We start from the raw sequence: 71,243 nt of genomic DNA on the forward strand, positions 1-71,243 counted from the left end.
CTGTAATGCCAGCTAATGGGGAGGCTGAGGTGGGAGAATTGCTTGAACCCGGGAAGGTGGAGGTTGCAGTGAGCTGAGATCACACCACTGCACTCCAGCCTGGGCAACAGAGTGAGACTCTGACTCAAAAAGAGAAAAAGGAAAGAAAGAAAGAAAAGGAAGGAGGGAGGGAGGGAAGGAAGGAAGGGAGGGAGGGAGGGAGGGAGGGCATGGTGGCTCACGGCTGTAATCCCAACATTTTGGGAGGCTGAGGCAGGTAGGTTGCTTGAGCCCAGGACCTTAAGTGCAGCCTGGGCAACATAGGGAGACCCTGTCTCTACAATAAATACAAAAATTTGCCAGGTGTGGTGGTGCCCACCTATAGTCTCAGCTACCCAGGAGGCTGAGGTAGAAGAGTCACCTGAGCCTGGGAGGTCAAGGCTAGAGTGAATTGTGATTGTACCACTGCACTCCAGCCTGGGTGACAGAGTGAGACCTTGTCTCAAAAATAAAAAATAAATTAAAAGTAGGCTGGGCATGGGTGGCTCACACCTCTAATTCCAACACTTTGGGAGGCGGAGGTGGGTGAATCACCTGAGGTCAAGAGTTCGAGACCAGCCTGGCCAAACATGGTGAAACCCTGTCTCTACTGAAAATACAAAAATTAGCCATGTGTGGTGGCATGTGCCTGTAGTCCCAGCAGGCAGAGGTAGGAGAATTGTTTGAACCCAGGAGGCAGAGATTGTAGTGAGCTGAGATCGAGTCCCGGCACTCGAGCCTGGGTGACAGAGCGAGACTCTGTCTCAAAAATATATAAATAAATAAATAAAAATAAAATTTAAAAAATCAAAGAAGCTTAAAAATGTTTTACCTCACAAGGAGAGAACATCTGCCTGACATAAGTAACCCTCTCTAACCTCAGCATTTGGTGGTTCTTCTGAAATGGGTGGTTCATACTCATGGTGATCTGGTGCTAGAGATGCAGGAAGCAAAGACGTTCCCCAGTACTTAACAAGCTCAATGGTTCCCTTTTCCCAGTCTTTAGGATTTGGGGCAAATTTATTCAAGATGGATACATTTAGTTCCACAAGGTGGACACTTTGGGGGTTCACAAGGATGGGGACCACAGCTCACCAGGGCAGAACTTGAGCCCCCTATGACTTGGGGGGTTGATGGTGGCAGAGAAGTCTCTGCTGGGTGTGTGGGATGATCCCTCAGCAGGAGGGAGGAATCTGGTAAAAGTGGTAAAGATCCACTCATCGGGACCTGTGCTTCTTGCCTATGGTTTTCAGGGTCCATGGGCTAAGCAGCTTCTTTAAGGTTGCAGTATTGCTGTAGTTTCCGTGCAGGCATCGGGGGACAAGGATTCCTGAAATACCTTCCCCTTGAGGCCTTGCCAAAAGAAAAACAAGAGAGTCTCAATACATGCACCAAGTCAAGGTGTTGGTTACTTATTAAGTAATGACTGATTTTTTTTTCTGTGACTTAGTCGAGTGAGATGTTGTGTCAAATTAAACACAGAAAGAGCTGGTGTATAACACTCGATAGGCCTAGGGTTACCACAGGATCCAAACACATTTGATTCAGGATCTCAAAGTCAGAAAACTCTGTTTCTGTTGATTTCTTCTCAGAAAGAGGAAACCACACACAGAGAATTACCTACTCAGTTATTCCCCAAAGTTCATCTCATTTGGGAAAGCAGGTGAGGGTTTTATCCTCCCTCTTAGGCGTCACTCTCAATTTTATTGCCATGGTTAATCAGGGTGAATTTCATTAGTGTCTGACCTGCAAATTAGTTTTCTGCCATTTGGAATCAAGGATGTGCGGGTCTACAGCTGCAAGAGACTTAGAGATATCCCCATGCTTTAAAAATTCCTCTCAGGAGAGTGGTAAGGTAGGGTGGCTATTGTCACCACAGGTTGGAAGACAAGACGGTCACAAATGTCAGAGAATTTATTCTGATGGAAACTTATCCTCTGGGGTGCATTATAATGGACATAAAGACTCAACTTCAGGAAGATGTCAGTTTTCACCAGTTAATCTACAGATCCAGTGCGTTCAAACTGCCAACCAGATTCTCCTGACAAGCTGATTATCAAATTCATGTGGAAGTATAAAGGACCAAAAATAGCTGAATAATTTTGCTGAAGGGTAAGGGGGAACCCATTATTCCAAATATTATTACTTATAAACTCTAGTAACTTCAACACGAATAGAACAATGAAAGAGAGTAGGGGGGCCTAGAAAATACAGATGTGAAAATGTTGGAGATGGCTGGGCACTCTAGTGGGTAAAGGATTCGATCATTGGTGCTGTGACATTGGCTTCCCATGTGGGAAAAATGTAAAACTTGAACTTTATCTCAAACCATTCACAAATGTATACTCCAGATAGAATAAATATGAAAAGCAAAGTTTCAAAACTTTTTTAAAAATGTGTTTTTAAGACAGAGACATGATAAGGACAGAATTTCTTGGTCAAAATATAAAAGCACAAGCCATAAAAGTATGATGTTACCATTCAAACATTTGTTTAAAGTATGCAGGGCAAAAACCAATACAAAATTTAAGTCTCAAATTAGTAGAAGATATTTGCAGTGCATAAAAGCAACAGAAGATTTTCATCCATAACATATCAGATTCTCACAAAGTAATAAGTTAAAGACAGCAGAATTAAAACTGGGCAAAGTACGTGACCAAGCCAATATCCAAATAAAAAGATGCCAAACCTTACTTGAATCAGTGAGATGCAAATGAAAACAACTGATACCATTTTATACTCAAATTAGCAAAATGAACAAGACCAATAACATCAAGCACGGGAAAGGATATGGCCAAATAACTGTTATGCAATGCTGATGGGGATGTAAACTGTTACAACTGCTGTGGAGATAATTTGGGATATCTAGGAAAAATATCTATTAAAAATGAAGATGCTCTGGCCCCAGAACTTCCACTTCCAGGTTCATTGCTCAGAGAAGCTTTGATGTATAAGAGTGTTCACAGAAGCACAAACAACAGAAATTGGAAAATTATAATAATTACAAACTAATATCTAATAATAGGGGAATGAATAAAATTGTAATACATTAATAAAATATGACACAAATAAATGAACTAGATCCACAGGCATCAAACACAGGTAAATCTCAAAAATATGTTGAATGTGGCCGGGCGCGGTGGCTCACGCCTGTAATCCTAGCACTTTGGGAGGCCGAGGCAGGCAGATCACAAGGTCAGGAGATCGAGACCATCCTGGCTAACACGGTGAAACCCCCTCTCTACTAAACGAAATACAAAAAATTAGCCGGATATAGTGGCAGGTGCCTGTAGTCCCAGCTACTCGGGAGGCTGAGGCAGGAGAATGGCGTGAACCGGGAGGCAGAGCTTGCAGTGAGCCCGAGATCGCGCCACTGCACTCTAGCCTGGGCAACAGAGTGCGACTCTGTCTCAAAATAAATAAATAAATATATATATATATATATGTTGAATGAAATAAGCAAATTTTAAAAGTGCATGTGCAGTCTGACATTTATAAAGAATAAAAGCACATGCCACATATTATTCATTATTATGTCATTGTTTATAGATACTTACATAATAAGAGAATCACAAGTATAAACAAAGCCTCAAGGCAGAACCCACAAATTTCAAGATAGGGCATGCAGTATTGAGGATGGAATAGGGGTGAAGAAGGGGTCTCAACACAAACATTTTATTGCTTGAAATAAAAGATTGAAGCAAATTTGGCAAAAGTTAAATTTGCTAAATCTGACAGATTTATTTAGCAAATCTGCTAATTTGCTAAATAAACTTGCAGCTAGTATATTACCTTCAGTAGTTTTCTTTATATTTGGCATAAATCATAATTCATGGGAAGAGGTAATTACATATTAAAGATGTATATTCACTGGCTGGGTGCAGTGGTTCATGCCTGTAATCCCAGCACTTTGGGAGGCCAAGACGGGTAGATCACCTCAGGTCAGGAGTTTGCGACCAGCCTGGCCAACATGGTGAAACCTCGTTTCTACTAAAAATACAAAAATAGCCGGGTGTGGTGGCAGGCACTTGTGGTCCCAGCTACTCAGGAGGCTAAGGGAGGAGAATTGCTTGAACCTGGGAGGTGGAGGTTGCTGTGAGCTGAGACCATACCACTGCATTTCAGTCTGGGTGACAGAGCGAGACTCCATCTCAAAATAAATAAATAAATATAAAAAATAAAAGCATATATTCATAATTAACAGAATAACTGTATGTAATGAGTACCTGCTCTGTTCCAGGCACTGTTTAAAGTATAGGCATACTTCATTTTGTGCTGCACGGATGTTCTATTTTTAGCAAATGGAAAGTGTGTGGCAACCATGCATGAAGCAAATCTGTCAATACCATTTTTTAATAGCGTGTGTTGACTTTGTGCCTCTGTGTCACCTTTTAATAATTCTTGCAATACTTCAAACTTTTTCGTTATTATTGTATCTGTTCCGGTGACTGTAATCAGTTATTTCTGATGTTACTATTTGAATTGTTTTGGGGCACCGTGAACCATGCCCATGTAAGACAGTGAACCTGTTGAGTGTGTTCTGAGTGCTCCACCACTAGCCATTCTGTCTCCTCCTTAGACCTCCCTATGCCCTGAGGCATAATATGAAAATTTGGCCAATTAATATTAAAATTAGGCCAATTAATAACCCTACAATGGCTTCTAAGCGTTCAAGGGAAAGGAAGAATTGCACATCTCTCACTTTAAATCAAAAGTTAGAAATGATTAAGTTTAGTGAGGAAGGAATGTTGAAAGTGGAGATAGGCTGAAAGCTAAGTCTCGTGTGTCAAAATAATTAGCCAAGTTAAGAAGGCAGAGAAAAAGTTATTGAAGGAAATTAAAAGTACTAATCCAGTGAACACATGAATGATAAGAAAATGAAATAGCCTTATTGCTGATAATGGAGAGAGTTTTAGTGGTCTGGGTAAATCAGAACTGCCACAAAATTCCCATAAGAGAAAGCTTAATCCAGAGCGAAGTCCCAACTCTCTAAAATTTTATGAAAGCAGAAGTGGTGAGGAAGCTGCAGAAGAAAAGTTTGAAGCTAGGAGAGGTTGGTTGATTCAAGTGGTTTAAGGGAAGATACCATCTCCTTAACATCAAAATGCAACATGAAGAAGCCGGTGCTAATATAGAAACTAATAGGTGCTGCAGCACACCAAGTTATCCAAAAGATCTTTCTAAGATTATTGACAAAGGTGGCTACACTAAACAACAGATTTTCAATGTAGACAAAACAGCCTTTTATTGGAAGAAGATGCTACTAGGTCTTTCACAGCTAGAGAGAAGTCAATGCCTGACTTCAAAGGACAGCCTGCCTCTCTTGTTAGTGGCTAATGCAGCTGGTGACTTTACGTTGAAGCCAGTGCTCATTTACCATCCTAAAAACCCTAGGGCCCTTAAGAATTATGCTAAATCTACTCTACTTATACTCTATAAATGGAATAGCAAAGCCTGGATGACAGCACATCTGTTTAGAGCACGGTTTACTGAATATTTAAAGCCCACTGTTGAGACTCACTCAGGAAAAAAGATTCCTTTCAAAATATTACTGCTCTTTGAAAATGTACCTGGTCACCCAAGAGATCTGATGGAGATGTACAAGGAGATTAATATTGTTTTTCATGACTGGTAAAACAACATTGCTTTTACAGTCCATGGACCAAGGAGTAATTTTGACTTTCAAGTCTTGTTATTTAAGAAATACATTTTGTAAGGCTAGGGCTGCCATAGATGATGATGCCTCTGATAGATCTGGGCGAAACCTTCTGGAAAGGATTCACCATTCTAGATGCAACAAAGAACATTTGTGATTCATGGGAGGAGGTAAAAATACCAACATTAAGAGGAGTTTGGAAGCAGGTGATTCCAATTCTCCTGGATGAGTTGGAGGGAGGGGTTCAAGACTTCAGTGGAGGAAGTAATTGCAGGTATGGTAGAAATAGCAAGAGAACTAGAATTAGAAGTGGAGCCTGAAGACGTGGCTGAATTGTTGCAATCCCATGATCAAACTTGAACACATGAGGAGTTTATTCTCTCTGATAAGCGAAGAAAGTGGTTTCTTGAAATGGAATTTACTCCTGGTGAAGATGGTGTGAACATTGTTGAAATGACAACAAAAGATGTAGAATATTACATAAACTTAGTTGATAAAGAGACGTCAATATTTGAGAGGCGTGACTCCAATTTTGAATGCTGTTCTACTGTAGGTAAAATGCTATTAAACAGCATTGCATGCTACAGATAAATCTTTTGTGAAAGGAAGAGTCAATCAATGTGGCAAGCTTTGTTGTTGTCTTATTTTACGAAATTGGCACAGCCACGCCAACTTTTGGCAATCACCGTTCTGATCAGTTAGCAGCCATCGACATCAAGGCAAGATACCCACCATCGGCAAAAAAATTACGACTCACTGAAAAGCTCAGGTGATTTTAGCATATGTTTGGTAATAAGTTATTTTTGATTCAGATATATACATTGGTTTTTTCAGACATAATGTCTTTGTACACTTAGTAGACTACCTTATAGGGTAAACATAACTTTTATGTACCCTGGGAAACCAAAAAATGTATGTAACTGGCTTTATTGTGATATTCGCTTTATTGTGGTGGTCTGGAACTGAACCTGAGATCTCTCTGAGGTACTGTACTGGAATTTCCAAGGTTAGTGAAACATCCTTTCTGTAGCCTGAGTGGTGAGATTTAGGCTAGTCTCCAAAATATCAAAACTAACTAGAATATAATGTAATAACAGTGATCATTAAGATAACAATGCTAGCAGCTACCATTCACTGAGTACTATGTGCCATGCACTCTGCAAGCGCTATTTTATTAATGCTCGTGTGTGAGGTAGATATTATTATTATTCTTGTTTTATATTCAAGGTTCAGAGAGGTTAATTCACTTGCTCAGAGTCACACAGGTAGCCCAGATCTGCTATGTGCCAGCCCTAATTACTGAGCCATCCTGTCTGTCCCACCTTTTCTGAGCCAACTCCCGGCTTCTCCTGCACCACGGGTCGTGTAGCTGGCTTTGAATATAGGGTCGTGTAGCTGGCTTTGAATATAGGTGCTCTTTTTATATAAATGCTCTTGAAAGGATCAACTTTCCTTTTTTTTTCAAATAATTCAGTAACTTTGACTTTTTATTAGGTTACACTGGCCTTCTCCCAGGTTTTTCATTAAATTCATGAAGACTGCTGCTCCTTAAATTCTCAAGGCGTTGGAGTCAGGCCGCCTGGGGTGAATCCTAGCTTTCAGATTTATCAAATGTGGTGTGATTTCTAGGATGCCATTGAGCCCTGCTAAAGGAGTTGCTAATATCCACCTCTTTCTGCCCAAAGAACCCGCAACTCCCAGCACAGTGCTGGTGCCTGTGAGGCACTCAGCAGATGGGAGCTTTGTTCCTAGTTGTGTTGTGATGGGGAAGCAACATGGCGCCTTGTCCTGCGGGCACACTTGAGTTAAGATCACACTGGGGCTCCTTTAGGCCCTGGGCCGAGTTGGGGCATAGGCCGAGTTCGGGTATTGCTGCAGCCTCAGAACTGCCCAGAGTTGACTGAAGACACTCAGGGACCTCCATAACTGAGAGCAGGCAGAGGCATTGTTTTTAACCCAGTGTGGACCCCCGAATGGAACATTTTCCTTCCCTAGGTGAACGCCTTCAGAACCCTCCGAAAATCACAGTTTCACTTTTAGCAAGGCCCCGCTGCAGCAGGGGAAAGCCCCCACAAACCCAGTCCTCTCCAAAGGGAGCGTTCTGAGCCCCCTGCTTCCTCCGCCCTTCTCTTCCCCCCGGTTAATTCCTTCGCTGCAGCTCCTTCTGCCTTCTTTCTTTGCCTTTTCAAGCCCCGCTCCTCTCTGATTTTGGAGGGCTGGCGCAGGCTTGGGCACTTCTTTCAAGGTTCTGTATTGTCTGTCTGCCCTGTGGCTTCTCCTTCTGCAACTCCGAGCAACTTTGTGCTTGGATTGCAGCTCCCAATAGTCCTGCCCTGACTTGCCCCAGGCACAGGGCAGAGATGAACCAGGGACTGTACCCAGGGTTTTGAGTTCCGCCATGTTTATAGCATCAACTCTCCTTTAGCTCTTGGGAAAAAGAGTTTTAAAGTGCTGCAATCTTCTAACACAAAATTATATCAATGCTGAAAATGTGTTTTCCACTTATACCCCAGCAGGAAAAAAAAAAAAAAAAAAGAGGATATCTATTTCAGGTGAGAGTCATGATGACCTCAGAAAGCAATATCAAAAGCTATCAAAATGTTTATACGGGTAGATTCAGTAATCCAATCTGGAACGTTTCTCCAATGGATGTAAACTTAGGCTTGGCACAATACAGCATGAACAGAGATGTTAAATGTTAAAAGCAATGGAAATGTTCAGAAATAAAGGAATACTTAAGTAAACAGTGATAATGCATTCAGTATATTTTTAGGGATTAACATGATGTTTTAGAATTACGAAACCTGTGGAAAGATTGACAAGGAAAACGCAGACAGCATGCTTGATACAAACATACATTCAGCATGATTATAACCACATAAAATGTAAAAAATGTTTTTAAAACATGAGAAGAAATTACACCAAGATGTGTTTCCCTTGCTGTTGTTTCTAGTGGCTAATTTTTGCAATGTGTATTACTGCAGTTATAATACCTTTACAAATGGAAAGCTTAAAAATAACTCACTTCCCTTCCCAGAGAGCAATGCTCAGTGCAAAGCCACACTCCACTCCAGAGATGGCCTTCAGCACTGGACTTTTTGGGGCCAGAATCAAGCAGTATGTGTCACTTCTTGTCTTATGTTGTTGGTGCCACTTATTCATATGTTGTCTCATAATTCTGCAGTTGTTTAATGTGTTTATATCTTTCTCCACAACCATTTTTTAAAAGCTATTTTTAAAATTGTGGCAAAACACATGCATAACACAAATTTACCATTTTAGTCATTTCTAAGTATACACTCCAGTGGCATTAAGTATATTTATATTTTTGTGCAATCATTACCACCATTCATCCACAGAACTTTTTCATCTTCCTAAGCTAAAACTGTACCCATTAAGCACCAACCCCCTATGCCCCATCCCCCAGTTCCAGGTAACCGCTATGCTATTTTCAGTTTCTCTGACAAATTCAGAGACACCACTCTTGGTACCTCCTACAAGTAGAATCATACTGTATTTACCTTTTTGCACAATCATTTTTTAAAACTTTAAAAAACATTAATTAATTTGACAGTCTCACTCGGTCACCCAGGCTGGTTGGTGTTTGCAGTGGCATGATCATGGCTCACTGTAGCCTTGACCTCCTGGACTCAAGTGATCCTCACATCTCAGACTCCCGAGTATCTGGGACTAAGGCACCCACCACAGTGCCTGGCTAATTTTTTAATTTTTAGTAGAGATGAGGTCTCACTATGTTGCCCAGGCTGATCTCAAACTCCTAGGCTCAAGGGATCCTGCTACTTCAGCCTTTCAAAGTGCTGAGATTACAGTGTGAGCCACTAGGCTCGGCCTGCAGAATCTTTTTAAAAAGCTGTGGTCTCTCAAGGGGACGGTGTAGTGGACAGAGATAATGAAGAAAAACACAGGGAAGAAAGAATGACAGAGAGTGAGAAGTGCTGTAAGTGCAGTGACGGAGACCACCCCAGGGCCTCCTGGATAGGCTGCATGTTTGTAGGATGATGGGGAGTGGTCCTGGAGAAGACTGAGGAGGAGCCCTAGGGGGTCCAGGCAGAGAGAGGAGGGGCACAGAGCTGGAGGAGGGAAGGGCGTTTGTACAGTGTGTGTGTGTGTGTGTGTGTGTGTGTATGCTGGGGGACATGCAGGGAGATGGCAGGCCTCAGCACTGGGGAGAGCTGGAGTGCATTCTAGATGCAGCCGGGAGCTAGAGCAGGGACCTTCTTCTCCCTGCTCGGCCTGGCAGCAGGGAAGGAGGCCTTGGGCTGTGGCTGATTGCAGTCAACACTGAGGAACAAGTGCCAATGCTTCGTGCAGGGCACAACCTCTGCCACACTTTTACCTATCCTATGTGACCTTCTGGGCCAGGTGCTGTGTGAGGTGCTCCATTTCTCAGATAGGAAGGCTGAGGCTCAGATCAATGCTGCCTTGCGCACAGCTGGAAATGGCCAAATCAGTCCCAAAGCCCCACTTTGTTCAGCGTCTTTGTGAAGGGCCGGGTGGCTGTGTGTGCAGTGTCTGTTGTGCTGGACATACAACAGGAAAGCAATTGTTACCTCTGATTTTTAGGAGGCCAAAGGACAAGAAGCCACGTGCTGTAGGCCAAAGAGCAACTGAGGCATTGAAGAGTAAATCTGTGATTGAATGAGCAGATGAAAAGAGGAAAAGCCTCCCCCAGCACAAACCCGCAACCCATTCCCTTCCCAGCGTCCTGGGGGCAGGGGGTTTCATCACTGTCCTGGGTCAGGGAAGAAAGAGGGAGGCCTTGTGGTGGAGGGGAGGGGAGGAGAGCTCACCATCAAAGGTGTAAAGAAGGTTCTAGTCCCTCCAGAGCACACTCAGGGATGCTTTCTTGTGCTTCTGTCGCAAGGCCTGGTCTCAATCTTGCTTACTATAAATGCAGTGCTACGTCCTGCTTTTCCTTTACTTCATTGCATAAAGCTTCCCTGAATCACTTACAGAATCTTTAGAACCACCATTTTTAAGGTTTGAATAGTTGCGTACCAAGTAAATGACCACAGCTTATTGAAACTCCTCTTTGTAGTCAACCACTTAGATTGTTCTGTTGTTATTTCTAGAACACATAACTAATGCTAATAAATAATGATGATAACACAGATTAGTATTTCCTGAGGATGGATCTGTTGCGCGAGTTCCAAAGCTCTAAGCAATTTCTATGGGCCCTGGAGTTTCCTCCACAGCTCCTAAGGCGGCTCTGGCACATGAGGAAGCTGGGAAAAGAACAGGGGTGATGGACACATCTGCCTTGCAGGGGTGATGGGCGCATCTGCCTTGGTAAGTGAATTGTTGGTTCTGTCCCACGCAGCTTGGGTGTCTGCACGGCGGTGTGCTGCTGGGGTTGGAGAGGGGCCGCCCTACATAACGTCCCCACATAAAAGGGGCAGGTGTGCAGGTGGTCCCGGGGATGGTGGCAGCTTTGTCTGACTCCCCTCTACTGGGGGCTGTGGGGGATGTGGGAGTGGAGGGTGCGGATCGCCCTCCTCCGGGGTCCTCCAACCTCTCCTTGGCCATTCTCTTTGACTTCCTTGGGAAAGAGTCCAGGCTTCAGAGGATTCTTTGCCCATTTCAATCTGACCCCATTTGAATCCCCAACGGTCGCAGTAAACCCCAGGCACACAAAGACAGAGACTTGTGGCTGGCTTGCGGTTGCTGTGATCACGTTGGAATCAGACAACGGCTGCCCTGGCAGGCGGCACCCAGGCACCTCTCAGGTGGGAAAAGACTGAACCAGGTGAATGTCCCGGAGCTCCAGCCAGCTCAGGCTCCTATGGGTGATAACTGCACCTCTCGGAGGAAGCCAACAGAAAGTGCATGCAGCGGCAACATGAGCAAAGAGAAGTGCTGGGACCCGTTCTTTGCTGCCACCTCCAAGTCTGAACAGCAGGCTCTAAGGGGGGCATGGGAGCCCCTCAGGAAGGGCCACTGCCCGTGCCTCACCTCCTGCCCGCCACTCCACTCTTTATTGCCCTACCTGACTGTAACAGGCTGCGTCTTCAACGTGGTGTCAGCTGCCCCAGAGACACACCTGAAGAACACCAGGAGACAGGGGTGCCATTCGGACACGAACAGGAGCTCCTACCTGAATGTGCAGACCTCCACCACTGGAGCTCTCGGGGGAAAACATCCACGACAGCCTCGCTGAGCCTTGAAACATTTGCAGACCAAGCAGGCTCAGGTGCCCGTGTTTGCAGGCGGTTTTGTAGAACGTGTCATTTATCTTATATTGATGTACCCTTGAAAGCCCGGGAGGAAGTGTGGTCGTGTGGGGAGCTCTGTGCAGGCAACATGAGAGTCTGTATTGTCTTCCTAGCTCTGCCCCGGTTGTCAGAGGAGTGCATCTGGGCCACAGGGGTGAGGGGCCGTCACCCCTGCCTTTTGGTTAGCCAGTGACACCTCCCCAGTTGTGTGGCAGGGGATGCAGCACTAATGCCCATGAGCTCCTCTCAACATTCAAAACAAAACAGAGAGCCACTCTAAAACAGTGGCTTTCTTGCAAATGGAATATGCTGAGAATCTGTGACATGTGCAGGTCGGTAAGTGAGAAGGAAACAGGAACTACCGATCTATTCTGACAATGTAGAAAGCAGTGGAGGTTTGGGGCCAGGAGAACAAAAGACCTATGGGAGAGGAGGTGACCCAGCAAGGGTGGCCATGGACTTGGGTGAATCACCTGAGCCCTGTCACTTGGAAAGAACCCTAACAACCATCTTAATCCTTTCTGCATAGATACCTTACTGTGCTGCTGCTGGGTGTGAAGCATGGCTACTAAAAATGTTCACTTCATTTTTAAAAAGTAGAGCAGGTTCAAGGTTATTGCTGTAGAAGACAGTGTCACTCTCACTCATGTGCATTGTGGGAGGTTTCCTTAGCAGGATCGAAAGAGGTGGAATTACAGTGGGCACAGGAATTGGCTATGGTTCACACATGTAGACATGATTGAATTTTTTTTGTTGTTTTGTTTTGTTTTGTTTTGTTTTGTTTTGAGACAGAGTCTCATTCTGTTGCCCAGGCTGGAGTGTAGTGGCACGATCTCGGCTCACTGCAACCTCTGCCTCTTGGGTTCAAGCGATTCTCCTGTCTCAGTCTCCCAAGTAGCTGGGATTATAGGTGCCCGCCACCACACCCAGCTAATTTTTGTATTTTTAGCAGAGGCAGTGTTTCACCATGTTGGCCAGACTGGTCTCCAACTCCTGACCTCAGGTGATCTACCCACCTCAGCCTCCCAGAGCGTGGGGATTACAGGTGTGAGCCACCGTGCCCGGCCGACTGTGGATTTTATCGCAGCAAAAAGTTCATCTTGGTACATCAGCTAAGACTGTGGTCAAGTGTAAGCCATTGAGTAGACTGGTTTTTGAGTGATTCTTGGAAGCTTGCAAGGACTTCTTCTGAGGAAAAAAAATAAAACTCTCTGGTAGAGTTTAACATGAATCGGCTTGCCCTGAGAGTTCGGGTTCTATGTCGCGAGAGGTAGTTAAATGTGGATTGGGGGCCTGGTGCGGTGGCTAATGCCTGTAATCCCAACACATTGGTAGACTGAGGTGGGGGGATTGCTTGAGCCCAGATTGAGACTAGCCTGGCCAACATAGTGAAACCCCATCTCTACAAAAATACAAAAAATTAGCCAGGCGTGGTGGCATGTGCCTGTGGTCCCAGCTACTCAGGAGGCTGAGGTGGGAAGATCACTGGAGCCCAGGAGGCAGAGGTTGCAGTGAGCCGAGATGGCACCACTGCACTCCAGCCTGGGTCACAGAGCAAGACCCCATTTCAAAAAAAAAAAAAATTGTGGAGTAGACAAATATGGGGCAGGGTTGCTGTTTGCTGTAAAGGGTGTTCACGTTTTATTTTGGAAGCTGAATTAGGTGAACTTTAAATTCTTTTTGCAACATAGAGTTCTACAGCTCTGGATCAGATTTTGCTAGTTGCAAAGATTTTTGAATTTTAATTGCAGTTTGCTGCTGTTTCACCCACAACAAAAGTAGATGAAGAACTCATAGCTTATATGCACTGATCACGAACTCTGGGACTTTATAGAGCAGACGAGGAAAACTTGTGCAGGACCTGAACTTGAACTGCCTTGACTCTTGTTCCCATGTGCTGGGGGATGGGGCAAGGACATCTCACTAGGTATCAGTGGGTGGTATACACTATCTGAGTAAAGTCCTATCCTTATAGTGTTATTTTCTTGCCTGGTGACTTGACTGAGTTTAGGCTTAGTGACCTGCTTGTAAAATGGCAAGAGTGTGTACATGCATAAGTGATTAATTGACATAATGCAGGTAAATAGTACAGTACCAAACGCATAATAAACACTTAATAAATGAAGATGGTGGCCGGCAAGTGGGGGTGAATGTCAATAAACAACATGTGAAGATATGGATCATCTGGTCACTTTAAACTTTTAGCCAGATCAATGCGGGCAAAATTTCTCTAAAAATAACTAGAATTGTGTGTGTGTGTGTGTGTGTCTGGACCCACAGAGAAGTTTTTTAACACAGATATATAAAGTAGATAATCTCATTTATATTTTGGAAAATTTTAATTTTTAAAAATTTTTGTTATTTGATGATGATGATTTGTTTCCCCTCACGTTGGTGAGGATGGTCTCGATCTCCTGACCTCGTGATCTGCCTGCCTCGGCCTCCCAAAGTGCTGGAATTACAGGCATGAGCCACCGTGCCTGGCTGGCATATGCTCTTTCTGAATATTTTTTTTTACTTTGGATTCCTAATTGGATTCCTAATATTGTTTACTGTGGATTCCTAATTAGGGAAAAAGTAGTCAGGCTGGTGGGAGTCAGGCGAGTGGGAGCAAGGGAAAATAAAAAGAGAAAGCAGATAAGCAACAAGTCTGCCTTTCTTTATGGTCCAGGACACACAGTCCTTCCAAGCAAGTAACTCTCACCAGACACCTGCAAGTTAGTTCACTGCAACCTTGGCATTATTAATACTACACAAAGCCCTCTTCAACAGATGGTATAAACACTACCCTGTAGCCGGGCGCGGTGGCTCACGCCTGTAATCCCAGCACTTTGGGAGGCCGAGGCGGGCGGATCACAAGGTCAGGAGATCGAGACCACGGTGAAACCCCGTCTCTACTAAAAATACAAAAAATTAGCCGGCGCGGTGGCGGGCGCCTGTAGTCCCAGCTACTCAGGAGGCTGAGGCAGGAGAATGGCGTAAACCCAGGAGGCGGAGCTTGCAGTGAGCCGAGATCGCGCCACTGCACTCCAGCCTGGGCGACAGAGCGAGACTCCGTCTCAAAAAAAAAAATAAATAAATAAAATAAAATAAAAATAAAAATAAACACTACCCTGTAAAATCTCCAGCAAGCCTTTGTCTCCTTGCTGTCAGTTTCTCTCTGCTGCCTGCCCGTTGTCACTCTGGCAACGTATTTTCTAATAAATCTTCTGCCTTTCTTTACCTGCAACTGTCTCGGTAAATCTTTTACCTCCACACCACCGGCTGTCATTCCCCCACGACATTTAACACGTTTCTCACACAGGTAATTTCTTTCCTCTTCTGCCCAGGGCTGGGTTCATAGAATATCTAATATTTGATAATCTGCTTTTTACATTTAATAATGCATTGTGAATATCTTTCCATTTATTAAACATTCTTGTACAGCATTATTTTAATGTCATTTATTACCTTGCATGGATGTATTCAGAGGAGGTTTTCCAACTCTAGGAGATGCTGTTGACAATCTCATTTATTTCTCTCTCTCCCTCCCTCTCTCTCTCACCCTTTCCTCTCCACCCTTCCTCTTGCTGCAGCCTCCTCACAGGGTCATAGGCACAGGCACACAGCTACAGACATGAAGATGCTTTCCTGCATTACAAAAAAGGATAGTTTAAATACTTCCCTGCATCCTGCTTTTCCTCCTTAATAGTACACTCTGGCAGTCATTCCAAGTTAATATATCTTTTTTTTTTTTTTTTTTGAGATGGAGTCTCACTCTATCACCAGGGCTAGAGTGCAGTGGCATAATCTCGGCTCACTGCAACCTCTGCCTCTGGAGTTCAAGTGATTCTCCTGCCTCAGCCTCCCGAGTAGCTGGGATTACAGGCATACACCACCATGCTCAGCTAATTTTTGTATTTTTAGTAGAGACAGAATTTTGCCATGTTGACCAGGCTGGTCTCAAGCTCCTGACCTCAGGTGATCGCCTGCCTTGGCCTCCGAAAGTGCTGAAATTACAGGTGTTAGGCACCACACCTGGCCCTTCCCTCTCCTCTCCTCTCCTCTCCTCTCCTCTCCTCTCCTCTCCTCTCCCTCCCTCTTCTCTCTCTCTCCTGCTCTCTCTCACCCTTTCCCCTCCACCCTTCCTCCCTCTTTTTCTTTTCCTTCCTTTCTCCCTTCCTTCCTTCCTCCTTTCCTTTCCTTTTTCCTTCCTTCCTTCCTTCCTTCCTTCCTTCCTTCCTTCCTTCCTTCCTTCCTTCCTTCCTTCCTTCCTTCCTTCTTTCCTTCCTTCCTTTTCTTGGGGGGCAGTGGGGACAGAGCCTTGCTCTGTTGCCCAGGCTGGAATGCAGTGGCTTGCTGTAACCTCAAACTTCTGGACTAAAGTGACCCTACGGCCTCAGCCTTCCAAGTAGCTGGGACTGTAGGCATGTACCACCATGCCTGGCTATTTCTTTTGTAGAGACAGGGTCTTGCTTTGTTGCCCAGGCTGGCAAACCATTCTTTTTTTTTTTTTTTTTGAGACCGAGTCTTGCTCTGTTGCCCAGGCTGGAGTGCAATGGCACAATCTCGGCACACTGCAACCTCCACCTCCTGAGTTCAAGCAGTTCTCCTGCCTCAGCCTCCTGAGTATCTGGGATTACAGGCACCCGCCACCATGCCTGACTAACTTGTGTATTTTTAGTAGAGATGGGGTTTCACCATATTGGCCAGGCTGGTCTGTAACTCCCGACCTCGTGATCTGCCCACCTCGGCCTCCTAAAGTGCTGGGATTACAGGTGTGAGCCACCGTGCCTGGCCAAATCATTCTTTTTAAGTCATTCTTTTGATGGCTACATGATATTTTTGGGTGTAGATAGACAGCAACTTATTAAATGATTCCCTATTGATTAACCTGGGATTGTTTCCCATTTTTATTTTTCCCAAACGATATTGATAGAATCATCTTTGTGTATTATTCTGATGCAATGATGCTTCTACTTTCCCGGGGGCCTGTTCCCAGGAGTGCTGAGTGACAGTCCCTGATTCACGTTAAATGCTACTAGATGGTGCCCCCCTGTTTTCCATGAGGCTGCAGCGCTTATCACAGGATCAGCAACACCTGCGTGCCCTTGGCCCCAAGCTTTCCACAGTGAGCAGCATCGCTGTTTTACATTTTCACTTACTCAGTGACATTTGTATGCAAATGACAGATTATTATTTTTCTGGAAGATGTATGCTTAACCATGTCAGGGTCATAACTCATGCTATGAAAAAGATTTTGGTGTAGAGGTCATAGCAGAAGAAATGAGAACATGTGAATCAGCCTTCCTCTCTTAGACGCAGACACACACAAAGGTCTTAACTGAGCTTGGATATTAAAAGCAGTGCAGGGGAGAGGGTGGGGAGGTTTGGAGTTACCATCAGAAGCGTCTGACCAGGCTCAAATGTGGGATAGTTGTCCACTGAAGAGCCTTGTGTGTCACAATGTCTAGGAAAAAATGTATAAGACAAATGTTCCAGGCCAGGCATGGTGGCTCACGCCTGAAATCTCAGCACTTTGGGAGGCCGAGGCGGGAGGATCATGAGGTCAGGAGTTCGAGACCAGCCTGACCAACATGGTGAAACCCTATCTCTACTAAAAAATACAAAAATTAGGGAGGCATGATGGCGCATGCCTGTAATCCCAGCTACTCAGGAGACTGAGGCAGGAGAATCGCTTGAACCCGGGAGGCGGAGGTTGCAGTGAGCCAAGATCATGCCACTGCACTCCAACCTGGGCAACAGAGCGAGATTCTGTCTCAAAAAAAAAGAAAAAAAGACAAATGTTCCCCTGCACCCTCCCCACTAAATTGATTGCCTGCCACACAGAAGCACACACAGGCGCACTCCGAAATTACGCAGATAAACGCTCGAGAGTATTCTTCCGTCTCCCATTGATAAGCTCTTTTCTGTGCTGGGCGGGGCTGGAGGACTTCCTGAGGGAGGAAGCTGGAACTGCCAGAGTGAGCACTGGCTCTTGTCTGAGTCCCTGTGACCCTTTCTTCTCTCCTCCCTCTTCCCCTACACCACAAGGTAGACCACCCGACGTGGCTTTCCGAGTTTCTAGGGAGGTGGGCTTTGAGCAGAGCCCACAAAAGAACTTCAACCAAAGTCTGCTTGTCTTGTGGAAGCTGCCCTACCTTCCTGTTCCCAAACCAGCAGCATCAGTGTGGCTGCAGTGTAGGTACTTGGATAGAAGGGGGTCAACCCAAGTTCCATCTTCTGCCCTGGTCCAGCTAGAGCCTTCGTGATCTGAAGTCAGGCCCACTTTTTGTGCTGATCACGTTTACTGTTGCTCTCCCTTCCCCATGTCCCCCAAACTTGGCTGAGGCTGAGGAGAGGGTGGAGGGGTGGGAGTCATGGCCTCCCTTTTACCTGGCCTGGTCTTGCCCAGATAGCAGGCCTGGCCCAGCAGGCAGCTTCAGGCTCTCAGGATGCTGCAGGGGTGCTGGGGAGGGGTGTGTGGGGAAGAGGGGCCTCCACCCCTCTGCCAACACCACCTCACATCTTCCCCTCGTAACTTTGCCCTCACTCAACCGCAGAGACCTCCACAAAATCTGCGAGAGGCTGTGAACTCCACTCCCAGACAAACATAACCTTTTTGAGAAGGCAATCCATGCCCTCTGCTTGTGTTGGCATCACCTGGATCTTTCTCTGGTCTGTGCAGGGCTGGCACGAGGCTGCAGCCAGTGAGGCACTGAGGCCACTCACTCTCGGAGCCATGCAAGTGCCAGCCTTGGGCCTGTGTCCCCCTGGCCATGAGAATGAAAGCCCGTGGGGTTAGGGACAGCTTCTGAGCCAAATCTTTAGTGCCTGAAACACGTGCCTGATTGAGATCTGAGTTGTTGACCTTGGTTCTCTAAGGGGATTGTCCATTGTACTTGGCAGAGTAAACATCCTGAGTGGTCCTCACAGCCTTAAGGAGCACAGAAAGGTGGATGGGTGGGCGGGGGAGCCAGCAGGGGAGGTGCTGGGCTGTGCTCCCAGCTTGTGGGGGCCTAAGGACCTTCTATCTGAGCCTTTTGCTTTGTTCATTCATTCATTTCAATTCTGGCCTCAGGCTTAGGACTGACTTGTACAGGTAGCAGGAAAGAACCAGAGGACCCCCCACAGGCCTTGTCCCTGAGCTAGTAGGGAGCGAACTGAGGCCTACGGGCTCTAAGCAAGACTGCAAGCCCTGGGGACCCAACTATGTCTATCCTGGCTACGCTGCACCCCTAGTCTCAGCACAGGGCTGGCTGAGCCCACAGAAGTTTCCCCAAATAGATTTGAACTGGCATCAAGAAATTTAAGGAATTGGGCATGGTGGCTCACGCCTGTAATCCCAACACTTTGGGAGGCTAAGGTGGGAGGATCGCTTGAGCTCAGGAATTTGGACCAGCCTAGGCAACATAGCGAGACCTCATCTCTACTAACAATAAAAAAATAAAAAAATAAAAAAATTAGTGGGCATGCTGGTGCACACCTGTAGTCCCAGCTACTCACTTGAGTCAGGGAGGTCAAGGTTGCAGTGAGCCATGACAGCGCCACTGCACACTAGCCTGGGCAACAGAGCACTGTACACACACATACACCCCACCCCCCAAGGAAGAGGAGAATTGAGTGTAGAGTTGTGGGTATTAGTTCAGTCATAAACGGGCACAGGAGTAGAAATGGTCTACAGTTAAAAATGCATGAAAAGGCCAGGTGCTGTGGCTCATTCCTGTAATCCCAGCACTTCGGGAGGCCGAGGCGGATGGATTGCTTGAGCCCAGGAGTTCAAGACCAGCCTGGGTGACATGGGGAAACCCCATCTCCACCAGAAATATAAAAAATTAGCCAGGTGTGGTAGTGCATGCCCATAGTCCCAGGTACTCAGGAGGCCAAGGTGGGAGGATCGCTTGAGCCCAGGAGACAGAGGTTGCAGTGAGCCATGAGTGCGCCACTGCACTCCACCCTGGGTGACAGAGCAAGACCCCGTCTCAAACAACAACAACAAAATTACCTAAAGGAATGGACATGGTTTCCTCTCAAATTTAGAAGTCTAAGCAAAGCTCTTAAAAGGGTACTCGCATGTGAAAGGCAGTAAACTAACAGGAAAAACAGGATCCAGGAGAGCCAACAGTACTGTGCAGGATGTAAGTGCCTTTTTCAGTGCCTCTGCTTTCAGCTTTACAGGAATCACATGTGTCATGCATATTTCTGTGAATCTCAAACTGATGCGGGGCTGGGGAATATGGTTTCCTTCTGTCTGAGTTATGCAACTGGAAGGCCTCCAGGAACCGGTGACTCACGGTGCCCCAGGAGTGTCAGTGACGCATTGAAGGAGGTTTCCCAAGAAGCGACAGAGGAAATATCTTTTGCCCTCCACAACCTTGGAAGGCCTCTGAAGACAAGGCTCTTTCTGTCTTTCCCTTTGACTGGGTGATAGATTCGGATCAGCGTTGCAGCCCGCGTGGGGTCGGGGATCACTTTCTGAAAACAAGTTGCCCACTTCCTACAGGTAGAGACACAAACTGCGGGGCGGGGGCGGGGATGAGTAAGGATGAAAGGGATGGGGTGGTGTAGGACCCCCTTCTTCTTTTGAACAGGCCCTGGTGGGCTCCACACCTGCAGGCTACTTCCCACTGAGAGGAAGGGGATGGGGGGAGGGGGGAACACCAGTGCTGCTCCCAGACCCATTAAGGTCCACAGAAAAACACACCAAGGGAAGTACTATAGATGTTCTCCTTCAGGGCAGAGAACCCAGGCTCACCTAAGGTTGCTGGAGTGCAGACCACCCCCACCACTAGCCTAGCCCCATATGAACTTCCAGACAAGTAAATGCAATTGGAAATGTAGCTTGCCCAAAGTCTGCAGCTGGTAAAGACCCAGACTGTGCTGTTTGGCCACCTCAGACCTGCCTCACCGTCATTTCCATGGTTCAGATTTTTAAAATTTATGAATAAATCTTTCATTGGTGGATATTTGTGTTGATTCCAATTTCTTATTATAACAATGGCCAGAGGTTCTTTTTTCCAAACTTTTAATTGCTTTTTCCCCAACTACGAAAGTAATACATGATGTAAAAATTCACACAAGGAACTGTAGAAAGCAGAAGTGAAAATTCCCCAGAGTAACTGCCATTAACAGCTGAGAGTAAATCCTTACAGACCTTTTCCTGTACATATCCAAACAAATATACCCAGAGGCCTTGATTTATTATGAGAGAAGATCAAATCTGCAGAACAATATTAGAAGATTTAATTTTCTATATTCTCTATGTTATGTATTATATTTGCAAGATTTCAATTTTATGTTTTAAAATATATGGGAAGAAAAAAAAACAGGAAACTTTTTTTAGAAAAAAATTTATTTTTGAGACAAGGTCTCACTCTGTTGCCCAGGCTGGAGTGCAGTGGCATGATCACAGCTCACTGCAGTCTCAAACTCCTGGGCTCAGGATATCCTCCCACCTCATCCTCCCTAATAGCTGGGACTACAGGCAAGCACCACTGTGCCCTGGAAAATTTTTAAATTTTCTTGTAGAGTCAAGGTCTCAAACTCCTGAGCTCAAGTGATCATTCGGTGTGGGCCTCCCAAAGTACTGGGATTACGGGCGTGAGCTATCATCCCATGTGCTGGCTGAAGAAACTTCCAAATACCAAGTTTGCACATTTCTACAACGTTCTGTACTTGGATTTTAAAAACTCTCTTTCTTGAAGTAGAATTTACATCTATATCCATAGCTATAAAGTCAACATGTCCTAGTGTACAGCTTGATGACTTTTTCTAACGAAACACACTCATGCAAGTGACTCCCAGATTGAGAAGCAGAAACGCTCACCTTCAAACCTCATGCTCCCTCTTAATGACCCACCACTGGACTGAGGATAACTGTATCCTAACTTCTAACAACATATATTTGTTTTGCTTGTTTTCTTCTGTGCTTGAATTTTAACAGTGACCACATATTGCACCATGTATTGTATTAAGAATAATCTATACAGATGTTTTAAAAATACACGCATTTGCCATAACCATCATTTGATATCAGCATATATGGATCTAGCTCATTCCTTAGTAGCTGCCTAAACCCCCTTATTAGACTGTATCTGAATTTATCTGACCAGTCCCTTTTGATGAACATTTGGATTATTTCCCATTTTTAGCTAGTAAGCAGCGCTAGAAGGAACAATCCGATGCATATTTCTTTGTGCATACCACTTTTTGATGTGTTTCTTTTAGATAAATGCCAACAGTGGAATTGGTAGTCAAAAGACAGCTGGATGGAGTTTGGGGGGCATATTTCATCATAACGGCCCTATAGAATGTAGTAGCAGCTCAGTTCCTTCTTCAAAACAAAAGTCAGGTGCTGGGTGCAGACCTTCTCACCGCAGCCCCCGCCATTGGCAGCCTAGCCTGCTCTAGCTCCCTGGGCAGCCGGAGTTGAACCCGCCTTGGCAGGTGCCTGCTGCACAGAAAACTGACAGAGGAGCGCAAACCACCCCTGCCCCCAGCCCAGCCCCATGAGAACTTGCAAGCAAGTACGTGCAATTGCAAAGACAGCAGCAGGGAGACGGTCAAATTTCAAAGCCTGCAGTGGGACAAGGGACCTTGCGGCCTGTTCTTACTTCCGCTGCGCACTGGGTGTGAGCCTTCAAGAGGGCAGACCGCGTGCACTGCAGGCCTCAGTCTCTTATTTATTTGTGATGGCCCGGATGAGGAGCCCACCTGAAACATGAACCCTAGAGGAGTCTGGTCCAGCTGACCCCAGTTCTTTCACCCCTCGCCTCAGCCTTGGAAGGCAGCCTGTCCCTTGTCCTCAGAGCTGATAGGCAGAGCTTTGGCTTCTTTTGAGCACCTCCTGCTGAGGCAGGAGACTAGGTTCTGGGGGCAGGGAATCTAAGGCCAATTCGTGCTGACTCAAGGAGAAACACCTACGTCTGGGGGCAGGGAATCTTGAGGCCAATTTGTGCTGATTTCTCAAAGCTGGATCAAAAGAAAAACACCTGGGTCTGGGGGCAGGCCATCTAAGACCAATTAACGTAAACCAAAAGGAAAAACCCCATCTCCCCACACTGAGTAACCAAGGATCAAAGGCTACTCTCTCTACAACCCTCCCGCTTCCACCTTATCTCACACGGAAAGGGAGACTGTCCTGGATTGACCCCAGGCCAAGCACGAGCCATCCCTTCATCCACATAGGGCATCAATTCACCTCAGCCTTTCATTAGCCACGGACCAAATCCTTCATCTAGTTAAGGGGTAGCCGACAGGGATCTCAAAAGGGTACTTAAAACCCAGAAAACCTTGCAATTGGGACCATGGGCCGCCTGCTTAGGGCCCACTTCCACCCTGGGGAGTGCTTTCTCACTTCAATAAATTCCTGCTTTTGCTGCTTTTATTTCTTTATGACTTTGTGTGTTTTGTCCAATTCTTTGTTCAAAATGCCAAGGACCTGGACAACTTACACTCAAGGCCCTCCTTCCGGTAACACTGCATCTATGCCCTTCTAACTCCACCCACCACACCTCGTGCTGCTGCGACCGCACTCCAGATGCCCGGAGAAGGCCACACTACCCCCTCCCCAGGTTGTCTTTCCTTTCCTGTTTTTTTGGTAACATTTCTTACATTCTGTGGCTGCCACAGGTCTCTGAACATAACCTGATTTGTCAATGCCCTTCTTTGAGCTGGCCAGGAAAAGCAGGTGAGGCGGGATTCTCCTTGGTCCTGGACATGGTACTTCTGTTAATGCAGCCTCAGGTTGCAGTGTTTTATGGTGCAATAGCTCCTAGGCTGCTAAAGCTCAGGCAGGGGGCGGCTAAGATGGGACTCAGGCACTTTTTCAAACCCAGGAACGAGGTCCTGCTCTCCACTCTCCACTCCTGCTCATCACCTTCTCCTTGCTTTTTCCTTGTCCAACAGTTAAGGCCAAGAATCAATAAGAAAATGAAGGGACATGTGACAGAACCCCTCATGCCTCCTACCGTCTCTTTGATGCTTGACTTGAGGCCAGGGATCCCTGGGGTTCATCCCACAGTAGAAATGAACAAGTGCTAGTTCAGCTTGGGAGTGGGCCGGGAGATGGGCCCGAGGCACCTGAAGCCCGGCTCTGGTGCCCTGGGCACTTCCTAGCCTCTTTGGGACTCTCTACACCTACAATGTTGGGCAAATGAGGATCTCAGGTGTAACAGGAGGATGTACAAATTTTATCCTTACGGTTTCTGTTCCACTGAGCATTGATGTCTTGGCTGTAGATGGGCTTCTACACATTTATGCCACAGGAGCCATTTGTTATCTTTAACCTGGGACTTTATTTGTACAACTAAGACATTTGTATAAAAAGAGCAGAAAATGAAAGAAGAATTAAGCCATGGGAGAGTAGAAATGGGAGCTGAGAAACTGACAAGTGGAAGACGAAGTGAACTTCTATCCTCAAACCCGCAAGTTCCCAGCCCCAAAGGAAGCCCTCAGAGACTGACATGGCTTCTGGGAACTGGACAGCCCCTCTCAGCAAGCTTCATTCCCAACCTGCGCCTGGCCTCTCTGTGAGGAAGGTCAGCCCCAGCCTGGGAAGACCAAGACGGAGCCAGTCCAGTATCACCCCATGAAAGACCCAGGACCCAATGTTACTGCCCTACCAGGGCAAAGCAACTTGCAAAGATGGTGGCTAAACAGCCACCACTAAAGGTCCCAGCTCAGGGAAGGCACAGGAGCTGGAAGCGGTGGCATGGGCGGCATTTCTTACGCAGTCCTCCAGCACACTCTGTGAAGTGCCCTGGGGGCAACGAAGCCTTCTCCCCAGTATTCCCAATGGCCCACGAACAAGTTGCTCCCATGCACGTCACACACAGAGAGGCCTTGCAGCAGTGAAAAGCAAGCAGCTTTAGCAGCCAGTGAACTCTCCAGGGTCGAATGTGTCCCCTCTCTCCTTTTTCCACATCGTGCTCGTTACTGACCAATGTCTTTTTGTAGCAGGACACCAAAACCGTATTCTCTGCTCATTTGTAAAACCTGAAAACAACAGCAAGTTGTGAAACCACGTATTTTCAGGCAAACGATATTGAATTTCCTGTAACAGAGACAAATGGCAAATGAGAAAGCAGAGTTCTACTCCAAGTGGCCTGGGGCCGAGAGTTTTTTGTGAGTATGTTTCTAGGGCCCATGTTAGTCACTAAAAAGATTGTTAAGGCTAAAAAACAAACAAAACAAAACAAAACTGCAGCTCAAAGAACCGTGGCTTTGAATTGCGTTACTTCCTGTAGTACCTCTAAGATAATCTAAGAGAATCACAAATTTATATCAAGGGGCCAGAAGAAATTACCCTGCGGATGGGATGATTTTCTAAGGACAGTTAGAGGCTGGGGAACAAGGACCTCAAATCGCAACTCAGATCTGTGAGCACCAGGGGTTATTTCCTCCGCACCTGGATCATGAGAGGATAACCAGAGGTGCTTTTCAAACTTTTTAAAAGTCACAAACCCTTTTGTTCAAATGACATGTTACAGGTAAGTGTAAACCCAGACAATAGAAAAGAGTATCTGTTTGAAATGAAGAGAGTGAAGAGGGCTCAGGGTCCCCCCATGACCACCCAGTGCCCCTTCCCTGCCTCAAGCTGATCCTGGGCTTGCGAAAGCATGAGGTCCTGCATCTAGCACCCCAAAAACTGGCATCAGATCACTGGGGAGCAAGTTAAAATGAAGGGATGGGGACAGACCCAGACCACAGTTAGTACCCAGAGAGGGGCTTATTTTACATGAAAGGTCACCATGGGAGAGATTTTGAGTGGAACTTTCTCTTTTTGAGATAGAGTTTCACTCTCATTGCCCAGGCTGCAGCGGAATGGCGCGATCTCTTCTCATTGCAACCTCTGCCTCCTGGGTTCAAGTGATTCTCTTGCCTCAGCCTCCCAAGTAGCTGGGATTACAGGTGCCTGCCACCATGCCCAGTTAATTTTTTGTATTTTTAGTAGAGATGGGGGTTTCACCATGTTGGCTAGGCTGGTCTCAAACTCCTGACTTCAGGCGATCTGCCTGCCTTGGCCTCCCAAAGTGCTGGGATTACAGGCGTGAGCCACTGCAAGCGGCCTTGAGTGGCACTTTCTAGAGGTCTGGCCTGAGACAGCTATACTCAAGTTATTATCTCTTGGGTAGGGGGCAGCTTCTAAATCCAACACACAAGGTGAAAATTGTACACAATTAAAATATCATTGAAAATTGCCCATAAAATCCAGCAGGCATGTTTCAGCAACTCTCGATATAAATATAATGTATACGACAATGCAGAGCATATCATAATATGAATGTATGTGGCTATTTACCATTTTAGAGTATTTAAAAATACATTTTGTTTGTCCGTTGTTGCACTTGCAGAATTGAAGTCAATGAAGTGACCTGAGTTTGTGCTCTGACTCCAGGGGCCTGGGGCCACATGCTTTAAGGATAGTACCCCAGAGAGTCCTCACACTGACCGTGAGATTGGCACTGTTAGCTCATTTTACAGACGAGAAATCCGAGGCTTGCCGAGGTAAAGTGACTCGCTGACTGTCACATGGTTGGTGACTGGCAGATGGGATTCAAACCCAGCTCCGTCTCCGCCTAAAGCCAGAGCTCTCGAGCAAGAGACCCTGTTGCTCTCTTCAATTTAGAGGTGTGTACTTTTGCTCCCCCAAACATTTCTATATAGAGAGGGTTGCTCTGAGGAGCAAATGTAATTAACTGGATAGGCAGATGTGAAACAGTCTCTGTTTTGAGGAACAAAAATCAAATGCAGGAATGCTGCCCCCGGCCCACGATGGCTTCCAACAGCCTCATGAAAGACCAAGTACATAATGTCGCTGCCCTACCAGGGCAAAGCAACTTGCAAAGGTGGTGGTTAAATGGCCACCACTAAAGGTCCCAGCCCACCCCAGGGAAAGTATCGGAGCTTTCTCAGCTCAGTGGGTCCCAAGAGTGTAATGTGACTCTGCCAACCCCTGGGACCCAGATGGGGTCGAGGGCGGCAGGTGGGACAAAGGCAGCTCCTAAGGAAGGAAAGCAATGGCTGGTGGAAGAGGCTAGTCTTCAAATCCGATTCCAGTAGTCTCTCCATTTATCTGTAAAATGAGGGTGATAACCCCTTATCTCACACAGAACCGAGGGGATGAAATAATAGGGGGAATGAAATAGTAGGTGGGATGAAATAACAGATGGGATGAGTTTGGGATACCCTGTGGTATTCTGTGCATGCAAAGCCTGATTGCTCTCCTCAGGAGAGCTAAGAATGTTCTTGAAATACATTTAAGTTATTGGTCAGGTTTTTGTTTGTTTGTTTGTTTGTTTGTTTAGGTTATCTCTTCGGTTCCTGAATTCTATTATCTCATCTATTTATACAGTGTGTGACTTTTTTTTTAGATGGGGTCTCGCTCTGTTGCCCAGGCTGGAGTGCAGTGGTACCATCATAGCTCACTGCAGCCTTGAGCTCCCGGGCTCAAGTGATCCTCCTGCTTCAGCCTCCTGAGTAGCTGGGACTACAGGTGTGCGCTACCATGTCTGGCCGAGTCTATGATCTTTGGAAGATGAGGTCTGACTTTGGGTCCTTGCTGCAGATAGAGGCTGCAAGCTGCAGCTGGGGCTGAGGAACCCAGGGCCACGCGCAGGTCACACACTTACTGTTTGATGAAACGAAGCCGGGCTCTCCTCCGCCGGCCTGGAAGAGGAAAGCAAGGGCGCCAGTCAGTGTGGGCTGTGGGTCACTGCACTGAGCCCCAGAGGCCAAGTAGGATGGTCACAGGGGCAGCTGACACCTCAGCCCACCTCCCTGGTCCCAGACCCTGGCCCAAACACTTTACACATTTCAATCCCCTTAATGCTTACTGAAAACCTGAGTTGGATACTACTTTTAAGATCTCCATTTAATTTGTGGAGAAACTGAAACACAGAGTGAGTTACCGGATAACATGCCCAAAGTCATGCAGCTAGTAAGTGGGAAAGCTGGAATTCAAACTCAATTAATCAGCCGCAGAGTCTGTGTCCTTAAACACACCTGCTCGCCCTTTACAGCAGGTCAGACACGAAAGTTCCCACACACAGGCAGTCTCAGGCCTGGGCAAGTGCACTCACAGGGCGAGATTTCCCACTGGGAGTAGGAGGAAAATAAAAGCATATCTATTTACATTTGTATCTCAGCCTTTATTACTTTTGATTTTTATTTATTTTTTTAGAAATGCGGTCTTACTATGTTGTCTAGGCTAGACTTGAGCTCCTGGGCTCAAGTGATCGTCCCTCCTCAGCCTCTCGAGTATGGGCACTTGCCCCTATATCCAGCTTACTTTTTATTTTTGAAACATATTTAATAACATAACACACACAAAATATGAAATAAGTAAATCCAGCCAACTGCTGCTGTATTCGCTTATTTAATATTTTATGCATGTCACTAAATGTGCTTCAAAATATTTTACCAATGAGGTCCTTCCCTGATCAAAAGAGTTTGCAAGCCACTGAAATTTATGGGGTTCTTAGAATGGGGTACATTGACCCCTTTGTGGGGAAGAATTTGTAGGCAAAAGTATGCACCTGGGTGCATTTCTGTGCGGAGAGGTCCATTATTTTCATCGTATGTTCAAAGGGGTCTGTGACCTACAAAAGTTAAGAGCCACTGATCTAGTTCATGCCCCTGCTGTCCCACCTGCCCATTTTATAGAAGCGCAGAGAGGGGAAGGGGCTTGCTCGAGGTGGCACAGGTGAGCTGAAGAACCGGGGTAGACTGTGGGCTCTGGGCTCTAGGGCAGCCATGCGCCTCTCCTCCGGCTCCCCGTCTTTCTTGTGAACCCAGTGCTGTGCAGAGCTTGGGGTGGGGGCCATAGAAGGAGACAGTCCCGTCTCTGGGGTGGCTGGGAGCAGCAGTCATTTCTGAGTTTGCGACAGCCTCATCAATATTGGTGGCGTAGAGAGGATTTCTAGCTTTTAGCAATGCAACACAAACCCCACAGGCAATCTTTTTTTTTTTTTTTTGAGACGGAGTCTTGCTCTGTCGCCCAGGCTGGAGTGCAGTGGCGTGATCTCGGCTCACTGCAAGCTCCGCCTCCTGGGTTTACGCCCACAGGCAATCTTTTCTGGGCACTGGGCTTTGGTCTCAACTGCTCACATGAGTTCCCACTTACTGACACGTGCCGGGTGCCAGGCATTTGGGGCAGGAATTTACAAGCAGCAACTCTGGGAGGTAGGTAATGTCCTACGCCCATCTGAGGCAGCCAAGGCTCAGAGAGACCAGGGTACTGGATCGGGAAACAGCCACATTGCACTCAAACCCAGGTTTGTCTGACTCCAGGGACAGGGTGGTCTTTGGTTTTGGCTGCGTAGCCCCAGATCAAGAACGACCTCCAGAAATACCATAGGTTCTCTGAGGCACATTCCCACCAGGCTGCCAACTGCTCTGCTCCACTAGAGAAGTAAGTATCCCAGGAGCACTTCAAACAGCAAACAGGGACACCCGATGACCCAAGAGGAGACAACTCACAGTACAGGTGGATGGCCACTCCCAGGGAAACCAGCAAAACCAGAACGCCAGCCACCAGCAGGCCGAGGGTGATGGGGCTACAAAGTGGGCCTGGAAAAAACACACGTGACATGTGTTCAACACTGAACATTTTTCTGCATAAGACACGCAGAAAAATATAAGGAGGAAAAAAAAATCAAGTGGAAGTCCCACCTCCCAGAGAATACCACTATTTGCATTTTGATATAATGTATTTTTCCTCAAGTTTTTTTTTTTGTTTTTTTTTTGTTTGTTTGTTTTTGTTTTTGAGACAGAGTTTTGCTCCGTCACCCAGGCTGGAGTGCAGTGGCGTGTTCTCAGCTCACTGCAACCTCCGCCTCCTGGGTTCAAGCGATTCTCGTTCTTAGCCTCCCAAGTAGGTGGGATTACAGGTGTGTGCCACCATGCCCGGCTAATTTTTGTATCTTTAGAAGAGACAGGGTTTTACCATGTTGGCCAGGCTGGTCTCAAACTCCTGGCCTCAAGCAATCCACCTACCTTGGCCTCCCAAAGTGATGGAATTACAGGCGTGAGCTACCATGTCCGGTCATCGTCTAGTCTTTGTAAGCACTTTAAACATCATTGAAATCATTTTATATATAAAATTTCATGTCCCACATCCAAATTTTGGAGAGGTAGACAATTTTTATTCCTGGTAATGAGTCCTTTACTATTTATGTTTAAAACTTTTAATTTCACAAGAAATAGCTGAATATATTTTCATCGTAAGAGATTTAAATATAGGATTAGAGTGCTTGCTGACATCTTTGCTCCTTCACAGAATTAATCACCATTGATAATTTAGTAACTTTCTCTTTCCATGCCTATGTAATTTTTATAGATACATATACGGTGTATTTGTTTGTTTCTTTCTTTGTTTTGACACAGAATCTCACTCTGTCGCCCAGGCTGGAGTGCAGTGGCGCAATCTTGGCTCACTGCAACCTCCGCCTTCTGGGGATTCAAGCGATTCTCCTGCCTCAGCCTTCCAAGTAGCTGGGATTACAGGCGCTCACCATCATGCCCGGCTAATTTTTGTATTTTTAGTTGAGATGGGGTTTCACCATGTTGGCCAGGATGGTCTTGATCTCCTGGCCTCAAGTGATCCACCCGCCTTGGCCTCCCAAAGTGCTGGGATTACAGGTGTGAGCTACCATGCCCGGCCTTAAATACATATAGTATTTTAAAATATATACAGCAGATTATACTGTACAAATTGTTCTTTTGTATCTTCACTGTTTCAACGTGCCTTTTTTCCTTCACTTAATCAATGTGTTCTTTTTTCCAGCAGAGTAACGTCTGACAGTATGGATGTATCATGAGTTACTCGTCATCAGTGGGCATTTTTTGTCGTTTCCTGTGTTTTACTTTTACAAATAACTCTGCAGAAAACATCATGTGTATTTCCTTACAAAGATGCCTTCCTGAGGTAAATACTGAGAACGGGAGCTACTAAACCACAGACTTTGCCCATTTTAAATTGTGACAGATGCTGTCAAATGCCTCTCTAAAAGGTGGCACTGACTTCTGTCCCCACCCACCAATAGTGCACCCTGCTGACCATTGATATCATCAGAATGTTTTAGTTTTTGCCAGTCAAGTGGGGGAAAATGTTATTTCACTTAAATTCCCTCATTACTTACAAGCTTTGGCCTATTTTCATGTATTGGGAACTTGTATGATTTTTCTTCTACGAGTTGACTATCTGTTCCTTTGTCCATTTTGTGTGCTAAACAGCACACTTTACACTATCAATGCCCCAAATCCTTCTCTGACACCCTTCAGGCCCCTGTGGCTGGTCCCTCGAGTAGCTGAGGGGCAGAGCCAGGGCCCATGAGTGAAAGGGCAAGGCTGCAGATTTGGGCTTGAGGTTCAGAAAATCGGAAAGCATTGTGGATGTCAAGGAAGAGAGAATTTTTACTGAATACGTATGTGCTAAGTACATACTAAATGCAAACTCCCATCTTGTGAGGAAGGAAGGTATTGGCATTTTTTTATTTGCATTTATTTATTTATTTTATTTTTTTGAGACAGAGTTTTGTTCTTGTTGCCCAGGCTGGAATGCAATGGCGAGATCTGGGCTCACTAAAACCTCCACCTCCTGGGTTCAAGCGATTCTCCTGCCTCAGCCTCCTTAGTAGCTGGGATTACAGGCACCCGCCACCATGCCCGGCTAATCTTTGTATTTTTAGTAGAGACGGGGGTCTCACCATGTTGGCCAGGCTGGTCTCGAACTCCTGACCTTACGTGATCTGCCTGCCTTGGCCTCCCAAAGTGCTGGGATTACAGGCATGAGTCACTGTGCCCGGCTTGCCATTATTTTTATCTCTCATTTCACAGTTCAAAAAAAAAAACAACATTCAAAAAGGTTAAATTATATGCCCAAGGTTACCCAGCTACTAAAATGCAGGACCAGGATGTGGACACAGATCCTTCGAGTTCCAAGCCCCTGTGGGTCCCACCTCAGTTGCATGAGGGCATGAAAGGTATGGGAGGGAAGAGAGGTGGCTGCTACACGGGAGGTAGCCCACTGTCACTGGAGGGGAACCAGCCAAGGCTGGATCGCTGGGATGTGGAGAAGAGATTCACACACTGGGTGAGTGGCCCCTCTGAGATGCTGAGGGCATCTGCTGGGCTCCCTCTCACCTCCTTTTTGTTCCCCCAACCTGGATGAACCTCAAAACACGGTGCTAAGTGAAAGAAGTCAAGCAGGAAAGAGCCATGGTGTGCGATTTCACTTCTACGAAATGTCCCTGAGAGGCAAATCTGCAAAGGCAGATGGTAGATTAGTGGCTGCCAGGGGCTGGGAACAGGGATGAGCTGTGAACAAGCACTGGGAATCTTACGGGGCTGATGGAAACCTTCTAAAACTAGATTATGGTAATGATTGCACAGCTTGGTAAATTTACCCAAAATCATTGAGTTTGTATGCTTAAAGTAGGTGAATTTTGCAGTGTGCAAATTATATCTCAACTAAGGTTTTGTTTTTGTTTTTTGTTTTTTTGAGATGGAGTCTTGCTCTGTCACCCAGGCTGGAGTGCAATGACTTGATCTTGGCTCACTGCAACCTCTGCCTCCTGGGTTCAAGCAATTCTCCCGCCTCAGCCTCCTGAGTGGCTGGGATTACAGGCACCCACCACAATGCCTGGCTAATTTTTGTATTTTTAGTAGAGACAGGGTTTCGCCATATTGGTCAGGTTGGTCTCGAACTCCTGACCTCAGGTGATCCGCACCCCTCCCCTACCGCCTCCCAAAGTGCTGGGATTACAGGAGTGAGCCACCGCACCCGACTTAACTAAGTTTTTAAAAACTGTAATGGAGGTGGGTGCAGGTCACAGGGATGTACAGGGCAGCTGGGCTTCTTCCTGAGAAGAGGTCATGGTTAAGACCACTGTGGAGGCCAGCGATGTAGCTATAGGTCTCCTCTGAAGCATGGTCTCCCATCCAAAATGTGACTCTCCAGGAAAAGCTGCTGCCACAAATAACGTGCTTGGGTAAGGGGCTGTTCGACAGATCCACACCAGCGACACCCCCAGCCCAGCCTTCCTCATCTTGCTGGGGCCTCAGGGTCTCCTGAGCTCTGGATTCGCACTCCGCTCCTGAGTCCGTGGTTTAGAAATGGTCCCCCAGCACCTAAGGGTGTTGTCTCAGAAACAGCCCTAAGCCTCATGGGCAACCCCTTCTTAGTGGCCCTATGGGTTTCATTCATGATAATAGGCTTTGAGGTCTGTGTGAATGCCCCCACAAGCTCTTAGTGCCTGGTGTATAATTACATCTCATTTAATCCTGCATCCCCATTTTACAGACGAGGAAACAGAGGTTCATAGAGGCTGAATCATCTATTCAATGTCTCATAGTACAGGTAGTGGTAGACAGAGATTCAGACCTAGGCCTGTCTGACTTGCCACTAGGCTACACTGACCCAGGGCCGCTCTCCTCAGTGTAACATCCACCTACTTTCCCCACACCCAACCTCAGCCCCACTCCACTTGGCCACCTTCACACACATCCGGGTTATTCTTAATAACTTATTAATGTTTGGTATGCGTTTTGCCATGGGATTTTACTGAGGGTTGGTACAAGAAACGATGCAAGAGGCCAGGCACAGTGGCTCACGCCTGTAATCCCAGCACTTTGGGAGGCCAAGGCAGGTGGATCACCTGAAGTCAGGAGTTCAAGACCAGCTTGGCCAACATGGTGAAACCCTGCCGCTACTAAAAATACAAAAATTAGCCAAGCTTGGTGGTGGGCACCTGTAATCCCACCTACTCCAGAGGCTGAGGCGGGAGAATCACTTAAATCTGGGAGGTGGAGGTTGTAATGAGCTGAGATCACACCACTGCACTCCAGCCTGGGCAACAGAGTGAGACTCTGTTTCAAAAAAAAAAGAAAAGAAAGAAAGAAAAGAAATTATGCAAGAAATCTGAAGCGCTTTGTTTTTGCCATCATTTATAAAAGTATGACTGAGTGCGCCGTCATTCAGCTGTCCTTACATGAAGATGAAGGGGGCAGATTGCTCCTAGAATTTAGCACTAGGATGGAAGTTTCTTCTTTTGGTGCCAGGTTGTTTCTTTCTATCACCGGGGTTGGGGTGCCATACAACTCGGGGTCTTCCCTTTGTTTAAACTGATGTTGCTGGGTTCTCCAGAGCCGTAGTACACAACCAGTTCTTGCACCCTCATCTTAGTGGCTCTATTGTATTTGCATTTTATATCCTTTTTATTGTAGTCTGCCTGAAATCATTTAGGTGAAGGGGTCAGGGCATGGGACTTTATAAAATAAGGTCACTCTTAAGCTCCTTAAGACTTTACTCTTCTGTACATTGGTTCTGATTTTCTTTTTACTGTGACCTCATGTGATGGCAGCTTGCCACCCCGGTCTCCCAGATCCTATTCAGTACCCTCCTCGATAATTTCTGGTACAAAGACAGAGCGAACTGAGCAGTGCGAGGCAGTGCTCCTGGGGCTGCTTGTGGTTTGTTCTCTGGGTAGCAGCAGATGGCACTTTCTGTTTGTCATCAGTGGCTTTTGCTGGGCTGAGGTCAGTATTTTTCCAGAAACACGTTTGGGCTGATGGGTTTAAGGAAAGCGTGTGCGTGGGCATGTGTGTCTGTGTGTGTGTGTATGTGCATACACTCCAGCTGAGGTGTCTGGTGTAGCATAGGGAAGCAAATGTGTTCATTTGCAAACAAGCATGTATTCATGAACAAGCACATACTGTGTATTAGGTCCTCTGTTAGGTATTAAAACTGGAAACATTTTTTTTTTGAAACAGGGTCTGGCTCTATCACCCAGGCTGGAGTGCAGTGGCAGGATCTTGGCTCACTTCAATCTCCACCTCCCAGGCTCAAGGCATCCACCTCAGCCTCCTGAGTAGCTGGGACTACAGGCATGTGTCACCACGCCCAGCTAATTTTTAAATATTTTCATAGAGACAGAGTTTCACCATGTTGCCCAGGCTGGCCTCTAACTCCTGAGCTCAAGGTGATTCTCCCATCTTGGCCTCCCAAAGTGCTAGGATTACAGGTGTGAGCCACCACATCTGGCCAAAACTGGAAAAGTTTAAAGTGCTGGTCCTTTGAGTAGATTTTTTGTTTGTTAACAGCTTTATTGAGTTATAATTTAGATATAAAGTCTCCTTGTTTAAAGTGTACAATGTCATGATTTTTAGTGTATTCATGGAGTTGTGCAACCATTTCCATAATGTAATTTTAGAACATTTAAATTCCCTTAAAAAGAAACCTTATATCCATTAGGAATCACTCCCCATTTCTTTCCCAAGCCCCCAGCCTTAGGCAGCCACCAATCTACATTCTGTCTCTACAGAGGGTCATATGTTGAATATTCCATAATCATGGAATCATATAGTATATGGATTTTTGTGACTGGCTTCTTTCACTTTATTCTTTATTATGGCCAAACAATATTCCACGATAATAAATATACCATATTTTGTTAATCTATTCATTAGCTGGTGGATGTTTGGGTAGTTTCTACTTTTGGCTAGTATGAATAATGAAGCTGTGGGCATTTGTGTGCAGGTGTGTGGGTGGATTTTGCCTCCATTAAGCTTTGTCCAGTAACAGTTTACGAGTCTGTCTCCCATGAGACTGTGAGTTGCTGTCACACTCAGCATCCTTTCTGACCCTAGCTTGGGCCAGGGAGATAGGCTCTAGAGTTAACACTTGGAAAGTGCCTGGGGAAGGAAGGAGGGGAGGGAGGGAGGGCGAGAGGATGTCTGCCTTGTTTCTGAGGGTGCAGAGGGGTAGGGAACTCACCTTTCTGGGTCGCTGGCCTGGGTAACCGGCACACTCTCTTCTTGGGGGTGGACTTCTTGGTGGGCTGGGCAGTGGTGGGAAGGAAATCAACTACAGAAAGAAAGCAAGACACATATCTTAGCCAGGTGAACACCAGGTGGACTCAAAGATAAAACTTTGACTTGTGGCCGGGCGCGGTGGCTCATGCCTGGAATCCCAGCACTTCCAGAGGCCAAGGCAGGAGATCATTTGAGCCCGGGAGGTTGAGACCAGCTTGGGCAACATGGTGAAACCCCCTCTCTACAAAAAATAAAAAGTTTAGCCAGGCTTGGTGGCACATGCCGATAGTCCCAGCTACCCAGGAGGCTGAAGTGAGAGGATCACCTGAGCCTGGGAAGTCAAGGCTGAAGTGAGCTGTGATCACGCAACTGCACTCTGGCCTGGGTGATGGAGCAAGACCCTGTCTCAAGAACAAACGAATGAACAAATGAACAAAATTGTCTTACATCCAAGTACTGAAGTCCTTATGACTGTTCCCCAGGCTGCTACAAGGCCTGAAGGACACATAGCAGTAGAATATTTGATCTGCTTTCTCAGTTCTCAGATGTTGGGAAAGGGGTGGGGGCCTAGGGATGGGGTTCAGTTTGGTGTCCTGGAGAGAGGAAGCCACACAGACCTGAGCAGAGCCTACATGTTTGATTTTTTTTTTTTTTTTTTTTTTTTTTGAGATGAAGTCTCATTCTGTAGCCCAGGTGGAACACCGTGGCACGATCTTGGCTCACTGCAACCTTTGCCTCTTGGGTTCAAGTGATTCTCCTGCCTCAGCCTCCATAGTAGCTGGGATTACAGGCACGTGCCACTGCACTCGGCTAATTTTCTGTATTTTTAGTAGAGATGGGGTTTCACCATGTTGGCCAAGCCAGTCTTGAACTCCTGACCTCAGGTGATCCACCCGCCTTGGCCTCCTGAAGTGCTAGTATTACAGGCACGAGCCACTGCTCCCAGCTGACCTACACCCCTGATTAACCACTGTGTGATTTGGGACAAGTCATAGTACTTTTCTGTGCCTTGATTTCCTCATTTGCTGAAATAATGATAATTGCCACCTCCTTCTTAGGATTATCTGAGAATTAAAGGGACAGTGTGTCCAAAAAAAAAGGTTCAGTAGACGTGGCTCCACCTGGCCGAAGACCTTGCGCCCCAGGGCTGGATAGCCCAGCCTTTGGCACAACCAGACCCTCCGCCCAACTCGGCAATCTCTAAGCACGTGGAGGAAGCTCATGGAAGAGAGGGTTGCCCTTTTCTGCATGTACAGTACCAAGCAGGTGTCATATCTGGGGATTTGTTTTCCTTCTCAGGTGACCCTAAAATATATATATAATATCAGAGCTAGGAGAACTTCAGTCTCCAACTTTAATTTCAAAGGTGAATGCCAGAGACAAGGGGAGCTGGCCCCTGCAGCCCCAAGTGGTGAGTGCTGTGTTGGGACCCCAAGCCCCTGTCCTGACTCCTGGATGGGTCACCCCTCTCCTTCATTCTAACCCACTGACCCCTGCTGAAGTGTTGGGAGAGAGCAGCAAGCTGGCACCCAGAACAAAGGAAGACAGCTGTGGCTCTGACGCCTGCGGGGGATGAAAGGGGCGCTGCTGGCCACGGAGTCCAACCCTTGCCTGTGTGGGTTGAGGAAACAGACCCCTCTGCACTGATTTTCTCCAAAATGGTAGAAGAGGGAGTAAGAAGACACCTAAGCTCTAGGTTCAGGGGGACAGAAAAAAAAAAAAAAGAAAAGAAAAGAAATATTAAAGCTGGGTGCGGTGACTCACACCTATAATCACAGCACTTTGGGAGGCCTAGGCGGGTGGATCACCTGAGGTCAGGAGTCCAAGACCAGCCTGGCCAACATGGCAAAACCCCGTCTCTACTAAAAATACAAAAATTAGCTGGATGTGGTGGCACGTGCCTGTAATCCCAGCTACTTGGGAGGCTGAGGCAGGAGAGTCACTTGAACCAGCGAGGCAGAGCTTGCAGTGAGCCGAGATCATGCCACTGCACTACAGCCTGGGTGACAGAGTGACTCCGTCTCAAAAAAAAGGTTGAGGGGTGGGGAGACAGGCAGGGGAAGCCCACAGATCAGTCATTTTTGGGCTGGCATCTTCTATATAAAAGTAGACATTTTAGCCCCTCACCTCTCTGAGCCTCCTCTGAAAAGTGGAGAAAACACGCTGTTTGCTTCAAGACATTGACGGGAAGAAGCAACTAGAATGAACGTGCACTAAGCTCCAACCATGTGCAGGGAGCAGGGCTGAGCTTTTCCACGTAAGTTTACTGAACACAACAACTTTTGGGGCAGGCACTATTGTCCCCATTTTATCCAGGAGGAAGCCTAGGCTCAGAGAGCTGAAATGATGTGCCCAAAGTTAGACAGCCACAGGCTGCTGAGCCAGGATCTGCACCAAAAGACCTTGATTCTGGAACCTGTGCTTCTCATTCTGCCACACTACCTCACGTACAAAGGTTTTCTGACAAAAAGTTGAACACTTTAGGTCCACCCAAGGCCCTGGGTCATCAGAGTGTCAAGGGCAACTGTTGTAAGAGGAAAACTGTCATCAGCAGGGTCTTGGAGAGCATGCAAGGAGCCTGGCCTTCTGTTGGGAGTGTTGCCTCCTTTATTCCTCATGGCCCTAGAAGTAGTGCTGTTTGACTTATTTTCTATTCGACTTATTTTCTATTCGAGGAAGCAGGGATGTCTCTCAGATGGTCTGTAGTGAGCCGAGAGCGGAACCAGCTCTTTAGGCCCTCAGTGCCTTGGCTGGGTACCACAGCCTGGGTCTGGTGGGAGACTCAGGTTGGGGGACTGTTCTATTTTACATTCATCTTGCCTAGAGCCTGGTCACCCTGGATTCCTCCTGAGCCCCCAGTTTAATCTCTCCCTCTCCGTCCTTAAAAGGAATATAACTTTGAGCCCATGATATACTTAAGGGCCTGAAAAAGGCCCTGTCTTTCCCCAAACACTTTCTCAACCATCCCAGCTTTGTCCTCTAAAAGGCCTTTCTTGGGGGAGAAGCTGGGTTTTGGCTCTGAAGAAGGTCTCGTTGCAAGCCCTGGGGAGAAGCAGGTTTGGTTGCAAGCCAGCGCTGTAAGGAGGCATTGACATTCCTGCAGTGCTGGGAGGTGTTTGGGGTTTGGAAACACAGAAGTAAGGAGTGAGTGGGGTTGGGGTGGAGGCGGTGGGAAGCTCTGGAAACTAGCTGTGCTTATTCCACCCTCCACCTTCTCAGACCCTGAAATCTCATGAGTGGAAAGGTGTGGGGCTTACAGAGGCAAAAACAATAAGCCAACATCAAAACCCAAACCCCAAACCCCAAACCCCAAACTCCCAAACTCCCAAAGTCCATTTTTCAATACGAAAATCAGTGGACCCCACGCAAAGGGATGCCTCAGCTTCTTGCCTGCAATAGTCCCTCCAGGCTAGCAAGAGGTGGCGGGGCATCACTTTGGTTTGTGTCTTCCTAATCGTGCTGCTGTCCCCAGCTGCCCCTGCACTTCCTCATGCTGGGTGGTCTAATTTCTGGGTCTCCTTGTGGCTTTTAGTGCCCTCAGGTGAGCAGGAAGCAGGGCAGTGGGAGCCCTGGAGGGGGTTGGCTCCAGCCTTGGGCCAAGCTGGAGGTGGGGCTAGAGCCAGAGCCAGGTGGTGCGGGTTACCACACAATCCCTCTCCACCCGTAGCTAAATGCCTTCTTTCCAATATGGTGGCCACTCACTGCAGGTGCTGCTGAGCACGTGAAATGTGGCCAGTCTGAATCGAGAGGAGCCGTACGTTTTATGTAAAATGCTCACTGAACACTTCGTATGAAAAATGAATGTAAAATATTTCAGCAATAACAGATGAAAATACAGTTAATAAATTGAGTTAAATATATTATTTAAATTAGTTTTACTTGCTTTTTGCTTTTTTAAACATGACTAAAAATTTAGAATTTCATCTGTGGCTTGAAATGTGTGTCTGCTAGACTTGCTGACTTAAGTCAGAGGTCTGCAGCTTCTCTGGGATTAAGTGGGTCATGCAGGCCATCAGCAGCCCCATGACACCGAAGAGAACATTGAGGCCCAGGGGAGAAAGCGTGGCAAGTTTGCAAGCAGAGCTGGGCCTGGCTGTCTCCTTACTACCTTCGACTCAGGTATGAGTTCGAGCCATAGACCCTCACAGAGAACATAAGGGTACCTGTCCCTCCACTGCCCCTAGAAATGCCCTCACTGGGTAGGTAAGTCAGGGCAATGAGGGCTTCTTCTCCCTGTGTGCACACTCTGTGGGGATTTCTAATACCACTATAGGGCCAAGGGACTCCGCCCAATCCAGCCGTAGCTTCGGATGTCCCTGATGTGGCCTGAAGGACAGCACTGCCCTGTCCACATAAGAAGCATAATGCCTGGCCAGGCATGGTGGCACACGCCTGTAATCCCAGCACTTTGGGAGGCTAAGGCGGGTGGATCATTTGAGGTCAGGAGTTCGAGACAAGCCTGGCCAACGTGGTGAAATCTCGTCTCCACTAAAAATACAAAAAATTAGCTAGGCATGGTGGCTCATGCCTGTAATCGCAGCTACTCGGGAAGCTGGGGCAAGAGAATCACTTGAACCCGGGAAGCAGAGGCTGCAGTGAGCCAAGATTGCACCACTGCACCCCAGCCTGGGCAACAGAGTGAGGCTCTGTCTCAAAAACAAAAAAACAACAAAAAAGAGAAGCTTAATGCTCATCTCTGACTCTGATCCATCTCTTCCAGTTTCACCTTATTCCCATCTAAAGTGGTTAGGTAATAGACCTACCTTCCAGGGTGGTTGGCAGCATTAAGCGAGCTAGCTATGGAAACACTTGGAGGGGCTTGGCCTGGGTAAGTCTCCCCATGTACTTTCTGTCATTATCAGCAGCAGTGCCGTTAGTCACCGCTGCAGAGTGGGGCACACTGAAGCATGGTGGCCCCAGTGCCTGGCACGTGCCTGGTACACAATCGATGCTCAGTGCTCATTGATAGCATTGGGCCTGCTTCTTACCCACACTCAGCTGAGTTCCCTTTCCGAAGGTCAGCTCGGGGCTCCCGATGATCATGCAGAAGTAGATGCCACTGTCTTCCGGCTTCACGCTTGTGAGATTGAGAATGAACCGGCTTGCATCCCGAAACACAGCTATCTTCTCCTGTTCCACCTCTTCACCATGGACAGTCCCTTTTGTGGAATCCCAGAGGGCCAGGAACTCATGGTGACTGTCACTGCTCGGGGCCTGGCGCTGTCTCAGCCAGTAGATGCGTATGTTACCGAGGGAGATTTTAGCCTCGCAGGACAGCATCGCCATTTTGTTGGTTTGCACCTGTATGTATGCAGGGGTCTGCTGGAGGACTGAGCTGCCACGGACAACTAGGAAAAGCCAAGAACAGAGACATCACACATTTTCCTAGCCACAGTTGTGGGACCTCGCAGTCACACTGAGTCAGGTGTCAAAGAAAAAGCCGTGGAAGAACCTGCCCAGTTACTGGGTCCAGGGACTGTACTGAGTGCAGCTATTGGCTCCTGGACTCAGAGCTCACAGACCCCACCTTCCAGGAGATCATCTGGAAGGCAGGTGTTTGCTAAGTTCAGCTTTACAAAGGTACAGGGGAGAGAGCTGCCATTTGTTTATTGAGTACTTAGATGCCTGGCCCTTTAAGACATGGGGTCTTGTTATGTTGCCTAGGTTGGAGTGGAGTGGCTATTCACGGGCACTATCATAGCGCACTTCAACCTTGACTTCCTGGGTTCAATCTCTTCTCCCACCTCAGCCTCCCAAGTAGCTGTGACTATAGGCATGCACCACCACACAAGGATGGATTCAGGATTTTTAGTCCTCATTACACAGATGAGGAAACGGAGGCATGAAGTTATTTGTTCAGCCTAGGAGTGAAACTCAAGGATTCAAAGTCTGAAGCCAAAGCTGGTTGCCTTTTACCTCCCCTGACTGCCACTGGACGTATAGCCCTTCGGTGGGCTCCAAACTGCCGAAGGAGACCCAGGACAGGCTGGGAGAGGAGCCCAGAATCACAGCAGAGCATGTGGCTAGCCTGTCCGTTGCTGGACAGCAAGGGCAGACAGCAAAAAAGCTCACTGTCCCCTGGTAGGTACAATTATAGCCCATGACCCCCGAGCCCAGCTACCGATGGGTCACTGGATCCCTATTCCCCAGTGGAAGGACAGACACCCCAGAAGCAGGGCTGGGAGTTCATCTTAGACTCTGATGAGAAGCACCCGGCAAGCAGGGGCTTGTTCATGAGGAGCTAGAGCAGGACTCACAGACCCGGCCCTGAACCCAGCCTCTGGCCGTGCCAGCTGTGAGACCTCAGGCCAGTCACCGAGCCTCTGTCTTATGAAAGGAGGGCAGCTTGGTGCTGTTGTCCTGCCTGTCTCTGAGGGTTGGAAAGAAATGAAATGCTGTCCAAAAAAGCACACTGCAAACTGTATGGCCACGTACACAGGTAAATACTGTCCTGATGTCTCATATCACAGGGCTGTTACTGGAAGTCAATTAAATCTCAAGGAGAAGGATCAGAATGGGTTCCATTCACACCAAGGCTGCACAGCTTCCAACGAACACAATCTGACCTGGTGAGCCCTTCATTTTGGCTGTGGAGCAAAGGGAGACATTGCAGGCCAGGGCCGAGATGCAGGAGTGGGGAGGCACAGAGAGGACACAGACCTCGGTAGGCAGAAGAGGCCAGAGGGCAGGCGTGTGTGCCCAGGAGGAGCCGGCTTACTGAGCACCTCATGTTTAAAATCCTGCCTGCACTTGCGGCTCAGGCCCCGTGGCCCCATAATGGCCTTCTCCAACACTGACGAAATGAACTTTGAGTTTTTGACTTTGCTCCTGGACCACCCTTAGCTTTCGCTTGCATCAAGAATGAAATGATGGGGCCGGGTGTGGTGGCTCATGTTTGTAATCCCAGCACTTTCGGAGATCGAGGCAGGAGGATCACTTGGGCTCAGGATATTGAGACCAGCCTGGGCAATACAGTGAGACTCTGTCTCTACTAAGAATACAAAAATTTTCCAGGCATGGTGGCATGTGCCTCTAATCCCAACTACTCGGGAGGCTGAGGCAGGAGAATTGCTTGAGGAGGTAGAGGTTGCAGTGAGCCGAGATCGCACCACTGCACTCCAGCCTGGACGACAGAGCAAGACTCTGTCTTGGAAAAAAAAAATTATTAAAAAATAAAAAAAATAAAAACAAGACGGAAATGATGCCTGGGGCACAAGTGGCTGCTGGGCTTCCTCTTGTCTGCCCAAACACCACAGTGCTGTTCCAGCACAACAGAGGTTTTTCCTTGTTTCGGGTCGCTGACTTCTTGGGGGAGTTAATAAGAATCAGTAATGCCAGTTTATTGAGCTGTGCCTGGCATGGCACATACATTGCCTCATTTGATCCTCACCAAATCCTGTGGGGGAGATACTGTTTTGCACCCACTTTACCCGTGAGGAAAGCGAGGCTCTCACGAAGTTTAAAGACCGCTCAAGGTCACACAGTGATCCAGATTCAAACCCAGCTTGTGGGACCCTAGAAACTGACTTGGAACCACTGAACTGAAGAAACCTCCAGTCCTCTCCCCAATGGCAGTTATGTGCTCATGAGCACACAGTGGGGCTGCAGGTTCACAGGTGCCTGAAGCCCTTCCAGGAAAACCCAGAAGCGACTCCTCTAACAGCAAGGCCTGGGCTGTGAGTGTGCATTTCCTCTCCTGGCTGAGACACACCCTGGCTCTTCCCGGGACCCACTTGCTTCTCGTTCTCTAGGAACTGAATACTCAGGGCTGTGGCCAAGTCCCTGCTGTGTGCTGGACACGGAGCCAGGCCTCACTGCCTGTTCCCCTGCATAACCCAGGGATTCCATTATCAGAGGGACCTGATGTTTCTAGATCCATCAGTAATGACTTTAGTGCGCTGAATGGCCTGGGCTCTTTCTATTTATGATATTGCACTCACTGGGCCAGAGCCCCGGGCTGCCAGACCTTGTCACCCTCTGGCGGGATGACCAGCTTTGGGCTTTTTGGGCACCAGAGTAAATCGACCGGTTTGGGCAGCTTTCCGGGTGTGCAGAGGCTTCTTCCAAAAGGCAGTCTGGCTGGACTTATTCAGAAGGACAGTCTAGACGCCCCATCCAACTCCAACAACCCAACCTCCAGGCTGCTTCCTAGGGAGTCACGCTACCCATGACACCTAACACTGGGGACACCAGGGAGAACGGGAGCCAGAGGGATCACCCTGCCCTAGCCCTCCCAGAACTGGGAGCGCCTGATGTTTGTCTGATTGTACGACAAACATTTCCCCGGAAGTAATAAAAATGTGTCCGCAGGACCCTCGGCCTGGCCAACCTTCCTCGGAGCACATCCTGCGGGGACCCTGGGCAGGGACCTGTTTCCTTCCCCTTGTGACCTCCGGCGCCCCTCTCTTTCCTTCCCTCACTCGCTCCCCTTTTCACTGCCTCCCCTTCTCCTGGGTCCAGGCTTTTGCGGGGAGGTGGCCTCAGTCCAGGGGCTCTCCGGCTCCCCGGGGTAATGCGGTCCCGGGGTATTTTATTTCCACCCTTAGGGACGGTGCCTGCCAAGCTGCCTCCCGGGCGCCCTGCTGCCGCGGCCTCTACGCTGCACCCTGCCAGGACCAAGGCCAGGACAGCCACTTCTCACCTCCCAGCTCAGGCCCCAGGAGCGCAGACCCTCGGGCAGCCCGCGCTCCGCCCGCCTTACCTGCCAGCTGTGCAGCCAGGAGGAGCCACAGCCGCGGCTGCATCGTGGCGCGCCCGGTACACCTGGCCCCGGGGGCTCGGCGAAGACAGTCGCGGCTGAGGTGGGTGAGGAGCCGGGCCGGGCGGGGCGCCCCGGGTCGGGGAGCTGGGGGGAGCAGTGGGGAGGGCGGGACCGGGCAAGGCGGGGGCGGGAGTCTTGTGTTGGGGACCGCTAGGTCTCCGCCCTCATCCTCCTCGCATTGCAAAGGTCTGGGCTGCATTTCCAGAGCCCACCAGGACCCTCCGCTTTCCAGAAAGGAAGTGACACCGCCGGCTTCCCCCAGGCAGCTGCATGTGTGTCATCGCCCCCTGCCCCGGGAGATGCTCAGGACAGGGTTGTGACCCCGAGTGACAGTCGAGGCTCAGAGAGGTCAGGATGTGTAGTGCATGGTGGAGCTGGCCACTAACTCCGGCCATTTCTTGTCTGTTTGAGTAGTTATTGAGGGGCTCCTGCGTGCCCCGGGCTGGGCTGGGCCTGGAGTCGGCAAGCCCCAAGCCTTGCCCTCCCTTGCCAGGGAGGAAGGAAAGGTAACCAGCTGTGACACTGACGGAGGTGAGCTGGGAACTGGAGGTGCAGAGAAGGCCCCGACCCTGTTTGTAGGTTGTGGGGGTGCAGCAAGACCTAGATCTTAAGAATTTCGAAGGACTGTGACAATCACTGGCTGCGCCCTGCCGGCGAGTGCCCTGGGGCCGGTTCTATTTGTTGTGTGATCCAGCCCTGGTGGGGAGATTTGTGAGGGGAGACCTGGCTCAGGCTGCATCTTCCTGTTGAAACGGGGGTTAGCAGAAAGGGGGTTGGGGAGGTCCAGGGAGAACTGGGCATGCGGCCTGGAGGGGAGAGGGAGCCCTTGGAGGGCTGTGAGAGAGACCACTTGTAAATGTCAACGAAGACCCAGCCAGGCAGGCCCATGGGTTACCCTAACAGCTTAGAGTTTATCAGAGAGGAAATGGCGTGTCCCCTGACATCTAAAGCAGGCAGCGGGGCAAGGACACTGTCACATTTGGTCTCCACATCCAGTATTCTTTCCATCCCACTCTTGCCCCAGCCCCTCTGCCTATTGCTGGTGACAGAGAGTTCAAAGGCATCGCGGAGCTGGGTGCAGAGAGTTCAAAGGCACTGGGGGAAAAGAAGTCACTCAACCCAGCCAGCGGCCAGAGTTTCCCTGGATACTGCCTTTGCTCCCAGGCTGAACTGGTGAGGTCTGGATGGACAGAGACCTGGGGAGACCACACATTAGTGTGAGCTTTTTCAAAAAATTGATGTGAATTTCACATAACACAAAATTAACCATTCAAAAGCATACAGTCCAGTGATATTTAGTACATTTACAATGTTGTACAACCACCACATCTATCTAGTTCTGAAGTATTTTTATTTCCTCAAAAGAAATCCCTGCACTCACTAAGCAGTCATTCCCTATTGTCACCTCCCTCCAGATCCTAGCAACAACTAATCTTCCTTCTGTTCTTGGATTTACCTGTTCTAGATACTTCCTGTAATGGACCCATACAATCTGTGGTCTTTAGTGAATGGCTTCTTTTACTTAGTGCAATGTTTTTCAGGTTCATCCCCATTGTGGCACCATTCCTTCTTATTGTTGAGCAACATTTTGTTGTATGTACCTGTATATGCCACGTTTTCTTTATCTGTTCATCTAACGATGGGCATCTGAGTGGGCTATTATATCTACTTTTTGACTTTTGTGACTAATGCTACTGTGAACATTCTTGTACAAATATATGGTTGGGTGCCTGTTTTCAATTCTTTCAGGTATATCTCAGGGAGTGCAATTCCTGAGTCATACAATAATTCTATGTTTAACTTTTTGAGGGACTACCCAACTGTTTTCCATAGCAGCTGTGACCATTAACATTTCTGCCAACAATGAAAGGGTTCCAATTTCCCCACATCATCGCCAACACTTGTTATTTTCTGCTTTTGTTTTGTTCCATCCTAGTGGGTGTGAAGTGGTATCTCATTGTGATTTGGATTTGCATTTCCTGAATGAGAAATGATGTTAAGCATCTATTCATGTGCTTGTTGGTCATTTGTATTTCTTCTTTGATGTGTATTGGAAGTATTTGTTTTTTAGAAAACACAAGCTACCTCTTTCTATCCACTCTCTCATGCAATTGCACAGCATTGCAAAGGGAACAACTTTCTCAGTAAAGGATTAAAAGTTACTCACTGCTTTGTCAGGTATTGTCTAAAATCATAGACAGGGAACCCCTGGATGCATTAGTTATGGAAACTTTTGCGTTTGTGATAAATTAACCTCTAAATATTAGTGGTTTAACTTAATACAAATCCCCTGTATTGTTCTGTGATATTCAAGTGCAGCTGTGCCGGGGAGTAAGGAGTATTTTCTCCACTCAGTCCTGCAGGGGACCAGGGTCTTTCCCCCATCTTCAACTCATGGCTCCAGGGATCACTGTGCAAAGGGAAAAGAGGATGATTGCCTTCACCAGGGTGGTGTAGGGGGTGCTGGGGCTGGGGACCAGGCCTGGAAGCATCAACATAACTCTGTCTACTTTCCACTGGCCAAACCTCAGTCACATGGACTCAATCATACTGTAAGGGGGCTGGAAAATGGAGTTTACTTGAGTGCGCAAGAGGAAAGGGGAAATGGAATCAGTAACTATATAATCAGCATGGATCGCACTGGTATAGCAGAAAGAGCACTGGTTAGCATCGCTTCTCTGCTACTTACGGACTCTCAGGCCTCAGTTTCTACATGGATAAATGAGGAAAATAACACCAACCATGCCATCTCACTGGGTTATCTTCAGGGCTAAATAAAATTCGGGATCTGCTTGCCCATTGAACTTGGAGGAGGTAAGTCAGCAGGTCTCTTGGAAAAACATTGAGGGCATGGAGATGGTCATATTAATTGAGGTGGGCTGTGGGCGCTTAATGGGTGGTGTCAGGGAAGCCAGATGTACTGAAGGACCCTTCCTTTGATGTTCACGTGTGCCATTGGATATTCATTCAGGTGAATAACCTGTTTGTAATTAACTATCCGAACCTGGAACAAAACTCAGTTTTGCCTTTCAACATAAAGTACCTTTCTCTCTCAGGTTTTGCCTTCCCTGAATGTAGCGGTTTTTAGTCCACCATTCACTTGTGCCTTTGCTCTTCCATGTTTCTGGTCTTAGCTACAGATCAGTTCATGATCTGACTTATCTTCAGTTGACGTTTGTTCAGTACAGGTTGGTATAAGTATTTGGGGACCTCACTATATTGTCTCCTGCAGCTGTGCCTGAGTTTTGGCTGATTAAAATAGTCATCTGTTTATTATAAAGCAATCTCCTTTTTTATATAGTTCAGGATTTTTGTTGACTTGTGTTGAAATTACGTGTGTAGGTAGAGCCTATTATCTGTGAAATTCATTTCAGGGCAGTAAAAGTATCATTACAAAGAGTCATTTTGGTGAAGGAGGGCTGGTCTGATGGGTTGAGAACTGCTAAATTGGGTCATCACAATTGACCCACTGCCACTGTGGTGCCTGGTCAGAACTCAGTCACATGGACTCAACCAAACTGTAAGGCAGCTGGAAAATGGAGTTCAGTTGGGTACCCAAGAGAAAAGGGAAATGGAATCAGAGAGTATATAACCTGCCTGGACCGCACTGGTATAGCAGAAAGAGTGCCCATTAGCATCGCTTCTCTGCTACTTACCCACTCTCAGGCCTCAGTTCCTATATTCATAAATGAGGGCTGCTCTTTACCTGAGGTTAAGAGTTCAAGACCAACCTGGCCAATATGGCAAAACCCATCTCTACTAAAAATACAAAAATTAGCCGGCCGTGGTGGGGTGCCTGTAATCTCAAGCTATTCAGGAGGCTGAAGGCAGAAGAATCGCTTGAACTCAGGGGGCAGAGGTTGCAGTGAGCCAAGATCGCGCCATTGCACTCCAGCCTGGGCGACAGAGCAACACTCCATCTCAAAAAAAAAAAAAAAAAAAAAAAATTAAGATAGTGCAGTAAGAAAATTCCAGATTACAAGCAGATTTTTAGATCAGTTTTACAGAGACATTTTGAACCAGGTAGAATAAAAGCTTATTGGGTTGATGTTCACTTTCCACTTGGAAATCTCACACTTAGTTCTAACCCAAATCAAAAAGAAGCAATCTAGATTGCTTTTTCTAGTCTCCTTAGGAAAAAGTCGCAAATATCAAACTAACCACCATCAAAGGGAGCCCAAATCAAACAAAAATATATTGAATAAGCCTCTTTTAGTAGGGAGTTAATGATTCCACTGTTACCGTTAAAAGAATTGAAAGCAGAATCCCTCCTACTCAGAGAAGTCACATGAGGTGCAAAGCAAAGAAAAGAATGTCTTTAGAGAGTTTATTTCCAAGTTGGAGACCAGGCCCATGGAATGCTCCCCTATTAGAGGTCAAAGTGCAGTTCTATATCCTAAAGTCAAGTCCATACAAACACTTTACCAGTACTACCTCCCCCGAAGGACACCAAGGACACATTTCACTTTTTTTTTTTTTTTAGAGATGGGATCTTGCTCTGTTGCCCAGGCTAGAGTGCAGTGGCTGTATCTCAGCTCACTGCAACATCTGCCTCCCGGGTTCAAGCAATTCTCCTGCCTCAGCCTCCTGAGTAGCTGGGATTACAGGCATGTGCCACCATGCCCAACTAATTCATTTTGTATTTTAGTAGAGATGGGGTTTCACTGTGTTGCCCAGGCTGGTCTCGAACTCCTGAGCTTAGGCAATATACCCACCTCAGCCTCCCAAAGTGCTAGGATTACAGACGTGAGCCACCGCACCCGGCCTCCCACTTTTTTTTTTTTTTTTTTTTTGCCACATTAATTTTCTTATTTTAGTGATTTTATTTTAAAATATTGAAACACTAGGTTCATATTGTACTGTCAATCAAAAATAAAAATAAAAAATGTTAAAAAACATAATAAAGAATATCCAGGATTTTAAAAATCACATAAAGAAATGGAAGTCTCTTTTTCTGCTCCTACCAATTCCAGACTCTAGGGTGAGCCTCTTATCAAAAAGAAATTTATTCAAATAAGAGAAAGAGGGCCAGGTGCAGTAGCTTGCACTTGTAATCCCGGCTACTCAGAAGGCTGATGTGGGAGGATTGATTGAGATCAGGAGTTGGAGACCAGCCCAGGCAATATGGTGAAACCCTGTCTCTACCAAAAAAATAAAATAAAAGTAAAAAATTACCCAGAGGTGGCCGGGCGCGGTGGCTCAAGCCTGTAATCCCAGCACTTTGGGAGGCCGAGGCGGGCGGATCACGAGGTCAGGAGATCGAGACCATCCTGGCTAACACAATGAAACCCCGTCTCCACTAAAAAAATACAAAAAAATTAGCCGGGCGTGGTGGCGGCGCCTGTAGTCCCAGCTACTCGGGAGGCTGAGGCAGGAGAATGGCGGGAACCCGGGAGGCGGAGCTTGCAGTGAGCCGAGATCGCGCCACTGCACTCCAGCCTGGGCGACAGAGCGAGACTCCGCCTCAAAAAAAAAAAAAAAAAATTACCCAGAGGTGGTGGCGTGTGCCTATAGTACCAGCTACTTGGGAAGCTGAGGTGGGAGGATCACCTGAACCCAGGAGGTTGAGGCTGCAGTGAGCCGTGATTGTGCCACTGCACTCCAGCCTGAGAAACAGAGTGGAAACCTTGTCTCAAAATAAAAAGGGATTTTTTTTTTTTCCAGGAGATCAAAAATGTTGATCCAGTAGAAAAGTTAATCTCTGGCCAAGAATAGTGGCTCATGCCTGTAACTTTGGGAGGCTGAGCTGTGAGGATCACTTGGGGCCAGGAGTTCAAGATCAGCCTGGACAACATAGCAAGACCCCCATCTCAATTTAAAAAAAGAAAAAAAAAGAAAGAAAAGCTAATTTAAAAGTTATGACTGCCCAGAGGACATCAAGCATTTCTGTATCTAAATTAGCAAACTTATTGCAACATAAATCTCTGTTCCTTAAATACTTTTCAGACTAAGCGTGTCATGCTTCTTGGTCTTTTACTTCTTTGTGCACAAATGCAAAAGTAGAAGGAAGAAAATGAGAGGGTGAAGAAGGGCTGGGATACTTACTGTCAACTGGCTTTGCTCAGGATCTGGCTTTGCTCAGGACCTTGGCCAATGAGAAATCTATCGGTTCTAACTACATCTATAGCTATATACGCATGTGCATATGCATTTATATTATTTTACATAGTTCAAAACATTCTCTGACAGATTGATCTAAAATCAGCTTGTGTTTGGAAAATTTTCTTATTGTTTGGCAGTCTTAGCTCAAACCTGGTGAGCAGAGTGGTCTAGATTCTAGCCCCTACTCACCTCCTTCGTTGAGCATCTGTATCTTGTGGCCCTGGGCCTATCAGCAAGACAGAAATTGGAACTGGGCTGGACACTAACTGGTGCCCTACCTTGGGGGAATGGCTCTCCTGTCTGGGTCCCACAGTTCTCATATGAATCACACCTACTTCACAGCACGTTTTGTGCGATCAGACTCAGCGTGTAATGCAGTGTGTTCTATGCCCACCACCCCACACATGCTGACTGAACACAAGCTCTGCTATTCCAGGCCTTGTGCATTCCAGGCATTGTGCATATATTAATAAGCTAAACAGATAAGATTTATGTCCACGGGGAGCATACAGTCTTGTGAGATAGACAAATAATAGGCCAGGCGTGGTGGCTCACACCTGTAATCCCAGCACTTTGGGAGGCTGAGATGGGAGGATCACTTGAGGCCAGGAGTTTGAGACCAGCCTGGTTAATGTAGTGAAAATTCATATCTATTTTTTTAAAAAAGCAAATAATAAATAAATGCTATAAAAATGTGCAATTAATGAGCCTGGTAAAGAAATAGAGGCCCAGATGAGACTTGGAAAAAAATTTTTTTTGAGGCGGAGTCTCACTCTGTCACCAGGCTGGAGTGCAGTGGTGCTATCTTGGCTCACTGCAAGCTCCACCTCCACTGTGCCCAGGTTCACGCCATTCTCCTGCCTTAGCCTCCAGAGTAGCTGGATTACAGGCACCCGCCACCACGCTCCGCTAATTTTTTGTATTTTTAGTAGAGATGGGGTTTCAGCGTGTTAGCCAGGATGGTCTCATTCTCCTGACCTCGTGATCTGCCCCCCTCGACCTCCCAAAGTGCTGGGATTACAGGCGTGAGAGGATTACAGGCGTGTACAGGATTACAGGCCCGGCCGAAAAATAAATAATTTAAATAAATTGTTGCAACCTTATTCTGTGGCTTGACGAAAATGTGATTGTGGAACCTGAGCAACATAGCTAACAGCTGCAACTTTTGCTTATCTGATTATAGATTCATCCTTTTAAAATTTTTTTTTCTTTGTAAAATGTTGTGAAAGACTGAATGGCACCGAGATAAGACCCCTTCCCTTCTTAGTCACTGATCTTTTGTTATAGATTAACTTCTTTTCTTGTACCAGATGGCACAAAATACTCCATGACTATTAAATTACTCAAGATGCAGCTGTGCATGGCAGCTCACGCCTGTAATCCCAGCACTTTGGGAGGCTGAGGTGGGAGGATCTCTTGAGTTCAGGAGTTTGAGACTAGCCTGGGCAACATAGTGAAACCCCATCTCTTAAAAAAAGGGGGGGATATCTTTGGGAGGAGTCATTTTTACCACACGTAACAATCAAGTTTCCTCAAACATAATTCCAAAATTAAAAACAAAGCAGAGAAAGAATGGAGAAGAAACTATAGATTAAAAGGGATTTAAGAGCCAGTCATGGTGACTCATGCCTGTAATCCAATTATTCTGGGAGGCTGAAGTGGGAGGATCACTTGAGGCCAGGAGTTCAAGGTTACAGTGAGCTATGATCATGTCACTACACTCCAGACTGGGCAACAGAGTGAGACCTGTCTCTATAAATAAATAAATAAATAAATAAATGATAAAATATTAAGTATCTCTTTCCAAAAAGGAACAAGTTAAACCAATCAGCTTGCTGTAGTCATGAACCACCTTTGTATGGAAGATGCTGTAATCCCGCTAAACTTCTTTGTTTCTGCCTAGATAGTGAGATCTTAACTTCTTCACTTTGCAGGACTGACCGCCTTCCTTTAGAGTCTGGACTTCCCAGGTAGATATCCTCAAACTGTGTGCTTAAATAAGCCTTCAAAGTTCTATGTTAATCCCTTTGATTATTTCAGGCTGACAGACTGGAGGTTGCTGTGTGTGTATGTGTATCACTGTGTTGTCACCTGACAAATGAGGAGGTTCCTAAGTTTAGAAAGGAGAGCTTTATTTCTCACAAAAGGTTGCAGCCTGCAAGTGGCCATTCTGACAGGTCAGGAAGCTTGGACTCCAGCCAGCAGCACTTCAAGGTAGGGGTTAAGGAAACAGGAATTTATGCTGAGTGGGTTGGCCACGTATATATATTCAACAGGTTACAGGAGAAGCTATGAATATTCATGAAAAGGAAGCACAGGCATAGTAGGCTAATGATTGCAACATGCATCCTAAGTTCAACTTTAGATTAGTCAGGGCTCTCCGGAGGGACAGAACTAATAGGATATATGTATATATGAAAGGGAGTTTATCTGGGGGAACTGGCTCACATGGTCACAAGGTGAAGTCCCATGATAGGCCATCTGCAAGCTGAGGAAGAAGGAAGCCAGCAGTGACTCAGTCCGAGTCCAAAAGCCTCAAAAGCAGGGCAGCCAACAGTGCAGTTTTCAGTCTGTGGCCAAAGGCCCAAGAGCCCCCGGCAAACCACTTGTGCAAGCTCAAGAGTCCAAAGGCCAAGGAACCTGGAGTCTGATGTCCAAGGGCAGGAGGAGGGGAAGGAAGCATCCAGCTTGGGAGGAAGGTGAAAGCTAGAAGGCGCAGCAAGCCAGTTTAGCCCACCTTCTTCCACCTGCTTCCTTCTAGCTGAGCTGGCAGCCAATTGAATGGTGCCCACCCACACTGAGGGTGGGTCTCCCTCTCCCAGTCCACTGTCTCAAATGTTAATCTCCTCTGGCAACACAGAAACAGCGAGAAACAAGACTTTACCAGCCATCTAGGTATCCTTCAATCCAATCAAGTTGACACCTAATATTAACTATCACAGATGGTTAACCTAATTTATGACAATTAGGCCCTATACCTCAAAAGGTGAAGCAGAAGACATGAAGTCCCTCTGGGTACAACCTCTGTAGACTGGCCAGAACCACTCCTGTGGGCAGTGGTTTCTTATCAGGAAGGAATGCTGGTCAATGTTGAAATTGCAAAACGGAGAGCCAGTCAAATGGTTGGTTGAAGTCAGCGGTGGAGCAAATCTTTTTTTTTTTTTTTTTTTTTTGGTGGTTGGGGGTACAGAGTCTCTTTTTGTTGCCCAGGCTGGAGTGCAGTGGTGCAATGACCACTCTGCAGCCTCGGCCTCTACCTCCCGAGCTCAAGCAATCCTCCCACTTCGACCTCTCGAGTAGTTGAGACTACAGGCATGTACCACCATGCCTGGCTAATTTTTTTTTTTTGAGATGGAGTTTCGCTCTTGTTGCCCAGGCTGGAGTGCAATGGCGTGATCTTGGCTCACTGCAATCTCTGCCTCCCGGGTTCAAATGATTCTCCTGTCTCAGTCTCCTGAGTAGCTGGGATTACAGGCACATGCCACCATGCCTGGCTAATTTTTGTATTTTTAGTAGAGACGGGGGTTTCTTAATATTGGTCAGGCTGGTCTTGAACTCCTGACCTCAGGTGATCCACAGGCCTCGGCCTCCCAAAGTGCTGGGATTACAGGCATGAGCCACTGTGCCTGGTCTTGCCTGGTTAATTTTTTAAAAATTGTTTTGTAGAGATGGGGTCTCACTATGCTGCCCAGGCTGGTTTCAAACTCCTGGACTCAAGCAATGCTTCCCTGTCTCAGCCTCCCCAAGTGCTGGGATTACAGGCATGAGCCACTGAGCCTAGCCAGATAATCTTTTTTCTGGTTTCTGGTTTTAGTTTAACCTTTAGGAAAGACAGCCTAGTGGCAGTTAGCGAGGTGGGACAGGGTGGTATAATGAGGTGTGTCCAAAGTCCCATCCTGTCTTGGCTAGAAACTTAGTTTTTATGTTTTCTCTGGGGTTCCCTTGGCCAAGATGGCATCTTTTCAGTTGGTTGGGGAGCTTAGTAATTTATTTTTATTTCCAAGTGTTCACGTCTGTGATTGTGAATGGGAGCTGCACATCAATGTGTTTGCACACACATTGTTGCATGTTTGCATGACACACAAGTTTGCAGGTCTATTTAACGTTCTACACGTTCACACCCTGATTAATACTCATGGCTCAGCATTCACAGTGCAGAAGGAGCTTTCCTAACACTGGGGAAAGTAAAATTACAAGTTTGTTTACCCTGATAACAAAACCACTCTGAGTTTTTGCTTGAACCATGAATAAAACTGCACCAGGGTGAAATTTTACACATGGCTACTCCTTCTAGTCTCTTTTCCTTAGGACCCTGCAGGCTAGAGTGTTCATTCTTCAGAGGGACCTTCAGTTCTAGAATGATCAACAAGTATTAATAAACCTTTGAATGGCCTGGACTAGCTTCCACTTAGGATGTTACAAAGCTCATTGGGTCAGAGCCCTGGGGCTGGCAGGCCTGGTCACCTATTGGGGAAATGACCAGTTCTGAGCTTTTCAGGTTCAAGGGCAAGAACCTTTCAGGTTCAAGGGCAAATCAGCCACTTGGTGGTGGGAAGTTAAGGGGTACGAGGGGGTATGATTTGTGAAATATATATTTGGTCTTCATCCTGTTTCCTGAGATATAGCTTCTAAAATCTTTGGAATCTCCAAAGCGATAAGTCTTTTTGTATACTACTAAGTTGACTGATGCCTGGGGGTTCCTGGATACCTTCTGAATGGTGCCGGTCACAGAAAGACCAAGATAGGATGAGAGGGTTGGGATTAAAAATTTAAGCCCCACCCTCCAACCTCTAGGGAGGGAGAGGGGCAGAAGGTTGAGTTGATCACCGAATGGCCAATGATCTAATCAATCACGCCTATGTAGTAAAGCCTCCATAAAAACCCAAAAGCAGGCGTGGTGGTTCACGCCTATAATCCTAGCACTTTGGGAGTCTGAGGCAGGCAGATCACAAGGTCAGGAGCTTGAGACCAGCCTGGCCAAAATAGTGAAACCCCATCTCTACTAAAAACACAAAAATTAGCCTGGCATGGTGGCGTGTGCCTGTAGTCCCAGCTACTAGGGAGGCTGAGGCACGAGAATCACTTGAACCTGGGAGGCGGTGGTTGCGGTGAGCCAAGAAGGCACCACTGCACTCCAGCCTGGGCAACAGAGCGAGACTCCAAACAAAACAACAAAACAAAACAAAAAAACCCAAAAGGACAGGGCTTGGAGAGCTTCTGGACAGCTGAACACGTGGAGGTTCCTGGAAGGTGGCACGCCAGGGAGGGTATGGAAGCTCTAAGCCTCTTCCCCCAAACCTCACCCCATGCATCTCTTCATCTATATCCTTTGTAATATCCTTTATAATAAAGCAGTAAATGTAAGTAAGTTTTTCCCTGAGTTCTGTGAGCCACTCTAGCAAATTAATTAAACCCAAGGAGGTGGGCTTAAGAACCCTAATTTCTAGCCATTTTGTCAGAAGCACAGGTAAAACAACATGGGGCTTGTGATTGGCATCAGCAATGGGAAACAATCTTGTGGGACTGAGCCCTCCACCTGTGGGATCTGACAATTTCTCAGGTAAGTAGCGTCAGAATTGAATTTAAGGCAGGGCGCGTTAGCTCATGCCTGTAATCCCAGCACTCTGGGAGGCTGACGTGTGTGGATCACTTGAGGTCAGGAGTTCAAGACCAGCATGACCACCATAGTGAAACCCCATCTCTACTAAAAATACAAAAATTAGCCAGGCATGGTGGCAGGCACCTGTAATCCCAGCTACTCAGGAGGCTGAGGCATGAGAATCACTTGAACCCAGGAGGTGGAGGTTGCAGTGAGCCAAGATCGCGCCACTGCACTCCAGCCTGGGTGATAAAGGGAGAGTCAGTATCAAAAACAAACAAACAAAAGCAAAACAAAACAAAAACCCCAAAGAATTGAATGTAATTAGCGAACACCCAGCTGGTGTCACCTCCTGGAGGACTGGCATGTGGGGAAAAACTCCCACACATCTGAGGTCACAGAAGTATTTCATGCTGTGAGAGTACAGGAAAAACAGAGTTAGTTTTTTTCTCTATGTTCTCAGAGCCTACTTCCAAAAGGTAGGCAGAGCATCTCCCCACCCCCTACCTCCTTATTCCAGCTCCAGGGCTGCGTCTCACCATTCCTGCCTTGAGGACAACCCAAGCAGAGGCATCCTGCCACCGTTTAGCCACCTTATACCCAATGTACACAGACATTTGTATCTGTATCCTGTGAATCAGGGGACCAGGAGGTGGGTCCCGCTCTACCTGAATCAGAACTAGCAGCAACACTCTGGCCGGTTCTGCTCTAGACACCTACCTGGGAGGAAGAGAACTCTGTCAGCAGGTCAGGCAGCTTGAGACTTGTGGGACAAGGAAGCCAAAACTCAGCCCAGACGCATGCCTGCCCAGCTCCCTGGACAAGGGCAGGAGCCATTCTTCCCTCCAGACCCTCCTTTTTCCACTGCACTTTAGCCTGGGCAACAGGCTAAATACTCCTTCTCAAAAAAAAAAAAAAAATTATTAATGTTGTTGGGTGTGGAGCCTCATGCCTGTAATCCCAGCACTTTGGGAAGCCAAGGCAGGAGGATTGCTTGAGGACCGGAGTTCAGCACCAGCCTGGGCAACATGGTGACACCCCATCTTTACAAAAAATGTTTAAAAATTAGTTGGGGGTGATGCTCTGTACCTGTAGTCCTAGCTACCTGGGAGGCTGAGGTGGAAGGATGACTTGAGGCCATGAGCTGGAGGCTGCAGTGAACTATGATTTCAACACTGCACTCCAGTCTGGGCAACAGAGGGAGACCCTGTCTCAGACAAAACAGAAAATAATTCTTTTTTCTTTTCTTTTTTTTTTTTTTTTTTGAGTTAGATTCTTGATCTGTCACCCGGGCTGGAGTGCAGTGGAGCGATCTCAGCTCACTGCAACCTCTGCTTCCCTGGTTCAAGCGATTCTCATGCCTCAGCCTCTTGAATAGCTGGGATTACAGGAGTGCGCCACCATGCTTGGCTGATTTTTGTATTTTTAGTAGAGATGGGGTTTCACCATGTTGGCCAGGCTGGTCTTGAACTCCTGACCTCAAGTGATCTGCCCGCCTTGGCCTCCCAAAGTACTGGGATTACAGGCATGAGCCACCGTGCCCAGCCTGGAAAATAATTTTTTTTTTGAGATGGAGTCTCACTGTGTCACCCAGCCTAGAGTGCAATGGTGCGATCGTGGCTCGCTGCAACCTCTGCCTCCTGGTTTCAAGCCATTCTCCTGCCTCAGCTTCCTGAGAAGCTGGGATTACAGGTACCCGCCACCACACCCGGCTATTTTTTTTTTTTTTTTAATGTGTTTTCAGTAGAGACGGGGTTTCACCATGTTGGCCAGGCTGGTCTCTAATTCCCGACCTCAGGTGATCTGCCTGCCTCGGCCTCCCAAAATGTTAGGATTACAGGTGTGAGCCACTGCGCCCAGCCAAGAATTCTTAACTGATAAAAGATGGTTAACTATAGTAAGTGGTTCAAGAGGACTACAAGGCAGGAGCTGACAAACTTTTTCTGTAAAGGGCCAGATAGGCAATATTTTAGGCTTTGTAGGCAAGAGGCACAATTAAAGACATTAGGTAGGTCCTCATATAACAACACAGAAGGAAATGTCCACATTTTTTTATAGATGAAATTCGAAATAAAGTAATGAGTACACGTTTTGGAATAATGTTCTATTAATGAAAAGAATGGGATCCATTTTGCTGGGATAACATTTTGCCTAGTTGAGGTTCCCATGTAAAATCGTCTCAGATCCGGCAGTACAAAAGCTGGATTTAATCTGCAGGTGGTACTGTGCCGGCGCTCTAAGCCCTGTCTATGGGGTGGAGGGATGGTGAACAAGGAACTGAGAAACTTGGAAGAGGGTCTGTCCCCCACAACTGAGATTCAGACCTCTGCAGGGAGAACCAGGTCATACAGCCCACCGGGGACAAAGAAATTTGTTAGAGGACATAGGACACGGACACAGATGAGAACGGATGGACACACACACCCCCAGAGAAAAGTGCCAACTTGGGCAAAGTACCTTTTTCCACCTGCCACTTCACAATGACCCTCCAGCGCCCTCTACTGGCAGAGACTAGCATCAAGCCAACTGGCAAACCAGAGGCGTCCTCTAAGGTCGTTTTGCAGAGTAAAGACTGCTTGGAGCTCAGAGGCAATAATTCCGTAACTTGCACAGGGATACTCAGTGAGGCAAATAAATTTTTCCCCAACTTCTTGCTTGTCTTTAAAAGTGTTTACTAGAAGGTCGGGCGCAGTGGCTCACGTCTGTAATCCCAGCACTTTGGGAGGCTGAGGCGGGCGGATCACGAGGTCAGGAGTTCGAGACCAGCAGGACCAACAGGGTGAAACCCCGTCTCTACTAAAAATACAAAAATTAACCGGGCATGGTGGCGCGCACCTGTAATCCCAGCTACTCAGGAGGCTGAGGTAGGAGAATCACTTGAAACCGGGAGGCAGAGGTTGCAGTGAGTCGAGATTGCACCATTGCACGCCAGCCTGGGCGACAGAGTGAAACTCCGTCTCAACAACAACAAGAACAAAAAAAAAGTTAGTCAGCTGGAACCTGTTCCCCACCCACTTAGTTCTCTGATCATAGAACCCATAGTTATCAGTGTATTGTGTATCCTTCAGACCTGTTCGATGCTCACATACAATGCTTTATTTTTAAAATTTCCATTTTACAAATTTTACAACAAAATCTTCTACTTTACACAAATTTAAACTATTTCGGCAGTTACATCTATTACTTTTTCTTTGATGGTTTCTGGTTTGTATCTTATTTAGGAAGGTCATCCATACTTCAAGATTAAAAACACTTTTCCCATATTTTCTTCGAATACTTTTATATTTTAGTTTTGACACATGTATCTGTAAACCATCTGGGTTTTAATATTTGAATAGAGTGTGAGGTGACGATTAGATTTTATTTTCTTCCAAGTGGGTGGCCATTTAACTGCTTCAGTGTTATCTAATCCATCCTTTCCAGCAGATTCAAATGATTTAATACTGGGGACCCCAGTCCCCAATCATCAGTAACAACTGCCAAGGATGGCTTCATCCCACAGGTCCCTCTCCTCCTCGGGGCCTTCCCTGCCTGGCCCCTTCTTCTCTCTCCCGGACCTTCTCGCATCTTTTGTGGTGTCCCGACCCTGGTGATTCTTCTTGCTGCGTCTGGGCCTCTCTGCACTGCCTGGGGCACCCTCGGCCTTTCTCCTGCCCCTGTTCCCTTTGTGTGAGTCTCCCTTCGCACGGTGCTTCCTCTTGAGCTCCTCCCCGTGCCTCCTCCTCAGGCCTCGGTCCTCACATTCTCTGTCCCCATGGCCCGCCTGCTGGGCGCTGCTGCGGGACTCCCAGAAGAAGCAACAGGAATCTTCCCTGCCCTGCGTCCCGCGGACGCCTGTGTTCTCTCCCTGCCCAGATGGGCTTAGAAGCCACCGGTGTTTGAAGAAACGGTCCTGATTCTCCTGACTGTGGTTTACAGATTCCAGTCTTCGTGGAGCATAAGGAATTTGAGGCCAGGGAGGTACCCAGCTTTCCACGGTCCTCAGTCTTTCCAAGGAAGCGGGGAACAGGTGGGGTCTCCAGCAGGGGAGTCCCTGCTGCTCCGGCCCCCGAGGCTCAGTGGGACCCCTTTCTTGGTACACGGAGTCCTCCTTCACCTTTGTAAAGCAAAGTGTTGGTTGCAATCCTCTGGCTTTCTGCTTTCTAATATAATCCTCCAGTTCATGTTGAAAAGAGTCAGAAGTCTTAGAATTTTCCATTATATTGATTACGGATCAATCTGTTAGGGAAAATGGGGGGAAGCTTTCTGTTAAATGTATTATTTTGCTATGATTTTTGTGTGTGTCCTAAAGATGAGACTCCAAATTCTAGGGGAGATTATGTTATGTAATATGCTGTAAGTACTACATAGTCACTGATGTTGAAAATATTTTTGACATAGACTGAAAATGATGAAATATAATGGACTAAGAAAATGAGCCTTAAAACACTGTGCAAATTTGAGGATCTATAACTATATAATAAATATAACACATATAGATAGGCATAAGATTTATCAGTGGTTACCCCAGGTTTAGGGGGAATTTAGATAATTTTAGTCTTAATTGTTCTGAATTTTTGCCAAAAATACTATCACTTGTGTGATAAAAAAAAAAGAAAATTAAGTTGTTTCAAGAAAACAGACAATCAACTAATCTAAAATCATTCATAAATTCTACAAAAACAGAACAAGCTAGTCCTGTGCTTATTATATGCCAAGAAAGAAATAATAGAGAGATAATTAAATTAAACATATTCCCAGGTCACTCACATTCTATCTATTTTAAATCTAATAGCTGGTGAAAAAAGAGAGGAAGATGCTATTCTTTTTTTTTTTTAACAAATGAAGAAACTGAGTCACAGAGAGTTTGGGTTGCTTACTTAGGGTCACACACAGCTGAAAAGTACAGGCAGGATTTAAACCCAGGGAGCGAGGGTTCAGAGCCTGCTGGCTCAGTCATACTCTGTAGCTCAGAATGCTTTTCATCTCTGAGATTTGTACCAACCTTATAGGTGTTTTGGGGACTAAGACAGTGATTACAACTGAAGGACTGGGGACAGCGCTGGGGATGCAGCAAGTGGCCAGTGACTGGTAGCTATTAATATTCTCATTAAGATGCAGGAATGAGGACCAGCAGTATTAAATGTTTTACTAGCAGTCTATTCGGAGAACTTGCCTCCATTTTATTTTACTAATTTTTTTTTTTTTTTTTTTTTTTTGAGTCAGGGTCACTCAGGCTGGAGTGCAATGGCACGATCATGGCTCACTGAAGCCTCGAACTCCTGGGAGACACCCGCTGCTCCACAACACAGCCAGCAACATCAACAGGTCCTGCCAACTGCTGTTTTCAAAACTTGTCCAGAATCTGACCAATTCTACCTAAACTGCTCTTGCCTGGGCCAGGGTGCCACATGTCCCCTGGATCAGGGCAGTCACCCTTCTCTGGTCTTCCAGCATCTATTCAATGAGCCTATTTCCAAACCAGCTGCCAGGATAACCATTTTAATGTGATGTCATCCTGGCTATCTCAAAACCATTAGAGAGCTCAAAATCCTCTGCTCAAAACCATCAGTGGGCCGGGCGCGGTGGCTCATGCCTGTTATCTTAGCATTTTGGGAGGCCAAGGTGGGTGGATCATCTGAGGTCAGGAGTTCAAGACCAGCCTGGCCAACATGGTGAAACCCCATCTCTACTAAAAATACAAAAATTAGCCAGGCGTGATGGCAGGCGCCTGTAATCCCAGCTACTCAGGAGGCTGAGGCAGAAGAATCGCTTGAACCCAGGAGGTAGAGGCGACAGAACGAGACTCCATCCCAAAACAAACAACAACAACAACAAAACCATTAGAGAGCTCCTCCATCTCTCCCTCAGAAGGAAGCTGATTCCCACGGTGCCTACAAGGCACCTGTGGGTCACTCCCTGTCGTGAGGCCTCCAGTTTCTCTCTGACTACCGTCCTCCTGCTCCTCCTCTTCAGTCACACTCCTCTCCCAGCTGGAAGGCAGCAGAGAGGCACACCCTGGCCTCAGGTCCTCCCTGTCCCTAACTCTGCAAAGCTCTTTACCTCTGCACGCACACCGGAAGCCCCCTTGCCTCCCTGGTCTTAGCTGGAAATGTCAACTTCTCAGAGTTTTGACGACCCTCCCCATGGGACACCCTCTGCCCCTTCTCTGCTTGATTTTCCTCCATGACATCACCATTCCCTAATAGAGTGCTTTAAGATACTGAGATACCTTGGGGGATTTGAGACAGGGTCTTGCGCTGTTGCTCAGGCCGGAGTGCAGTGGCACAATCACAGCTCACTGCAGCCTCCTGGGCTGAAGTAATCGATTACTCAATTACTCCCACCTCAGCCACCTGACTATCTGGGACCACAGGCGCACGTGACTACGCCCAGTTCATTTTTTGTATTTTTAGTAGAGATGGGGTTTTGCTGTGTTGCCCAGGCTGGTCTGGATCTGCTGGACTCAAGCAATCCATACATCTTGGCTTCCCAAAGTGTTGGGATTACAGGCGTGAGCCACTGCTCCCAGCTGAGATGTCAAGATGCTGGTTCTCTTGGCTGGGTGGAGTGGCTCACGCCTGAAATACTGGCACTTTGGGAGGCCGAGGTGGGCGGATCACTGGAGGTCGGAGTTCAAGACCAGCTTGGCCAACATGGTGAAACCTCCTCTCTACTAAAATACAAAAATTAGCTGGGCATGGTGGTGTGCCTGTAGTCCCAGCCACTTGGGAGGCTCAGGCAGGAGAATCGCTTGAACCTGGGAGGCGGAGGTTGCAGTGAGCCAAAATGGCGACACTACACTCCAACCTGGGCAACAGGAGACTCCGTCTCAAAGAAAAAAAAGACCCTGATTCTCATTCTGCATTTCTACCGAGCTCCCTAGCAATGCTGATACTGCTCATACCCAGACTACACTTTGAGTAGCAAGAACCTCACAATTTAACGTTTACATTTGTTTTTTGTTTTTGTTTTTGTTTTTTTTTGAGACAGAGTCTCACTCTGTCACCCAGGCTGGAGTGCAGTGGCGCCATCTTGGCTCACTGCAAGCTCCGCCTCCCGGGCTCAAGCGATTCTCCTGCCTCAGCCTCCCAAGTAGCTGGCACTACAGGCGCCCGCCACCACGCCTGGCTAATTTTTTGTATTTTTAGTAGAGACGGGGTTTCACCGTGTTAGCCAGGATGGTCTCGATCTCCTGACCTCACGATCCACACGCCTCGGCCTCCCAAAGTGCTGGGATTTACAGGCGTGAGTCACCGTGCCCGGCCATTTTACATTTGGTCTGTTTTCTATCTTACTACACACTTGGATGTAAGCTCCTCATGGGTAGAGATTCCTTGACTGCTGTTTCCTCAACATGTCAAATTGTGCTTAACTTAGATGCTTAATAAATACTCGCTGAGTGAATACATGAGTGAAGAAACGCCGTGACCTCTCCCAACATGTTCGGGTCCACTAAGAACCCCAGATCTAAGGAGTCCTACCCACTTCAGCTGTGCTTCCCACACAGCCTCCTCTCATTTGCCCCTCAGCCGTCTTCCTTAACAACTAGCCATCCAAACATCGCCAAACGTCTGGTTCACCTCTTACCTGGAATCACTGCCATGCATTAGTTTACTGAGAGAAATTTCCACAAAACAGATGGAACCTTCACCTCCTTTAGACTACAGTCGTTGGGGTCGTGTAAGTAGAGGTCCTGGGGGCCTCACAGAGTGCAGAGGCCCACCTGCTTAGAACTCAGAAGCAAGTTAGGAGCCCTAGCACGGCGGGGGTAGCTTTACTGTGAGCTCCAGGAGAATTCCAGCTTGCTCGCTGCTCGCCCGTCCAAGAAAGCAGGAAGCCACACCCCCTCCTTCGCCCCCGCCTCTTTGGTTTCAGGCCTCCCCATCCCATAGCTCCACTCTCAGGAGAAACAAATTCAATTACAGACACTAAAGTGATTTAGGAACGCCCAAGTTTATCGCTTTGGAACCAATCAGCCTATAATCTAATCAGTATTATTAAATCCTGTCTGAAGAGTTTATCTTGAAAAAAATTTAATAAAACACTATTACTTTGTGAAATATAGCATACATGCAGAAATGTGCACGAAACAAAAATCTACAGCCCAATGGTTTATCACTAAGACAAAGTCCATCCAAACACTATTCAGGTCAGCAAACAGAACCGAGCCACGTGCCAGATGCGTCTCCTTTCCCTCCTAACCTTAACTGTCCCTTTGTCCCGCACTAGCCTGTGTTTTTTGGGGGGAGTCTCATCGTTGCTTTTCTGGATAGTTTATTACTTACATGCAAGTCTCGAAATGCTATAGTTTTGCCTGTTTTTTGGAATGTACTTTATGTAAATACACTTGTACACTGCACTTCTTCGTACAGTGTATTTCTGAATTTTACCACATGTTCATTTTCATAGCTGTATGGTATTCCATTATTGAAAAAAGTATATATATTTCATAGAATATATATCTGTGCATTATATATGTATGGGTGTGTATATAGATAGTTAGAGGGATATTAACAGATTATTGATCTGTTCTAGGCCATTGTGATTGTCCCCAGTCCAGGCCATTTTAAACAACACTGTCATGAATATTCTTGTATATACTTCCTGATATACATAAACTTGCATTACTACAGAGTGTTTACCTAGAAGTGGGATTTCTGTGCTACACAGCATGGTATATTCAGCTTTACCAGACATAGTAATACCAAAGGTTTTTCTAAAGGGGTTAATACCAATTTTTGTTATTGAGACGGAATTTCACTCTTGTTGCCCAGGCTGGAGTGCAGTGGTGTGATCTTGGTTCCTGAAGGGGTGGCCTGCCCCTCCACACCTGTGGGTGTTTCTCGTTAGGTGGAACGAGAGACTTGAGAAAAGAAATAAGACACAGAGACAAAGTATAAAGAAAGAAAAGCGGGGGCCCAGGGGACCGGCGCTCAGCTTACAGAGGACCCACGCCGGCACCGGTCTCTGAGTTCCCTTAGTATTTATAGATAATTATCTTTACCATCTTAAAGATAAGGGAGTGGCAGGACAATAGGATCGTTTTTAGGGAGGAAATCAGCAGTAAGACATAAGAACAAGGATCTCTGTGACATGAATAAGTTTAAAGGAAAATCCTGTGCCTTGAGATAAACCTTTTAGCAGCATTGTTTCATCCTATCACATGGGGATAAACCTTGGACAAAACCTAGCTTTTCTAGGAACAAAGACACACCCTGCACGCCCAAAATCCATTAAACCTTGAGTTACCACAGCACATGTCTCTTGCAAGGACAAGGTTGGGGGTAGGGTCACAGATTAACAGCATCTCAAATACAGAACAAAATGGAGTCTCTTACGTCTACTTCTTTCTATATAGACACAGTAACAGGCTGATCTCTTTCTTTTCCCCACAGTTCCCTGCGGCCTCCGCCTCCTGGGTTCAAGCAATTCTCCTGACTCAGCCTCCTGAGTAGCTGGGATTACAGGTACCCACCGCCATGCCTGGCTTATTTTTTGTATTTTTTTTTTTTTTTTTGAGACGCAGCCTTGCTGTGTTGCCCAGGCTGGAGTACAGTGGCATGATCTTGGCTCACTGCAACCTCTGCCTCCCAGGTTAAACCGATTCTTCTGCCTCAGCCTCCTGAGTAGCTGGGACTACAGGCGACTGCCACCACACCCGGCTAATTTTTGTATTTTTAGTAGAGATGGGGTTTCACCATGTTGGCCAGGCTGGTCTCGATCTCCTGACCTCGTGATCCGCCTGCCTCGGCCTCCCAAAGTGCTGGGATTACAGGCATGAGCCACGGCACCCAGCCAGTTATTACCAATTCACATCCTTCCCCCAGGAGTGTTTGGGGGCTTCACATTCTTTCCAACACTTGGAATTGTCAAACCTTGAATTCTGTATCTAACTGTGATTTTAATCAACATTTCCTGTTTACAATGGTACTGAGTATCTTCTTTATGTCTATCGGCCAGTGTTTTTCTCTTTTGTGCCATGGGGGTCCAGGTCTCTAGAACATTCTTCTGTTGGGTCGTTTGCATTTTACTTATCTATCTTCTAAGAATGAGCCCTCTGCTGGCTCTGTGTGTTGTGGAGTCTCCCACTGTTTGTCTTGTATTTTCATTCCCTGGGTGGTGGTATCTTTTGGTGGACACTCTTAATTTTAATGTTGTCCAACATAGGAATCAAACTTAACAGGGATAATGGTTTTTGTTGTTGTTGTTGTTGTTGTTGTTTTAGAGACAGAGTCTCCCTCTGTCGCCCAGGCTGGAGTGTGCGGTGGTGCTATCTCGGCTCACTGCAAGCTCTGCCTCCCGAGTGGGATAGTGCTTTTTAATGTCATGTTTAAGATATATTTTCCTAATGCTAGACCAGGGTTTCTCTACCTGGCACTGATGACATTTTGGGTCAGATAATTCTTTGTTGAGAGGGGCTGTCCTGTGCATTATAGGATGTTTAGCAGCATCCCTGGCCTCCACCCACTATATAACAGTAGCAACTCCCTTCCAACCTAGTTGTAACGACCAAAAATGTCTTCAGACATTGCCAGAAGTCCCCATGTTTCAGAAACATTGCCATAGATCATAAACATATTCTCATATGATGCCTTATGAAAGCTTCATAGTGGGCCAGTGCGGTGGCTCACGCCTCTAATCCCAGCACTTTGGGAGGCCGAGGTGGGTGGATCACTTGAGGTCAGGAGTTCAAGACCAGCCTGGCCAGCATGGCTAAGCCCTGTCTTTACTAAAAATACAAAAAGTTAGCTGGGCATGGTGGCGCACGCCTGTAGTCCCAGCTACTCAGAAGGCTGAGGCAGGATAATCGCTTGAGCCCAGGAGACGGAGGTTGCGTTGAGACGAGATCATGCCACTGCAGGCCAGCCTGGATGACAGAGCGAGACTCCAACTCAAAAAAAAAAAATAAAAAAGCTTCATGGTGGCTGGGTGAGGTGGCTCACACCTGTAATCCTAACACTTTGGCAGGCTGAGGAGGGTGGATTGCTTGAGGCCAGGAGTTCCAGACCAGCCTTGCCAACATGGCAAAACCCTGTTGTTTCTACTAAAAATATAAAAATTAGCTGAGCATGATAGTGCGCACCTGTGATTCCAGCTACATGGGAGGCTGAGGCAGGAGAATCGCTTGAACCCAGGAGGCAGAGGTTGCAGTGAGCTGAGATTGTACCACTGAACTCCAGCCTGGGTGACAGAGCAAGACTCTGTCTCAAAATAAATAAATAAATAAATAATAAAAGCTTCATAGATATATAATTCAACTGGAATTGATTTTTGTGCAAGCCGTGAGGCAGGCATCCTACTTCATTTGTTTGAAGATATGGTGGGGGGAACGCAAAGGGTTTGTGTTTTTTTCTGTTCTCTCACTCAACAATCAACACGGAAGACTTCTGTGACCAAATGTATGGGGTTTCCCCCCACACACCAAGCGAACAGTCAATTCTGCAGCTGACACCAGCGGGTGTGCTCTAATCTAATTCAGTTCTCACACTCTCAACCTGGAGATGGCATCAGGTCCCACAGGTTGAGGACTCAGTCCCCAAGACTGCCCCTGCCCCCAACTTTGGAGGCCAGTTGCAAGTCCCAGCCTGTTTCACTTGTGCTTCTGATCAACCAGCTATGAATTAGAGTTCCCAGGACCTCCTCCTTAGGTTCAGTTAATTTGCTAGAGTGGCTCACAGAACTCGGGGAAACACTTACTTATGGTTGCTAGTTTATTATAGAGCATATTAGAAAGGATACCAAAGAACACTAGATGAAAAGATGCAGAGGGTGAGATATGGGGGAAGGGGGCGGAGCTTCCTGGTCCTCCCCAAGCTCCTCCCCGGTGTTCCACCCTCCAGGAACCACCATGTGTTCAGCTGTCCACAAGCTCATCTGAACTCTGCCCTTTTGGGTTTTTTATGGAGGCTTCACTACACAGGCATGATTGATTAAACCACCGGCCATTGATCAACGTAGCCTTCAGCCCCTCTCCCCTCCCTGGAGGTTGGGGGGCAGAGCCGAAAATCACACCCTTCTAATCCTGCCTTTGTCTTTCTGGTAATCAGCCCCCTTCTGAAGCTACCTAGTGGCTGCCAGCCATCAGTCAACTCATTAGCACACAAAAATATATCACTTTGGAGAGTCTAAGGATTTTAGCAGTTGTATGCCAGGAAATGGGAAGAAGACCAAATGTGTATCTCACAATATCACATACCATACTTTTCCAACGCCATTTATTGAAGTTTATCTTCCACACTGCTCTGAAGTTCTTTGTTATTTTACTTTTTTCTCACGTCAGACTGGTAACAGGCAGACCTTACCAGGTTTGAGAAAGGCACGTCCCACACATGAGTGTGAAAACCCAACCATCATGCTTATGAACTGCAAACAGATCTGCCTTTGTTATTCAACAAATGTCCATTTGTTCATGGTTCTGCTGCTGGTTTCTGTACTCTGTCATATCTTTGCACCAGTACTCCTCTGTCTTCATTATTTAGTTTCATGAGAAGTCTTTATATTTGCTAGAGTAAGTCATCTCCCTATTCCTGTCTTTCCATATTCAAGTATGTGTTGATTTATCTTGGCATTTTGTTTATATATAAACTTTAAATCTGGCTCATCAATTTCTGTAAACACTTGCAGTTTTGCTTGGGGCTACACTGAATCTGTAGGTTAATTTGAGGAGAACTGACATCTTTCCAGCGTTAGAACTTTCAGTATATGAACATGGCTTATGCCTCCATTTATATGAGCATTCTTTATTCTTTTATGTTCCCAGATGATGGACTTTGTTCACCAAACTCCTCCTAGAATCCTGAAAGGCCACACGTTTTAAGCCCTAGGCCCAATGTCACATATAATGCCTGTGCAATTCATGGGTTTATTTATGTCAGATGTAATTTCATTTTTTACATTTTTATTTATTTATTTATTTTTTTGGGACAGGGTCTCACTCTTACCCAGGCTGGAGTGCAGTAGCGTGATCATGGCTCTCTGAAGCCTCGACTTCCCAGGCTCCATTGATCCTCCCACCTCAGCCTCCTCAGTAGCTGGGACCACAGGCGTGTGCCACAGGCATTCACACATGCACAGGTGTGTGCAGTAGAGACAGGCTTTCACCATGTTGCCCAGGCTGGACTCGAAACTCCTGAGCTCAAGTGATCCTCCCGCCTTGGCTTCCCAAAGTACTAGGATTACAGGTATGAGCCATGGCACCCAGGCAGGCGTAATTTCAAGTACTGAAGAAGCTTACAAAGATAAGGACTTTATTAAAAGAATATTTGCAGGCTGGGTGCAGTGGCTCACTCCTGTAATTCCAGCACTTTGGGAAGCCCAAGGTGGGCGGATCACCTGAGATCAGGAGTTTGAGACCAGCCTGGAAACATGGTGAAACCCCATCTCAACTAAAACTACAAAAATTAGCCAGGCGTGGTGGCGCGCGCCTGTAATCCCAGCTACTTGAGAGATTAAGGCAAGTGATTCGTTTGCATCCGGGAGGTGGAGGTTGCAATTAGCCGAGATCATGCCACTGCACTCCAGCCTGGGCGACAGAGTGAGACTCTGTCTCAAAAAAAAAAAAAAAAAAAAAGCCGGGCGCGGTGGCTCACATCTGTAATTCCAGCACTTTGGGAGGCCGAGGTGGGCAGATCACGAGGTCAGGAGATCCAGACCATGCTGACTGACACGGTGAAATTCCATCTCTACTAAAAATGCAAAAAAATTAGCTGGGCGTGGTGGCGGGCGCCTGTAGTCTCAGCTACTCGGGAGGCTGTGGCAGGAGAATGGCCTGAACCTGGGAGGCGGAGCTTGCAGTGAGCCGAGATCTTGTCACTGGACTCCAGCCTGGGCGACAGAGCGAGACTCCGTCTCAAAATAAATAAATAAATAAATAAATAAATAAATAAATAAATATTGCAATGTGAAGAAATTTGGGAGAAAGGAAAATAAAGTGGGAGAAGAAACAAAATGGAGGCCCCTGCAAGTCCAGGCTGTGTAGCTGCCCGGTCTGGGTGAGAGATTATTGTCACCATTTAGCAGGCAGGCACAGATTTCACCTTTGGGCAGCCCTGAATGTCAGGCTCAGCACCATGAAATTTCACACTTTATTGTGGGCTCCCATTGTTGCGCTCTGATTATTTGATTCAGCTAACATGGTACTGGCACATTTCATCTTCAAATAACCCTTGCTGAGGCAAATTTTTTTTTTAATTCCATTTTAAGATGAAAAGTAAGGTTAAAGAGGTTAAGTGATCTGCCCTTAGCCACGTATAGAAGTTAGCATGTTCAAGTCCATCTTCTGATTCCAAGGCCAATGCCTGCCCTCCTTCCATTCTACCTCCCCACAGTGTGTGGGATTTCTGCTCTTGCTGTTTCATAAGCTCTGGACACTTGAAAGATATCTAATATACAGAAGGCAGATGCTAGTTATTATCGGACAAGCTGAAGTGAAAGCACGAAAGGGCTCAGGAATCACTTCTTTTCTTTTTGTTTTTTTTTCCTTTTTTGAGATGAAGTCTCACTCTGTAGCCCAGGCTGGGCTGCAGTGGTGCAATCTCCGCTCATTGCAACCTCTGCCTCCAGGGTTCAAGCGATTCTCCTGCCTCACCCTCTCGAGTAGCTAGGACTACAGGCATGCATCACCATGCCCCGCTAATTTTTGTATTTTCAGTAGAGACATGATTTCACCATGTTGGCCAGGCTAGTCTTGAACTCCTGATCTCAGGTGATGCAGCCGCCTCTGCCTCCCAAAGTGCTGGCATTACAGGCCTGAGCCACTGAGCTGGGCCAGGAATCACTTCATGATGGCATTACCAAGGGCTGTAGATGCTGAAATTTATCAGAAAGGGATATTCTTGTTTCTGTGACGGACAAGCGCTGCCCCACCCAGACTCCTTAAGGCTCTTCCAACCCTGAAATAAACCGTGGTGTAGAGCATTTATATGCTAAAGAGATCACTTTCTTGCTTACTTTATCCATTATTTCCATGGCTCTCTCTTGTCCCTAAGCTGCTCCTGTGTCTACGGTTTCACCCTGGAGGGCCAAAAGTTCCAACAGGCAAGTAAAGCTCATGCTTGCTTAGCCCACAAAGGGGGAACAAGTACTGCATACTTCGCATTT

The 71,243-nt window shown here is 46.9% G+C and overlaps 1 protein-coding gene and 1 non-coding gene across 8 annotated transcripts; both read right to left on the reverse strand.

Annotated features, from left to right (window-relative positions):
- Positions 1 to 877: 877 nt before the first annotated feature.
- LOC105496018 (CD8 subunit beta) lies at positions 878 to 44,526 on the reverse strand. Of its 7 annotated transcripts, none has more exons than XM_011766041.3 (6): positions 44,402 to 44,524; positions 40,689 to 41,048; positions 35,663 to 35,752; positions 29,368 to 29,457; positions 27,519 to 27,555; positions 884 to 1,371 (listed from the first exon to the last, which is right to left on the reverse strand). In XM_011766041.3, the coding sequence occupies exons 1-6, from the start codon at positions 44,442 to 44,444 to the stop codon at positions 1,236 to 1,238; spliced, it is 756 nt and encodes a 251-aa protein (XP_011764343.2). In that variant the 5' UTR covers positions 44,445 to 44,524; the 3' UTR covers positions 884 to 1,235. The 7 variants fall into 7 exon arrangements, with proteins under 7 accessions (XP_011764345.2, XP_011764343.2, XP_070933145.1 ...); XM_071077044.1 differs by lacking the exon at positions 884 to 1,371 and adding an exon at positions 15,029 to 15,537 and having other exon boundaries at positions 44,402 to 44,523; XM_011766042.3 differs by lacking the exon at positions 884 to 1,371 and adding an exon at positions 20,410 to 24,940 and having other exon boundaries at positions 44,402 to 44,523.
- A 23,892-nt stretch (positions 44,527 to 68,418) lies between these two features.
- Positions 68,419 to 68,519, reverse strand: LOC112429240 (small nucleolar RNA U13). The gene has a single exon (XR_003021404.2). It is a non-coding gene; the product is annotated as a small nucleolar RNA U13 (small nucleolar RNA).
- Between the last annotated feature and the right edge of the window lie 2,724 nt (positions 68,520 to 71,243).

The sequence above is a fragment of the Macaca nemestrina genome, chromosome 13 (assembly GCF_043159975.1).
Source record: "Macaca nemestrina isolate mMacNem1 chromosome 13, mMacNem.hap1, whole genome shotgun sequence".
NCBI lineage: Eukaryota > Metazoa > Chordata > Mammalia > Primates > Cercopithecidae > Macaca > Macaca nemestrina.

Bases quoted from the DNA above. Each gene is read 5' to 3' on its own strand.
- LOC105496018 (XM_011766041.3), bottom strand. From the start codon at position 44,444: ATGCAGCCGCGGCTGTGGCTCCTCCTGGCTGCACAGCTGGCAG. The intron at 41,049-44,401 runs GTAAGGCGGGCG...GGCTTTTCCTAG, and splicing joins CCTGGCTGCACAGCTGGCAG to TTGTCCGTGGCAGCTCAGTC. The intron at 29,458-35,662 runs GTGAGTTCCCTA...TGTTTTTTCCAG, and splicing joins CAGGCCAGCGACCCAGAAAG to GCCCACTTTGTAGCCCCATC.